The sequence below is a fragment of the Podarcis cretensis genome (assembly GCF_951804945.1).
Source record: "Podarcis cretensis genome assembly, chromosome: 8".
Taxonomy (NCBI): domain Eukaryota; kingdom Metazoa; phylum Chordata; class Lepidosauria; order Squamata; family Lacertidae; genus Podarcis; species Podarcis cretensis.
This window is the reverse complement of record NC_137177.1, coordinates 1,235,082-1,292,736: the sequence shown is the minus strand read 5'-3', so window position 1 is coordinate 1,292,736 and position 57,655 is coordinate 1,235,082. Positions and strand designations below refer to the sequence as shown.

Here is a 57,655-nt window from a genome sequence, read left to right as displayed (position 1 = left end):
TCACTTATTTATACCATATTTTCCTTCCAATTATATCTTTCACTTAATTAATTTCTGATTTATTGCTTCTTAATCTGTACATTTGTTTTCATAATTGTGTTTCCTCAAATCCTGCTAATGAGTCCATTTCTTTACAGTGTTTCTGTAACTACAGCAGGAACAGTTCCCGGTCTTTTTTAGAGTCTCTATTGTCCTTGTCTCTGAGTCTTCCTGTGAGTTTTGCCATTTCTGCGCATTCCATAAGTTTAACTTGCCATTCTTATTTTGTTGGCATCTTGTCATCTTTCCATTTTGGGGCTAGTAATATCCTAGCTGCATGAATAACTTCTTCCGCTCTTTTGGCAATTCCTGCCCTATAAAGGTACTTTAAACTCAGCAGTGGCCAGAAGATTGGAGAAGATCAGTCTACATCCCAATCCCAAAGAAGGGCAGTGCCAAAGAATGCTCCAACTATCGCACAATTGCACTAATTTCTCACGCTAGCAAGGTTATGCTTAAAATTCTACAAGGAAGGCTCAAGCAGTATGTGGACCGAGAACTCCCAGAAGTGCAAGCTGGATTTAGAAGAGGCAGAGGAACCAGAGACCAAATTGCAAACATGCGCTGGATTATGGAGAAAGCTAGAGAGTTCCAGAAAAACATTTACTTCTGCTTCATTGACTATGCAAAAGCCTTTGACTGTGTCGACCACAGCAAACTATGGCAAGTTCTCAAAGAAATGGGAGTGCTTGATCACCTCATCTGTCTCCTGAGAAATCTCTATGTGGGACAAGAAGCTACAGTTAGAACTGGATATGGAACAACTGACTGGTTCAAAATTGGGAAAGGAGTACGACAAGGCTGCATTTTGTCTCCCTGCTTATTTAACTTATATGCAGAATTCATCATGCGAAAGGCTGGGCTGGATGAATCCCTAGCCGGAATTAAGATTGCCGGAAGAAATATCAACAACCTCAGATATGCAGATGACACAACCTTGATGGCAGAAAGTGAGGAGGAATTAAAGAACCTTTTATTGAGGGTGAAAGAGGAGAGCGCAAAATATGGTCTGAAGCTCAACATCAAAAAAACGAAGATCCTGGCCACTGGTCCCATCACCTCCTGGCAAATAGAAGGGGAAGAAATGGAGGCAGTGAGAGATTTTACTTTCTTGGGCTCCATGATCACTGCAGATGGTGACAGCAGCCACGAAATTAAGAGACGCCTGCTTCTTGGGAGAAAAGCAATGACAAACCTAGACAGCATCTTGAGAAGTAGAGACATCACCTTGCCAACAAAGGTCCGTATAGTTAAAGCTATGGTTTTCCCAGTAGTGATGTATGGAAGTGAGAGCTGGACCATAAAGAAAGCTGATCACCGAAGAATGGATGCTTTTGAATTCTGGTGCTGGAGGAGACTCTTGAGAGTCCCATGGACTGCAAGAAGATCAAACCTCTCCATTCTGAAGGAAATCAGCCCTGAGTGCTCACTGGAAGGACAGATTGTGAAGCTGAGGCTCCAGTACTTTGGCCACCTCATGAGAAGAGAAGACTCCCTGGAAAAGACCCTGATGTTGGGAAAGATGGAATGCACAAGGAGAAGGGGGCGACAGAGGACGAGATGGTTGGATAGTGTTTTCGAGGTTACCAGCATGAGTCTGACCAAGCTGCGGGGGGCAGTGGAGGACAGGAGTGCCTGGCGTTCTCTGGTCCATGGGGTCACGAAGAGTCGGACACGACTAAACGACTAAACAACAACAACATAATGGTTATTAGATCTTTTCCAGAAAGTGCTGTTCTGTGGACTGGCACGGCGTGACCCCTGGGCAGTGGCGTAGCGTGGGGGGTGCAGGGGGGCCGGCCGCACCGGGCGCAACATCTGGGGGTTAGGGTTAGGGGGCGCAAATCCACGGGTTAGGGGGCGCAAATTACTTGCCTTGCCCCGGGTGCTGACAACCCACGCTACACCACTGTGTTTTATTATGTTTTTCTATATGTTTAAAGCACTGCACTACCACTTTAAAGAGTCATGGCGCCCCCCCCATCCCTCTTCACAGTGTCACAAGAATTCTAAGGCATCACAAATAAAAACGAAGGCTCATAAATGCACAAGATAAACACACGTACATAAGTACCCAAACCACGTGTCTGAAATAGTGCAGGGGAGGAATCCTGAAGCCGCCTTGGCTCTTAATGACCGCAAATATTTCCTCTGCAGGAGGAAATACCTTGGGGAAACCTCTCCCGACAGTTAATTTCACTTAACGAATCCTTCGGAGCCACTCAAAAGAGCACAATTTGTGCATGAAGAGGCGATAGGGGAGGTCTGTGACCAGGGTTTCTGAAACCAGGGTATGTACCATTTCCAAAGATGAGTGGCTAGGATAATGCAACCAGCAAGTATTATCAAGTGTCAGAAGAAAAGATAAGTATCAAAACATAAGACATGGTGTACGAGGAAGACTCTGAGAAGGAGGCGTCTGGGTAAAATCAAGGCAGCAACTGATCTACTTGAGAACATTCAAGTTGTCTGTTCATCAATGTTCTTCCCATGAAGAAGGGAGAAGAAACTGAGATTTTATCTGGACATCTCATTGCCTCCTCATAAAAAGTACAAAGAGTTCTTTCTTTATTAACTTCTGTTTAGAGTACAGAACGCCGATCAGATGTTTGAGCAGCTTCTTGAAGAAAGTGTGGCCAAGTTTCCTTGCATATTCAGTGGGATAAGTGGATTGTAGAGGGTTCTTAATTCTAGAGACCCTTAGATATAATGTCCAGGTTCTTGCATTTAGTCAGAAAGATGTCAGTCTGTACCTGAGCAAGTTTCTTGGTGAGGTTGATGGACTTCCATTTCTTTTCTTTTCTTTTTTTATAATTTTTTATTGTTAAAATAATTCAACATTAATACACATACAAACATACATTTCATACAACATACCTACATACCTACAACATACCTACAACATACCTACACTCAATCCCACAGATAATTCCCATCACCATCCACCACCCCTCACCCTTTGTGTTAGACTTCCAATCTACTCAATTGCAATTTCTTTCCACTTCTATTACTTTCTTTCACACACCTTTAACCTAATTTCATGCTTCTTTTTCTATTACACATTGTTATCCATCTTATTTAGTATTCCAATATTTGAAACGAAACTTGTTTATTCTAATAGGAGTTCTGATTTTTCGATATAGTTTTGCAAGTATCTTTTAAACACCTTCCAGTCCCTGTCTGCCTTCTCTTTTGAGATCCTTCCAATTTCTCCCATTGTTTTGGATATATTGTAGTACTCCAATAATTTGGCAAGCCACTCTATCTTTGTTGGTACAGTACCACCTTTCCAATTTTTCGCAATCAATAGCCTTGCGGCTACTGTTGCGTATAAATATAAGGTCTTGCCTTCTTCCTTTAGGCTTCCTGGTACTATTCCCAATAAAAAACCTTCTGGTGTTTTCCTAAATGAATATCTGAACATTTTTTTCATTTCATTATATACTGTTTCCCAAAATTGTTTGATGTTTAAACAATTCCACCATATATGTATCATAGTACCTTTTCCAGTGTTGCATCGCCAGCAGACATCGCTACAATTTTTATTCATTTTTGCTATTCTTTCAGGTGTTAAATACCATCTGTTGCATTTTGAGCTAATTTTCTTTCAATATATAACACTTAGTGAATTTCATATCTTCCTTCCACAATTTTTCCCATTGTTCAAACATAATATTTTTCCCAATATCTTGCACCCATTTGATCATTGATGCTTTAACCAATTCATCCTTTGTTTCCCACTCTAAGATCAAATTATACAATTTAGATATATTTTTTATTTTTCTTGTATTAAGTATTTATCGAATTTTGATATTTCTTTTTCAAATCCTAACTTTTTGTCTTTCACTAATCTGTACTTAATTTGAATATATTGAAACCAATCACTAATATGAGCTTTAATTTCTGTATAATCCTTTAATTCCAATTCTCCGTTTTCTTCCTTTAATACCATTTTATAGGTAGCCCAGTTTTCTTTCATATTTAATTTTTTCACTGCGACAATTTCTGCTGGCGATGCCCACCAAGGAGTTTTCGGTTCTAGGATCCTTTTATATTTCTCCCATATTTTATATAGAGACTTTCTAACTATATGCCCTAGGAAGCCTTTATGCACTTTGACTTTTTCATCTATTAGATAGGCATGCCATCCAAATCTCGTCTCTACTCCCTCTAAATCCAATACATCCGAGTCATCTAATTTGTTTTTTTTTATAAGATATTTATTGAAGTTTTCAAAAATAATACATTGTAAAACAAAAAGAAAAAAAAATCAAAAATACAAAAATACAAAAACAAATAAAAGAAAAACACATAAAGTTTCCATTACTTATTTTCTCTTAACTTATTTTCCAGACCTCCTCATACCTCCCTTTCTTGTATTCCATTTCAAATTGTTAATTCCACAAATTCTCCCCATTAGTTTTTACTTATTTCTAATCCTTATTTTTCATATCTCTTAAGCATTAGAGCTGGAAACCACTTAATTTCTGTCCAACATCATTCTAACATTCATTAATTTTGCAATATTTCTGTAAATAGTCTTTAAATTTCTTCCAATCTTCTTCCGCCGACTCTTTTCCCTGGTCTCGGATTCTGCCGGTCATTTCTGCCAGTCCCATATAGTCCATCATCTTCATCTGCCATTCTTCCAGAGTGGGTAGATCTTGTGTCTTCCAATATTTTGCGATAAGTATTCTTGCTGCTGTTGTCGCGTACATAAAAAAAGTTCTGTCCTTCTTTGGCACCAATTGGCCAACCATGCCCAGGAGAAAGGCCTCTGGTTTCTTCAGGAAGGTATATTTAAATACCTTTTTCATTTCATTATAGATCATTTCCCAGAAAGCCTTAATCCTTGGGCACGTCCACCAAAGGTGAAAGAATGTACCTTCAGTCTCTTTACATTTCCAACATTTGTTATCGGGCAAGTGATACATTTTTGCAAGCTTGACTGGGGTCATGTACCACCTATATATCATTTTCATTAAGTTTTCTCTTAAGGCATTACATGCCGTAAATTTCATACCGGTGGTCCATAACTGTTCCCAGTCAGCAAACATAATATTATGTCCAACATCCTGTGCCCATTTAATCATAGCAGACTTCACCGTTTCATCCTGGGTGTTCCATTTCAGCAGCAAGTTATACATCTTTGACAAAATCTTAGTTTTGGGTTCTAACAATTCTGTTTCTAATTTCGATTTTTCCACCTGGAATCCAATTTTCTTATCCAATTTATAAGCCTCCATTATCTGATAATAATGAAGCCAGTCTCACACTTTGTTTTTTAGTTTCTCAAAACTCTGCAATTTCAATTTGTCTCCCTCTTGCTCCAAAATTTCCCAATATTTTGGCCATTTGGACTCCATATTGAGTCTTTTAAAAGCTTTTGCTTCCATTGGTGACAACCACCTTGGGGTTTTATTTCCCAATAAGTCTTTGTATCTTATTCAGACATTAAACAATGCTTTCCTGACAATATGGTTTTTAAATGCTTTATGTACTTTAACCTTGTCGTACCACAAATATGCATGCCACCCAAAAGCATTATTAAATCCTTCTAAGTCCAAAATGTCTGTGTTCTCAAGAAGCAGCCAGTCTTTCAACCAGCAGAATGCTGCTGATTCATAATAGAGTTTGAGGTCTGACAGGGCAAATCCACCCCTTTCCTTTACATCAGTTAATGTCTTAAATTTTATTCTAGGCTTCTTGCCCTGCCAGACAAATTTAGAGATATCTTTCTGCCACTTCTTGAAACAGTCCATCTTGTCCACAATTTGCAATGTTTGAAACAAAAACAACATTCTAGGCAGTACATTCATCTTTATAACTGCAATTCGACCCAACAAGGAAAGCTTCAAATTTGACCATATTTCTAGATCTTTTTTCACTTCCGTCCAACATTTTTCATAGTTATCTTTAAATAGGTTCACATTTTTTGCTGTCATGTTAACCCCCAAATATTTCACTTTCTTAACCACTGTCAAACCTGTCTCATTCTGAAACCTATCTCTTTCAAAACAAAATAAAAAAATTCCTTCCAGTAGCACCTTAAAGACCAACTAAGTTAGTTCTTGGTATGAACTTGGTATGAGCTTTCGTGTGCATGCACACTTCTTCTTGGTATCTGAAGAAGTGTGCATGCACACGAAAGCTCATACCAAGAACTAACTTAGTTGGTCTCTAAGGTGCTACTGGAAGGAATTTTTTTATTTTGTTTTGACTATGGCAGACCAACACGGCTACCTATCTGTAACTATCTCTTTCAGTTGGTGTTAAATTTTTTCCTAAAACCTTGGTTTTTGATTTGTTCAATTTAAATCCTGCCACTTGACCAAATTCTTGAATTAAGTCTAAAACCCTTTTAGTACTAGATTCTGGCTCCTGTAACGTCAGAACTAGGTCATCTGCAAATGCTCTCAATTTGTACTGTTTCACTCCGACCTGTATACCCGTAACCAACCGGTCCCTTCTAATCATATTCAGCAGGACCTCCAGGACCAATATAAAAAGCAGTGGAGAAATTGGGCACCCCTGTCGTGTCCCTTTTTCTATCTTAAATTCTTCTGTAACCACATTATTTACAATTAATTTAGCTTTCTGTTCAGAATATATTGCACCTATACCATTTTCAAAACCTTGTCCAACCCCCATCCCCTGAAGATTCTTTTTCATAAAACTCCAAGAAATGTTGTCAAAAGCTTTCTCCGCATCCACAAATATCAAAACTGCTTTAGTATTTATATTCACTTCTAATTTTTCCAAAATATCAATTATATTCCTCAGATTGTCAGACAAATGTCTTCCCGGGAGAAAACCCACTTGATCTTTATGAATCTCTTCCATCAATACTTTTTTCAATCTTTTAGCCAAAATATCAGCAAAAATTTTGTAATCCACATTTAATAATGATATGAGGCGGTAGTTCTTGAGTTGGGTCTTTTCAGTCTCTGTTTTCGGTATAAGTGTGATATATGCCTCTTTCCACGACTCTGGCGCCTTTTTCCCTTCCAAAATTTCATTGCAGACTTCCTTTAAAGGCTGTAGTAAGCACTCCTTCAGTGATTTGTAGTACCTGGAAGTCAGCCCATCCGGTCCTGGCGAGTCATCTAATTTGATCCATTCTTTTAGCCAGGTCAGACCCACTGCATCATGATATAACTCCATGTCAGAGAGGCCAAATCCTCCTCTCTCCTTCTTATCTATCATTATTTTGTGTTTTATTCTTGGGTTTTTCCCTGACCGCACGAATTTAGCCAAATCTCTTTTCCACTTATTAAAACATTTATCTCCTAGAATTGGGATACTTTGAAATAAAAACATCATCCTTGGTAATATGTTCATCTTTATTACCGATATTTTCCCTAGTAAGGAAAGATTTCATTTCCCCCATATTTGCAAATCATTTTTTATTTCATTCCATGTTTTCCCATAATTCTCTTTACTTAAATCTATAGTGTTTGATGTTAAATTTATTCCAAGATACCTTATTCTCTTTTTAATTTCCAATCCTGTAATTTCTTGTAATTTCACTTTATCCTTTTCTTCCATTTTTTTTTTTAAATAATTTTTATTAACTGGCCAATCATATCAAATTAAATCACATCATATAAATTCCGAATTACAAAGCCAAATTTTTAAATTTTGTTGGGGGAACCCATACTTCAAGATCCAAAGGGGAATTCAGATCATCTTCTTATTACTGCGTTAATGTCCAAATCAGTCCCAATCAGTCCAAACAAAGTTCATAATTCTATCCAGTCTTATCTTGGTGTTGCCACATCATATCTTGTTCATATAATTTCTCTTTTTCCTTTACGATCTCTTCTGTTAGTCTCCTTAAGCCGATAGCAAGTGTAATAATCCTGTGTGGATTTCCCGTTCCTTCACTAAGTCCAGATGGTTTCCATATATCTCCTTCGTAGATAACATCACTTTATCCATCGTAAATTTTGGCATTTGTCGCTCTTAAGTCCCACCGAGGAGTTGATTCACGATATGTAAACAACTCTATTTCTCTCTTTCTCCTCCCAGACCCAAGAGCTCCCACAATGCCTCACAAAATGGCGAACAGCATTTTTTCCTGACTGCGTCACTCCAAAACTCTTAGCTTTCCAGCTTCATCTTGAAACATTGCTTTGGATCGAAAGTTTATCTCCACACAGCCTTAAATCCACAGCTTAAGTCCTTAATTTCTGACTCATTAGGGGAGGGGGATTCTTGTTAAATCACATAAAAAGGTAGAGGCAGGTTTTTTCCCCCCTCCCCCCTCAGTCATTACCGTATCTTGACGTTCTTCTCGTATTTTATTGTTGTCTTGTTATCAGAGATCTCTTCTGTCAGCAGTATTTACTCCCCTTTTTCCTTGATGCATGTGCAATTAATCATGTCCAAATTATTTCTTTTAAAGATCATTGCAACCAGCGGCGCGAATTGGGGATGGCGTTGAGGAGTGCCGAAAATCCCACAGGAGGGCTATGTGCCTAGTGCCCCCACCCCCACAAATTTGGGGGTGGTATAGGGCACAGCAGGCAAGGGCCGTCCCCCCCATAATCCTGGGGGGGTTAAGGAGGCTAATTACCCCCATCATAGCCTCCAAATTACCTCGTGTGGGTCGGAGAGATGTTATTGTCAGCCATCTTCCGATGCGCCACCTAGTGGCCCCCCTTTTCTTCCATATTTTTCACTAGTATTTTGGTTTTCCCATAGTTTAATTTGAATCCTGCTAATCTGCCATATTCATTTATACATTCCAATATTCTAGGTGTGCATTGTAGGGGATTTTCTGTTGTGATCATAACGTCATCTGCAAAGGCTCTTAACTTGTATCTTTTTTCACCAACTACTATTCCTCTTATGTGGCTGTCCTGCCTTATTTTCTTTAATAGAACCTCTAATACTATTATAAATAACATTGGGGATAGGGGGCATCCTTGTCTTGTACCTTTAAAGATATTGATTTCTTCTCCAAATTCTCCATTAATAATAATTTTTGCTTTCTGTTGGTTATATATTGCATTTATACCTTTTTGGAATTTTTCACCTAGACACAATTCTTTTAATAGTTTTTTCATAAATTCCCATGAGACTTTATCGAAAGCCTTCTCCGCATCGATTGAAATCAGGGCTGCTTGTTTATCTCTTCTTACTTGTAGATATTCCATTATGTCTATTATATTTCTAATATTATCCTTTATTTGTCTTCCTTCCACAAATCCAGCCTGATTTTTATGCACTATTTTTTCTATAATTTTTTTCAACCTGTTAGCCAATAATCCTGCATAAATTTTATAATCTGAATTCAACAACGAAATGGGTCTATAATTTGAGACAGATTCCAAGTCCGTGCCTTGTTTTGGCAGGAGCGTTATATGCGCTTGAGTCCAAGAGTCTGGAATATTCTCCTTCTCTACCGCTTCCTCTATTACTACTTTTAGTGGGTCAATTAATTCATTTAACATTTCTTTATAGTATTCTGCTGGTATGCCATCTGGACCTGAGGATTTCCCTATTTTTAATTTTTGAATTGATTCCTTAATTTCTTCGGTTGATATTGGTTCATTTAAGAATTTATGGTCTTCTTCTGCTATCTATTAATTTATTTTCCTTTATATATTCCTCTATTCCTTCTGTTGGCACTTCTTCTTTTTGATATAATTTTTTATAATATTTTTTGAATTCTTTTTTAATTTCTGTCATATCCCTTATTGTCCTCTCTTCTACTTTTATCTTATTTATTAATTTTTCATTTCTTTGTTTCTTTAATTGCCAGGCAAGGATATTGCCTGGTGTACAGCGCGCCTTTCGGAAAGTCCCTGTATCAGGGCAACCGCTGAGCTCCTTTGTTAATATTAAGCAACAGCATTCGGAGCCCTACCATCAATTTATAGATTGAAAGAATCAGTCACTAGGCAAGTTGATAACATTACAGCCCAGAATGAATTGATGAAAAAATTAGCTTTTGAAAATGCAAACACCGATTGTAAGAAGGCTTTGCAGTCAATCATAAACCGCCTTAAATACGACCTGGCCGATATGATTCAAACCTGTGCTGAAATGGGAAGCCAGAGCCATGCGATGTCCTTGTTTGCTGGTGCCATTCAGGCAGGCAATAAGCCAACTGGTAATTGCTTCAACTGCAAGCGCCCAGGTCATTTTGCAAAAGAATGCAGAGTCCCTGGCGGGGGAGCAAACAGGAATGGTGATGCCAATAAGGCTAAGCCTTCCAAAAAATGCCTAAAGTGTGGGAAAGGCTATCATTGGGCAAATCAGTGCAGGAGTTCGGGAAACTCCGTGAAGGCCCAGCTCTCGGGCCAGGAAAAATAGAGAGCCCTTCGCTGCCATTTTCCACCATTGCTAATTCTTCAAAAGATACACCCTCTGATTTCACCATTGATTTAATCAATCAGGAAACCAAAGACGCTGTTTTACCTGGTGAAATCGTGCTCATGCCCACCCAATTGGCGGGCCCCTTACCACCTAAGGTAGCAGGTTTAATTTTACCCAAATTTTCTGCGGCCAAAGAAGGAATCCTGGTTATTCTGGGAGTCCTGGATCCTGACTATGTAGGTACAATCATGGTTCAATTTTGGAGCCATTTGCCCATGCAGCTAAAAAAGGGTGAGTCTTGGGCGCATTTGCTAGTGCTCCCTTCTCATCCTACTGCTTCTATTATGGATAGTAATTTGCACCAGCTTTCTCAATTCTCTCCACAGCTATTAGCCGTAATCCAGAGGATCGGTGAACAGAAACTTCTTCGTAAGTATAAAATCAATGGGAAAGTTTTGGAAGGCTTGATTGACACGGGCACAGATGTTTCTGTAATATCCAGTAATTGCTGGGACCCCACGTGGCCCCTGAGTCTGCCTCTGCAGTTTGGGGTGTAGGTGGATCTCAAACCTCTTCCAAAAGCGTACAGTGGCTGCCTGTTTCCTTGCCTGATAGCTCTGAAACCATTGCATACATCCAGCCCTGTGTGCTGAAAATCCACCTTAATCTGTGGGGCAGAGACCTATTGCAACAATTACAAGCTACCATTCAATTTAATGAGTAAGCTTGCACTCCCCCTTACCTGGAAATCTGCTACCCCTGTATGGGTAGAACAATGGCCCATAACGGGGGAGAAGCTGCTTGCTTTAAAACAACTCGTTAATGAACAATTATTGGCAGATCATATCGAGCCGTCTGTCAGCCCCTATAATACTCCCATCTTTGTTATAAAAAAGAAAAGTGGAAAATAGAGACTTCTCCAGGATTTAAGGAAAATTAATGAAATCCTTGAACCCATGGGGCCCTTGCAGCGTGGTCTGCCTAATCAAAATGTGAACCCTTATTCTTATCAATTGGCAATTATATATTTGCAAGATTGCTTTTTCTCCATTCCTTTACAGGAGAAAGATCGTAAATATTTTGCTTTCACTGTTCCTGTGTTAAATAACAGCCAGTCCATGGAATCAATCAATGGAAAGTCTTACCGCAAGGAATGTTAAATTCCCCTACCATGTGTCAATATTATGTGAATCAAGCCCTCCAGCCTTTCCGTCTTCAGTATCCCCACCTTCTGATTTACATGGATGACGTCTTATTGGCGGGGGTCACCTCCTCCCTCAATGGAAACAGGATATAGTAGCCTGTCTGTCAGCTTATGGTTTGCAAATTGCTCCCGAAAAGGTGCAGGAATCCTCTCCTTTTCATTATCTGGGTCACAAAATGATCGCTAGTTACTCCATTCCTATAATCCCTGAGCTTCACGCTCCAAAAACAATGAAATATGTCAAGCTACAACAATTGCTGGGCTATATTAATTGGATAAGACCATATTTTAAAATCCCTCTTGAAGTCTTACGGCCGCTTTTTTCAGCCTTAAAAGGCCATCAATATCCTGGTGAGCTAATTACTTTGACCTCTTTTCAACAGAAAACTGTTGTCCAGTTAAAAGAAATTATGTGTCACCACTGGGTTGACAGAGCAATTCTTAATGTTTTGCCAGATGTACCATATTTTTCGCTCTATAACACGCACCTGACCATAACACGCACATCGTTTTTAGAGGAGGAAAACAAGGGAAAAAACATTCTGAATGAAACAGTGGATGTATCATTTTTGTGCTTCATGCTGTGGCCATGGACATGTGATCTGATGGTGAATTTGGGGTGACCCAATGCAAAAATCCTGAGAATCCCTGTGGATCCATGCTTTGTAACCACGTTTTTGCACAATGGCAGCCCAAGGCAACAGTGGGTGCGTGATTTTTTGGGGGCAGGCTGTAGCCATGGACATGCTATGTGCTCTGATGGTGAATTTGGGCTGACCCAATGCAAAGATCCTGAGGATCCATGTGGATCCATGTTTTTAACCACGTTTTTGCACCATTGCAGCCCCAGGCAACAGTGGGTGCGTGATTTTTGGGGGGCAGGCTGTAGCCATGGACATGCTATGTGATCTGATGGTGAATTTGGGCTGACCCAATGCAAAGATCCTGAGGATCCATGTGGATCCATGTTTTTAACCACGTTTTTGCACCATTGCAGCCCCAGGCAACAGTGGGTGCGTGATTTTTGGGGGGCAGGCTGCAGCCATGGACATGCTATGTGATCTTATGGTGAATTTGGGCTGACCCAATGCAAAGATCCTGAGGATCCATGTGGATCCATGTTTTTAACCACGTTTTTGCACCATTGCAGCCCCAGGCAACAGTGGGTGCGTGATTTTTGGGGGGCAGGCTGTAGCCATGGACATGCTATGTGATCTGATGGTGAATTTGGGGTGACTGAATGCAAAGATCCTGAGGATCCATGTAGATCCATGCTTTGTAACCACGTTTTTGCACCATTGCAGCCCCAGGCAACAGTGGGTGTGTGGTTTTTGGGGGGCAGGCTGTAGCCATGGACATGTTATGTGATCTGATGGTGAATTTGGACTGACCCAATGCAAAGATCCTTAGGATCCATGTGGATCCATGCTTTTTAACCACATTTTTGCACCATTGCAGCCCCAGGCAACAGTGGGTGCGTGATTTTTGGGGGGCAGGCTGCAGCCATGGACATGCTATGTGATCTTATGGTGAATTTGGGCTGACCCAATGCAAAGATCCTGAGGATCCATGTGGATCCATGCTTTTTAACCACATTTTAAGTGGGGAGGGAAGGAAAAACACAGAAGAGACAAGGAGCAGGAGAGGGGTGTGCAGAGAAGCAGCTGGCTAAGAATGCAGGAGAGGGGTATAATGGGAGGGAGGAAAGGAAGGCAAAAGTTTTCCCTCACCTACCCACCCAAGCCAGCCAGCTCGAGCGCGCTCTCTCTCTCCCTCCTGCATGTTTTCAGCTTTCCCCTCTGCTTGCCTGGAGGGGAGGGGCTTTCCCTGCTCTTTGTTCCGTTTGAGCAAACACAGCAAGGAAACAGAGGTGGGTGGGCAGTAAGACCCTGAGGCAGAATGCAGGAAAGCAGCCGCTTCCTCTTTTCAAGTTTCCCTTCTAGGAGACGCGCGGTTTGATTTTTGCCTGCTTTTTTTTGCCTCCCCTTGCACCAATTGGCTCCAGGGACCACACATTCGCTCAATAACACGCACAGACATTTCCCCTTCCTTTTTAGGAGAAAAAATCTGCGTGTTATAGAAGGAAAAATACGGTAGTCATAATGACAGATTCTTTCCAACCTTTTGCGGCCCTTATTCAGTTAGCCCATCTAAAGTTCACGTTATCGAATGGCTGTATTTACATCATACCCCGAAAAATACAGTGACTCCCTTAGTGGATCTCCTTGCTCAACTCATTAGCAAGGGTCGCCGCCGATGCAAGTCTTTTTGGCATTGATTGCCGCCAAATTGTTGTGCCCATGCCCTTAGAACAATGGGAAACTGTTTTTTCCACTAGCATGGATTTGCAGTGCGCTTTAGCCGATTTTGTTGGTTCGGTGGGCTGCCATGTCCCCCCCGACCCTCGCCTGCAAATGGGTAAATAATTTTCCCTATCCTTTTCTTCCATATTGTCCCCTGTCCCTTTGGATGCCCTTACTGTTTTTACTGACGGAGCCCCCTCCAGGGGGGTGATCGCATGGCAACAAAATGATAAATGGCACAGCCTTTACACTCTCCCACAAAAATCAGCTCAACGTTCTGAGTTAGCAGCTGCTGTTAAAGCTTTGCATCATTTTTCCACACAGCCAATTAATCTGGTAGTTACAGATAGGTAGCCATGTTGGTCTGCCATAGTCAAAACAAAATAAAAAAATTCCTTCCAGTAGCACCTTAAAGACCAACTAAGTTAGTTCTTGGTATGAGCTTTCGTGTGCATGCACACTTCTTCAGATACATTGAAACAGAAGTCACCAGACCCTTCTATATAGTGAGAGTAATACCCTTCTGAGTAATACCCTTCTGAGTAACACCCCTCCCCACCTTCTCACTATATAGAAGGGTCTGGTGACTTCTGTTTCAGTGTATCTGAAGAAGTGTGCATGCACACAAAAGCTCATACCAAGAACTAACTTAGTTGGTCTTTAAGGTGCTACTGGAAGGAATTTTTTTTCTTTTGTTTTAATCTGGTAGTGGACAGCCTTTATGTTGCAAATGTTATAACTCGTTTACAGGGCAGCTATGTAAGTTCCTTATTAGATGACAACCTATTGAGTCTTTTTCTGTCCTTACAATTGCTTCTCTCCAATCGCTCCCACCCACTATTTGTGGTGCACATTCGCTCTCACCAACCCTTCCCAGGTTTTCTCACTGATGGCAATGCAAAAGCAGACTCTCTGCTTAGAGCTTTGCCTGTCTCTCCCATTGAAAGTCATGCTTTCCATCATCAGAATGCGAAAGCTCTCAGCCGCCAATTCCAAATTCTGTTGGAAGCGGCTCGTGCAATTATTCAGCAATGTCCTCAATGCTCTAATCAGATTGGCCACCCCAGCCCCGGTGTAAATCCCCGTGGGCTGGAGGCCAACCAGTTGTGGCAAATGGATGTGACTCACTTTCCCCCTTTTTCACCCTGCAAGTTTATACATGTCTGCATTGATACGTTCTCTGGCTTTATTTGGGCCACCCCTCAAAGGGGAGAACAGGTTAAACATGTTTGCAATCATCTTGTTTGTGCCATGTCAGTCATGGGCAAGCCTCATTCCTTAAAAACTGACAATGAATGCCCCATCGTATTGTGCTAAAACCTTTGCTCGGTTTTGTGAAACTTGGAATATTCGCCATTTATTTGGCATCCCTTACAATTCTCAAGGCCAAGCTATTGTTGAACGTGCCAACCGCACTTTAAAAACTGCCTTAATTCGGCAGGAAAAAAAGGCCGGAGGCCCAGCCTCACTTTCAGAAAAGGAAGGCTGGTTGGCTAGTGTTCTCTTTACTCTCAATCTTTTGAATGTTTCCGTACAGGATCATCAATCTTATACTCGCCTCCAAAAGCACTTTCAGCAGAAAGAAATACTTCCAGCCCCGCTGGTCCGTTATAAAATATTACCCTCCAATGAATGGAGTGAACCAGTAAAACTGATTACCTGGGGAAAGGGTTATGCTGCAGTTTCTACTCCACAGGGTGCTCGCTGGGTTCCCGCACGCTGCATCCGCCTTTACCATGGCAACAGGCCTTGCAGGATCCGATACCACACTTCGACCGTCAACTCCAGATCATCCAGGATCCGACGCCCAGCCTCCCCCAGGACTTGCAAGCGAGGAAATCGTAATGGACCTGTGACGTGGGGCCAAATAAAATCACTCTCACTTCAAGCTGAACAGCTTAGACAGGAAAAGCAACTAGAAGCAACCCCTGGAAATTTGCTTCTGTGCCTCATTTCTTGCCTTAATATAAATTCCATTATAGTGCTCATTATCAGTGTTTTGTTTTTGCCCCTCTCTGCTTCCGCTCCTAATAGCGGTGGTTCCACACCAATAAATGTGTGGGAATCTTTTGCAAAAACCCTTAATGTTTCTTCTTTTTGCCTAACCCAGCAGGTATCAATAGGTGAAATTCTTGGCTCCTGCCTTATCCCTGTTTGTCATGACCCTCTTGACGTGCAAAATGATACCTGGTTTTATTCATCCCTACCCCAAAATGATTCTCTCCGCACCCTCGGTTATTCCGGTTACCATAACTGGGGTAACCAAGTGCGCCGACACCCATCTCTAGCCATCGATTTGTTGACCCCATACGTGGCTTCCTTTAATGTCACTTGTGCCCGCATGGTCAATTGTACAAAAACCAACTGTGTAGAGATGGGTAAGGATAATTTTAACTGCTCTAATTATGTAAATATTTCCTATGTATATAAATACACAGAGCTGCCTGAAGGCTGGTTTTGGTCGTGCCCAAGCTATACATTCAATTATATTCCAGCAAACATCAGCCATGGCACGCCCTGCTGCTTAAGCCGTTTGTCTATTATTTTACCCGAAAAGCATCATTTGTCCCATCCTAGATATCGCCGCTCTGTGGAATTAACTAATGATTGTGATGATTCTGTTTCTCTCCCTAGCAGATCTGAATATATCTCTCTACCTGTCTCTCTTTTAGGAGTCCCTGGATTGGCTGCACGGAATAGCAGGAATATTAACTCTTTAGCTTGCTCTGCAGCAAAAGCCTTGAATTCTACTTCACAAGCTCTTCACCTTTTGAATAAAGAACAGAATGAATTGCATCACGGACTCTTACAAAACCGTGCTGCAATTGATTATTTATTAATGCTTCATCATTATGGTTGTGAACAAGTAAATGCTATGTGTTGTTTCAATATTACTGATAATTCCAAAGCTATTCATACTGCAAATCTCTCATCTGCAAAATCTCACACACCATATTAAACAGGACGTTGGATTTTTTGGCCTCTGGGATTCGTTTACCCAGTGGCTCACTAGTTGGTTACCAAATTTGAACTGGCTTCGTAATCTTTTTCAATATGCTATTGTTGTAATATGTATATTAATTTTGCTATGTCGCTTCATCCAATGTATTCCTGGTCTCATACGCCTTTGGTCTCAGTGTTTCTCTTCCCCTTTGCCACCCAATAAAATTATTGCTGCCTATTTTGCCAAATGGCAGCACCAACAGTAAACAATAGGGGAAATGTGGACGGATTTATTTTGGGCATGCGTTGGCAAACCACGTGTCCCAAAATACTTTTGTTCCATTCACCTGAAGTCATATAGCAACATCACTGGGCGGATTTATTTCGGGCATGCGCTGGCAAACCACGCATCCTGAAGTATTTTTGTCCCACTCACCCTTATATAAAAGAAAAGGGGGAGATGTAGGAAAGTTTTGCTTCTGTAGGAAAGTTTTTGTTTCTGCACAAACCGTTCTAGGTTGAGACATTTTCTCATCACCCCAGAAGTGTGCATGCACACGAAAGCTCATACCAAGAACTAACTTAGTTGGTCTTTAAGGTGCTACTGGAAGGAATTTTTTTATTTTGTTTTGACTATGGCAGACCAACACAGCTACCTATCTGTAACTGATACTTAATTAGTTTGTTTTGTATTATGTGTTATTACGTAGGAATGTTGAAATGTGTCTGACAGTGTGTCATTTCCACAAATGGGGGGGGGGCTATTTTTGTGGCTATTTTTGTGTGTAATTGTTTTATGTCTAATGTCTTATTCCTTACACCCCAGTGGAGGATCCTCATACATTTTATGCCTTTTAACAGATCAGGCTATGTTTAGAATTAGATAAATTTATAACCACATTTCGTTGTTTCACCTGGCACTCTGCCAACTTCCCTACCCATTTTAAAATGTGCTAAAACTCACTTTACCAAGGAAGAGCTTCAGGAAGGTATATATGCTTTGGTTTAGCAGGAATAATCCCTTATAGAGTTAAATTGACTTATTTGGAGAAGTGCCCCTTAAGAATGGTTTTGCTTTAACAGATTGGTTTGAAAAGTTGAGAACCATGGGGCAAGATAAATTCAAATTGGACTCTGTGTGAATTGGGCAAGTGTATCCAAGCTGCAATTAGCTTTTTGGTCCTTTAAGTGCAAGTGAGCAACTTCCCATGAGTGCAAGACCAGAGCCTACAATAATAAAACCCCATAGAAAGGCCAAGGCAAAGACATCTCTCTCCTGATATGTCCAAACCTGTGCTGGCTATGGTGAGTGCCAGGCAACATGGTTAATATGAAAGCCCTGAGGGGATTCAACAGGATGTGTTGCTGTATCACTGTCGGTGTGAGACCACAGAAGAGCTACCTTGACACCTGAGAACACAAAAATGGCGGGGGGCAAAGCAAACTGCATTTTTTCCCCAGTCAGTAGTGGACCTTCCTGCTAAATGTAAAGCATAGACCACTATTGAACAAAATACAACAGGTGTTCTTTTATGTGATATCCTATATCCAGCTATCTGCATTACTATACTTGCAAATGGCCTTAAGAGGCATGGTTTGTAAGTCCCTTTCAGGTTTGCATAAACCCACACATCTGGTACGGTAGATACCAAGTTATTAGTTAGCGCATATCTATAACACGCACGTACATTGTATTGGTCTGTGTTGCTCCCTCCTTTGCTGCCCTGCTCAACCCACCTCCTTTTCCATTAGATCCTATTCCCATTCACAGGGCACCCATACCTTCACCGAGATTTAGGGTGCGGAGAAAAGATTTGCAAGTTCTTACAGAACTTTAATGCAAATCTATCTCCGAATGGGGGACTGTTACGGAAGGGGGGGCATGTCTTCTTCACCTTCTTCGCTACAATATATCCATTTATTCCCAATTGTCAATGTCAAAAGGGACAAAAATCTATAAAATCCATAGAAAATCAACGTGCCAATTTGCTCAATTTCTCTAGGACTCCCTCACACCTCCCCTGTCCTCCATAATCCCTCAAGCAAGGTGTCAAGACCCTAATCCTGTCAAATCACTCTGCCAAGCCTTTCCTCCAGGAAAGGCAAGTACATGGACCATTGTCTTCTCATCAGGATGTGCTTATCTGTGCATATCTCCAGCTCTGCATATTCCCCCTCCCTCCTCCATATGTTAATCCTGTATAACCCAACCTCTTCTTAATGTATTCATGATGTCATCTGTGTAACCCAACCTCTCTTTAATGTATTCATGATGTAACTGGGATGTATTTTGCACTGTATTCTGGGACATGGAGGGAGTTTCAAAAGTTCATGTCACCCCTTTCTCGCTGTTCAATCTCGTCTTGAACCTGTTGCGCAATAAACTTGGATCTTCTGTAGTTTGCTCCAGTGCCCGGCTGAGCTCATTTTCTTCCACAGGGACCCGCGGACACTTAGTCCGACGAGCTGGGTGGCAGAGTAGCCCCGCACCCAGATTTTAGCCGTAACAGGTACTTACGTACGTGTGTTTATCTTGTGCATTTATGAGCCTTCGTTTTTATTTGTGATACCTTAGAATTCTTGTGACACTGTGAAGAGGGATTGGGGGGGGGGAGCCATGTCTCTTTAAAGTGGCGCTGCAGTGCTTCAAACATATATAAAAACATAATAAAACATTGGACATTAAAAAGTATGCCCTTTTCTGATTGGAAGTCCTCAAGCTCCCCGATAATGGCCCTCGTTATGCTACATTGAGTAAGTTTGGGCGTCTTTTCTGCCAAGCATGTTTACGTGTAAGAGAAGCCCCCAGGGGTCCCGCCATGGCAGCCCACAGAACAGCACTTTCTGGAAAAGATCTAATAATCATTATACCTTATCATTATACTGTTCCTGCTGTAGTTACAGAAACACTGTAAAGAAATGGACTCATTAGCAGGATTTGAGTAAACACAATTATGAAAACAAATGTACAGATTAAGAAGCAATAAATCAGAAATTAATTAAGTGAAAGATATAATTGGAAGGAAAATATGGTATAAATAAGTGATAAGAATATAAGAGCATTTAATGAAAAGATTAAGAAAATAGGAGGAAATAAATTACGCAGAAGTAGCAAACATTTAATGAACCAGAAGGGGAAGTTGAGGGAAGTCACAGGGTGGGGGGGAATATATATGAATTCTACTACTACTTCTACTACTACTATTATTATTATTACATGATTGATTTGTGAAATATTAAACTGTAAAACCAATAAAAATATTTTTTTAGGGTACAACATGTTGTTACTGTTCAAAAACAGAAGAGAGAGAAAGATTTAAGTGAGTTTCTTGGAGAACAGGTGAGATTCAAATGTAAAACTAGAACTAGTTGGATGGACATCAAAGGAAGCTGAGCGGGGAGTGGGGGGCCAGCAGCTGAGAGCCGCCTTGCCCGGCCCTGGCACCCTCCAGATGTTGTGGCCAGCAACAGCTGTTCTGGCTTGAGCTGACAGGAGCTGGAGCCCAAAGCCCAGGGGCAGAGAGCAGCTGCTTTGCGGGGAGAAAGTCCCAGGTTCCGTTCTCTGCCTGAAATCCTGGAGACCACAGCTGCCAGTCCGTGTAGACAATATGGGGCTAGATGGACCCATAAGTCTCACTCAGCTTAGCGATTCCTGCGCCCAAGTCCCCCTTCAACATGGCAGGATAGCTTTTTCTGATGCTAAGAGCTGTTGCCTGTTGTCTTTGTCCATGGAGTTTTCTTGGCAGGGATACTGGAGTGGCTTGCCGGTTCCTGCTCCAGGTGGATCACGTTTGGCCAAAACTCTCCACTATGACCTGTCCATCTTGGGTGGCCCTGCACGGCATAGCTCATAGCTTCTCCGAGTTATTCAAGCCCCTTCGCCACGGCAAGGCAGTGATCCATGAAGGGATAGTTGGACAGTGTTCTCGAAGCTACAAACATGAGTCTGACCAAACTGCAGGAGGCAGTGGAAGACAGAAGTGCCTGGCGTGCTCTGGTCCAGGGGGTCATGAAGAGTCGGACACAACTAAACGACTAAACAACAACAAGAGCTGTTAGGCAGTGGAAAAGACTCCCTCAGAAAATGGAGAGCCAGTGTGGTGTAATAATAATAATAATAATAATAATAATAAAATTTTATTAATATCCCGCCCTCCCCAGCCAAAGCCAGGCTCAGAGCAGCTAACAACAGTAAAATAATACAGCATTCTAAAACCAATTCATTATAAAATCAGTAGTGGTTAAGAGTTCTCTTTCTCAAGCTCTGGGAAGAAGACCTTTCATTGCCTACAGACAGCCACCCAATCTTAAACAACTCCTCACCCACAATAATACAACAGGTACCAGAGACTGCAATAAACAAACCCAGATGCCAACTTTGCTGCCAACACCATTACTGGCCCCAACATCATCAAACTTACCATCTCATGCCTATTTAATTGCTCATCTTCTAACATTGTGTACTCTATCAAATGCCAACAGCTCTCTATATTGGGCAAACAGACCAAACCCTGCGCCAAAGGATAAATAGACATAAATCTGACATCAGGAATCACAAGACAGAGAAACTGGTAGGAGAACATTTCAGTCTCCCAGGACATTCTATACAAGATCTCAAAGTAGCTGTCTTATTGCAAAAGAATTTCAGAAAGAGACCGGAAAGAGAAGTTGCTGAATTACAACTTATCACTAAACTGAAAACTATGGAGAGACCTGGTCTTAATAGAGAGATTGGATTCCTGTCTCATTACATATGCTAATCATCTGCATACCATCCCTTTTTTCCCCCTGTAGGACTAATTGCAGTTGTTAACAGATTGACCATACCCACTGAGTCAATCACCCATCTCCCACTACCCTCCTGAGAAAAACCCCACCCCACCCTCCCACTATATATAAGGGTCTGGTGACTTCTGTTTCAGTGGATCTGAAGAAGTGTGCATGCACACGAAAGCTCATACCCAGAACAAACTTAGTTGGTCTCTAAGGTGCTACTGGAAGGATTTTTTAAATTTTGTTTTTCCAGTGAATTTATGGGGTAAGTTCTATCCAGCTAGCCTGGCTAAAGCTGTTTGACAGGTACGGTTGGTTCTTGCGACAGCTCAGGGAACAACGCTGAAACCATTGCAAATGCATCCATTGACGGAGACCTGATGCTCCTTGCCAACAGTGGATATCCAAACTGATAATTGTCCATGAGCTAGAAGGGCCTGGTTGTTACTGTCTGGAGTCATGTCCCCCCCCCCCCCCCATTTTGATAGCCTATGACCTTATGGTCGGCGGTTCGAATCCCTGCGACGGGGTGAGCTAGCATTGCTCGGTCCCTGCTCCTGCCCACCTAGCAGTTCAAAAGCACGTCAAAGTGCAAGTAGATAAATAGGTACCGCTCCGCCGGGAAGGTAAACGGTGTTTCTGTGCGCTGCTCTGGTTCGCCAGAAGCGGCTTAGTCATGCTGGCCACATGACCCAGAAGCTGTACGCCGGCTCCCTCAGCCAGTAAAGCGAGATGTGCACCGCAACCCCAGAGTCGGCCACGACTGGACCTAATAGTCAGGGGTCCCTTTACCTTTACCTTTATGACCTTATTAAAATGAGCAACCATGTTGGCTACTGGCAATACTGTAGATACGCTACACAGGAAAAAACCCACGTTAATTGTGTAAAACTTAAATACATAATACTCAGTTTGGGACTATAATTTTCACATCTTGTGTCCAATTAAGGCCCAAAAGGGTTCAAACTGACCTGACCTGAAATAATTTCTGAAAACAGCATGGAAAAATGCAGGCAACACAAAATCTGTAAATCATGCGAGGAACACACACAGGTTTCACTTATGGATGAGTTTCACTGAAGGCAGCACTGTTTAGGGAAGCTTTTAATATTTGATGAATTGTTGTATTTTAACATCAAAAAAATGAAGATCATGGCCACTGGTCCCATCAACTCCTGGCAAATAGAAGGGGAAGAAATGGAGGCAGCGAGAGATTTTACTTTCTTGGGCTCCATGATCACTGCAGATTGTGACAGCAGTCAAGAAATTAAAAGACGCCTGCTCCTTGGGAGAAAAGCAATGACAAACCTAGACAGCGTCTTAAAAAGCAGAGACATCACCTTGCCAAGAAAGGTCCGTATAGTTAAAGCTATGGTTTTCCCAGTAGTGATGTATGGAAGTGAGAGCTGGACCATAAAGAAGGCTGATTGCCGAAGAATGGATGCTTTTGAATTCTGGTGCTGGAGGAGACTCTTGAGAGTCTCATGGACTGCAAGAAGATCCAACCGCTCCATTCTGAAGGAAACCAGCCCTGAGTGCTCACTGGAAGGACAGATCCTGAAGCTGAGGCTCCAAGACTTGGACCACCTCAGGAGAAGAGAAGACTCCCTGGAAAAGACCCTGATGTTGGGAAAGATGGAGGGCCCAAGGAGAAGGGGACGACGGAGGACGAGATGGTGGGACAGTGTTCTCAAAGCTATGAAGATGAGTCTGACCAAACTGCGGGAGGCCTTAGAAGACAGGAGTGCCTGGCGTGCTCTGGTCCAGGGGGTCACGAAGTGTCGGACATGACTAAACGACTAAAAACAACAACATTTTGCTGGAAGCCGCCCAGAGTTTCTGGGGAAACCCAGCCAGATGGGCGGCGTATAAATAATATTTTTAAAAATTCATTCATTCATTCATTCATTCATTCATTCATTCATTCATTCATTCAGAGCATTTGTGCCCTGCTCTTCAGGGCATTCAGAGCATTTGTGCCCTCAGCCTTTCTAGAAAAAGACACAACATGCAAAGGGGGGGGGGGGAGGAAAACCAAAATCAAAACTCAGGCACTGATTACCAAACAGCTGTCCCTACAAAGATCATTTCAGGGGCAAGGAGACGCTTGATAGTGAGGTGGGAGAGCTGGGGGGGGGGGGAAGTCACATATGGCAACCATTGCGCCACTTTGGTTTCAGATAGTACATGGGTAAAGGGTAAATGTAAAGATACTGTTAGGTCCATTTGCAGATGACTCTGGGGTTGTGGCGTTCATCTCACTTTACTGGCTGAGGGAGCCGGCGTTTGTCCGCAGACAGTTTTTCTGGGTCATGTGGCCAGCAGGACTAAGCCGCTTCTGGCGAAACCAGAGCAGCACACGGAAACACCGTTTACCTTCCCACCGGAGCAGTACCTATTTATCTACTTGCACTTGACATGCTTTTGAACTGCTAGGTTGGCAGCAGCAGGGACCGAGCAACGGGAGCTCACCCCGTTGCGGGGATTCGAACCGTCGACCTTCTGATCGGCAAGTCCTGGGCTCTGTGGTTTAACCCACAGCGCCACCCAGATCCCTTAGTACATGGGTAAAAAGGTAAAGGTAAAGGTACCCCTGCCCGTACAGGCCAGTCTTGACAGACTCTGGGGTTGTGCGCCCATCTCACTTAAGAGGCCAGGGGCCAGCGCTGTCCGGAGACACTTCCGGGTCACGTGGCCAGCGTGACATCGCTGCTCTGGCGAGCCAGAGTCGCACACGGAAACGCCGTTTACCTTCCCGCTGGTAAGCGGTCCCTATTTATCTACTTGCACCCGGAGGTGCTTTCGAACTGCTAGGTTGGCAGGCGCTGGGACCGAGCAGCGGGAGCGCACCCCGCCACAGGGATTCGAACCGCCGACCTTTCGATCTGCAAGTCCTAGGCGCTGAGGCTTTTACCCACAGCGCCACCTGCGTCCCTAGTACATGGGTAGATGAGTCTAAAAAGCCCAGGACACAAATGTTCATGACTCTCTAGAAGCTATGATGGTTCCTTGACCCGAAGTACTGCATTTAGCATTTACTCAGGAAGTGTATACTCGATTCGGACCAAACTAAACCACCCAGAGCCAAATATACATCAGTTTGACACCCCCCCACACCCATATCATAGAACCATAAAACCATAGAATTGTAGAGTTGGAAATGACACCAATGTGCACCCCCTGAAAATATGACCATAAAACCTCCATCCCCCTCCTTATTCGATGTAATAGCCTCAAACAGGAAGAAACTGATCAGAGTTTCAGAAGGAGAAACACGCTTCCCACTGTATGCAGGTCTTGGTCACACTGTCGCTAAGGATCTGCACAACGGTAAAAAAAACCCACGCATCACCCAAAAGAGTAATTAGAAAAAACAGCTGCAGCAGTACACAGGTAGACACAAAGCACACCTTCCTAAACATGGCCCAGAACGCCGAAATCTTTCTTCACAGTGCAGAGTCGCTGCAGCCTCTTGATTTTATCAATTACCTTTGACTGACAGCTACAACGTCCCTGGCATGACAACATCTCCGTTTTCCAGATGATGCAAACCAGAACTGCACACCGTATTCCACACTTACGTTCCATTTGAAGATAGCGAATCATCACCTTCAGGGCAGAGGAGTTAGTTGCATGTGACAACGGCACACTTTCTAAAGTGCGAATCTATTCCGGCTCACCCCTTTGGCCATCGTTGCCCACGGAGGTAGTAATTCCTCAGGGGAGCAAACTGGTTGAGCAGGTGCCTTAGCCCAGCAGGTTGGACAGGATTTTGGTTCAACAAGGGTAGTCTCACCTCACTCTCAGAAGGCAGCTGTGGGGATCACACCTCAAGCGACTCTCCATAAAAGCTGGGAGAGTCTTGAGTCAGCCTCAGAGAGGTCCTCCCCATGGGCAACACCGGGAGCAGAGATGACTTTGAGTGGGTCTACACAGACCAGCCCCACACAAGCCGAAGGAAGGAGATCCTGGGTGAGGTTGCAGGTGGAGGACTCTGCCCAGGGCAGAGACTGGAGGGGTGGGTGAAGGGCGAAGTGGGTGAACTGGGACCGGACGGGTAGGGAACTGGACTGACATGGCTACCAGCACCAAGAAGGGCTGGATTTAGGTTGGATGAGGCCCTGAGCTCCTGAAGGTAATGGGGGCCTTGATATGTCCAGCTGTCCTTTGTCAACAACAAATAGTCGCTCTTTTTTCTGTTGAATATATGCTAGATGGTCATTAATGGACCTCATAGGTATCTCAAGCCATTTGCACATCCCAAATGTGTATTTTATCAAAGTAATCGTTGAACTGAAATACAATTAAGAAGAATTCTACTAATAGTGAAATTGAGAAGAAGTATATTAATAGTGAAATAATTATTAAGCTCTTAACTTAAAATGATTTTTTGATTCATAACAAACCAAATAATGCAAACCCATTGGCATTTGGTAATAACAGAAGTTCCTTTAGAAACACAATTTACAAGGACTCATAATCTAGTAGGCTCTGGAAACTTGCTATAACATGAAATAATAATAGGCGATATATGATGCAAACTACTAATAATTATAAATTAAGTTTTATAACCTGTACAATGCAATTGTAGTTAATAAAAGCAGACGGGGCCCATTACTTACATCATAGTAACTAACGCAACGCAAGGCAACACATTGTTGCTGTATTTAGTTTTTATTTTATTTGTTTTTTATCTTTTAATTTAGAAATGCACACCCAGTTGTTTTTTTACTTTAATTATTTGGGGGCCCCCAAGAGACTGGGGCCCTAGGCTAGAGCTTGTTTATACGTAAATCCAGCACTGGCCCCAAGAACCATGTTGGACCTCTGCTGTTTCAAGGTGCGCGTGTGAATCGTCATGCATGTCCGGCGCTGATGTGTATTTCTGCACAAACTACTAAGGAGACGTAAGACAGTCTACTAGAGTTACCATTTCTGTGTGCTAGGATTATTTGGTTAGGACCTTTTGCAAGACTTTGAGATCCGTCTGCAGACCCTCCAAATGACTCTATTTTCTAGAGATATTCCTGGATTTACAGAAGCCGTCCCGGTTTCTGATTTGTTCCTTGAATATCCTGCTTTTCCTTAGGACGTCCCTATTTTCATCAGAGAAATGTTGGAGGGTCTGGAGCTATCTGACCTCCATGGCATCTGAAGGCAGCTCTGTATAGGGAAGTTTTTTAATGTTTGCTGTTTTATTATGTTTGTATGTATGTTGGAAGCCACCCAGAGTGGCTGGGGCAACCCAATAAGATGGGCAGGTATAAATAGTAAAGTTACTATCGTTGTTGTTGTTGTTGTTGAATAAGACAGCCCTATTTTCATCTGAGAAATGTTGGAGGGTGTGTGTTTGTTAGAAATATGTGTTTATGCTTGTTTATGCTTAACCTTATGTCACAAGAAGTTCAGAAGGAATAAAGAAAGTTTGGCTTATTATTACATGAAATTCAAGGCGCAGAGCATAGGGATGGATGCTGCTTCAGATATCAAAATTACAGATTGAGTAAGCAGCGACTCATAAAGGTCCAGGGTGGGATCTGAGCACTGAAGGCCACCCGAAAGGAAAGGTGGGTTGACTTTGAAATGAATGAAGCTTAAGCTCCAGGGCCCCCGATCTGAGAGGGGCCCCAGAAGAGACTTGCGTCTACCTTGCTTAAAAGTTTGGGTCTAGCAAACCCAACTGGAGTCGCAATGGAATCAAGCCAAATTGATTTTTGTTGCTGCTGCTGTATGTTTCCACCATCCCAGTAAGTAGCCCAGGTGTGGTAATGGTGTGGTGATTTGTTGTGGAACAACCCTATGGACGAGGACGTGGGTGGTATTGTGCGTTAAACCACAGAGCCTAGGACTTGCCGATCAGAAGGTCGGTGGTTCCAATTCCCACGATGGGGTGAGCTCCCATTGCTCGGTCCCTGCTCCTGCCAACCTAGCAGTTCGAAAGCACATCAAAGTGCAAGTAGATAAATAGGTACCACTCCAGCGGGAAAGTAAACGGCGTTTCCATGTGCTGCTCTGGTTCGCCAGAAGCGGCTTAGTCCTGCTGGCCACATGACCCAGAAGCTGTACACCGGCTCCCTCGGCCAGTAAAGCAAGATGAGCGCCGCAACCCCAGAGTCGGCCACGACTGGACCTAATGGTCAGGGGTCCCTTTACCTTTAACCCTATGGAAGAAGATAACAGTGAAAGGGGTCCCATGACAGTTCAGGCTTCAGAGCCCCCAGAATGCCACTACCCTAAAGCCATGTGGACTGTGGGGTGAGGCCCCCTGCCCTGCCGCTGCCCCAAGGAGCCTTTGCCATATTGAATGCAGGAGATCCCGGGGGAATTGAGGAAAAGGGTGGGAGAACAAGCCCCCCTATCTCTGTCCTCTTAACGCTTCTCTCATGGGGTTGTGGAAAGGCTGAAAATAGGTTGTGCGTATTCTGACATGCTTTAATTTAATCAATCAATCAATCAATCAATCCATATATAAATTAAATGAAACATAAATCTGCAGGCACACCCTTCTTGAGAACGTTCGTATCTGATGTCATGGGTACATATTGGGACATGAAAGATTGGAGGAGAGATGCAGGGATTATTTACGCTTACCTTTTGCTCCATGCTTTTAAGCTTCAGGTTCAAGTGGTTTCCCCCTCCACCCTGGAGCTTTGCCTGCAAAAACCCGCTCTTTAATTCAGAAGAGTCCACCCCCACCGTATGCTTGAAGCACTGTATGAACCGTTGCAGTTCCCCTCCAGCCGATAATCCTGGGAGTTGTGTGTTACTTTCCATTTCAGAAAGAATTCTGTAGATTTTGGCCGTCTTCATAGGTGCTTGAGTTGAGATTCCCACATTGCAGGCACGTGCAAACTCTACAGTTCTAGGATTCTATGACTAAGGCAGCAACATGTTTCCACTTGGAAGCGAAAGATGAGTTCCACGAACATTCCTGAGAAATCCAGCACCATTCAGAACCATACTTTCTAATTATCTCAGCTCCGGTGAGGTGGAATGGCCCAGTGCCAGTGCTATGTGACACACTAGGAGATGTTGCATCTTACGTGGGCGTTATTTTTCCGAGAAAACCTCTGTTGCCGAGAAGTGCAATGACTCCACAGCCAAAGATTTAGACACAGGTTGTTTTGTTCTCTCTTCCCTTTCCCCTTTTAGTGCTTAAGGAACATGACAGCCCTTTAGCTGCACCAGGCCCAAGTGCCAAGTTATTCTAGTCCAGCATCCTAAAGTTAACCCTTTAGTCCAGGAAATGGCATGCAACTCAACAACTCTTCCCAACACCTCTTGCCAGGAATGAGGGTCCTTGTCTTGCACCCCTCCTAAGGCAACTCCACTCCCGTATGTTTCCCAAGCAGTCTCAAACTGCATCTGCACACATCTGGCCTTCGCTCCGCTCTCCTCATTATCCTGCGCATTCTTGGAGACCAGTGGGGAGGGGAGCTTGTCGCAGCCAGTGTGAGTTGTTCCCAAAACAAAGGAAGGATTGAACTCTGATTAATAAGAATACACACAGAGGCTTGAACCAGCAAGTCCCTGGGAAGGGTGCGTATAATAATCTGTCTCTCCACCCTCCGGAACAGGTCATTTTATTCACAAAAGAACTTTTACAGAGTGTTCGTAAGAACCAATCAGATTTCTTCCGAGCATTTCAACAAACCCCACGTGGGGACAAAGTTAAACTACCGAAACTAATTAAGCACGCATACTTTTGGGGTAAACAAAACCGAACTACAAAGGAGTGCATTTGGCAACCCTGGGAGTTGATAAACAAGCAATATATATGGTAAGAAGGATTGCCAGGAAGCCAGCGATCATTATCCCCTTCAGGTGAGATCTGTTTCCTGGCCCTAAGATTAACACCCTAAGATTAAAAGGTAAAGGTAAAGGTAAAGGTACCCCTGTCCGTACGGGCCAGTCTTGACAGACTCTGGGGTTGTGCGCCCATCTCACTTAAGAGGCCAGGGGCCAGCGCTGTCCGGAGACACTTCCGGGTCACGTGGCCAGCGTGACATCGCTGCTCTGGCGAGCCAGAGCCGCACACGGAAACGCCGTTTACCTTCCCGCTGGTAAGCGGTCCCTATTTATCTACTTGCACCCTGTTACGGCTAAAATCTGGGTGCGAGGCTGCTCTGCCACCCAGCTCATCGGACTAAGTCCGTGGGTCCCTGCGGAGGAAAATGAGCTCAGCCGGAGACAGGAGCAAACAGCAGAAGATCCAAGTTTATTGCGCAACAGGTTCAAGGCAAGATTGAACAGTGAGAAAGGGGTGACATGAGTTTTTGAAACTCCCTCCATGTCCCAGAATACAGTGCAAAACACGTCATGAATACATTAAAGAGAGGTTTGGTTACACAGATTACATCATGAATATATTAAAGGGAGGTTGGGTTACACAGATTAACATCATGAATATATTAAAGGGAGGTTGGGTTACACAGATTAACATATGGAGGAGGGAGGGGGGAATATGCAGAGCTGGAGATATGCGCAGATAAACACTTCCTGGGGATGAGAAAACAATGGTCCCAAATATGCATAGTCTGCTACCTGACATTGCCTGGAGGAAAGGCTGATCAGAGCGATTTGACAGGATTAGGGTCTTAACACCTTGCTTGAGGGATTATGCTGGACAGGGGGTGTGATGGAGTCCTAGAGAAATTGAGCAAACTGGCACATTGATTTTCTATGAATTTTATAGATTTTAGTCCCTTTTGACATTGACAATTGGAAATAAATTGATATATTGTAGCGAAGAAGAAGGTGAAGAAGACATGCCCCCCCCCTTCCGTATCAACCCGGAGGTGCTTTCGAACTGCTAGGTTGGCAGGCGCTGGGACCGAGCAGCGGGAGCGCACCCCGCCGCAGGGATTCGAACTGCCGACCTTTCGATCGGCAAGTCCTAGGCGCTGAGGCTTTAATCCACAGCGCCACCTGCGTCCCACCCTAAGATTAACATATCAGAAAAGCTACATCAAGGAAATTGCCCACTGTCTTTGATGACGCAGGATGCCTGCCTGGCGAAGCAACTGGGCTGTGTACGTGACTTGTGAAGAGAGAGAAATGGAACAGGGATGCAGAGGTGTGGATTCATCAAGAATCATATCAAAATAGTTTAAACCCAGTCAGCGCAACGCTTTCATTGCTGACACAGATGGATTACTCTATATTTGTTATAATTCCTCATAGCAATACCACCTGATCACTACACCGGAGAGGGGGACTCCTGGGGTGCTTCAACGGCCTCTAGACTCCTCTCCTCTGCTTCATCATCAGAGTCTGAACTGTTCTCAATCACAGGCTCCTCCTGCTCACTAAAGCCCGTTGTCCCTTCCGTATTCAGCATCTCTTCCCAAGTTTCCTCCTCTGAGCTCTCCTCAGTGTCCCACCACCAATCCCCGGGCTCCAAGCCTTCCTCTTCTGGGATCTTCCTTGGGGGTTCCCCAGCTGGCCCCTCCCACTGCTTCTCTGCATCCAACCAGTCCCTGACAACCAGATCCCCCAATGGGAAGCCCACAAGCATATATATACGCAGTGGTACCTCCGTTTAGGGATGTGGGTGGCACTGTGGGTTAAACCACAGAGCCTAGGGCTTGCCGATAAGAAAGTCGGTGGTTCGAATCCCCGTGACGGGGTGAGCTCCTGTTGCTCAGTCCCTGCTCCTGCCAACCTAGCAGTTCGAAAGCACGTCAAAGTGCAAGTAGATAAATAGGTACCGCTCCGGCGGGAAGGTAAACGGCATTTCCGTGCGCTGTTCTGGTTCGCCAGAAGCGGCTTAGTCCTGCTGGCCACATGACCCGGAAGCTGTACGCCGGCTCCCTCGGCCAGTAAAGCGAGATGAGCGCCACAACCCCAGAGTCGGCCATGACTGGACCTAATGGTCAGGACCTAATGCTCGTGCCAAGTGTGGCAACGCAGCCTTTGGCCAGAACAACTCTGCACCCATGTATTATGCAGGTAGGTAGCCGTGTTGGTCTGCCGAAGTCGAAACAAAATAAAAAAATTCCTTCCAGTAGCACCTTAGAGACCAACTAAGTTTGCTATTGGCATGAGCTTTTGCGTCCATGCACACTTCTTCAGATACATGTATTATGCAGTCACTAAAAGCTCCCTGCTGGCTGCCAGGAAATCTCCCAGCTTTGTTCAAGGTATTGATGCTGATGTATGAAACCCTCGACAGCTTAATAGGAACCAGGTAACCTCAAGGATTGGTGGGGTATGAGTAATAAATTATTATTATTAATATTATTATTATTACCGTCATACCTCGGGCTGAAGTAGCTTCGGGATGAATATTTTCGGGTTGTGCTCGCGCACAGACGCTCAAAATGACGTCACGCGCATGCGCGGAAGCAGCGATACGCAACCCGCGCATGCGCAGACGCGCAGTCCCGTTCAAATCCAGAGGTACCACTGTATTATTATTATTATTATTATTATTATTATTACCCTCTCTCTGCCTGCGATTCACTGCCACACCAACTAATGCTATTGCTTCCCCCTCTCACCCTTCTTTTCCTCCACAACAGCGAAGTACCCAGACATCAAGAAGCTGATGGGGCCCGATCCCAACATGAAGTGGGTGGTGACCCTCATGGTCCTGACTCAGCTTCTCGCCTGCTACCTGGTGAAGGGCTTGCCTTGGAAGTGGGTCTTCTTCTGGGCCTACGCCTTCGGGGGCTGCGTCAACCACTCGCTGGCGCTGGCCATCCACGACATCTCCCACAACGTGCCTTTCGGCAACAACAAGGTCAAGTCGAACCGCTTCTTCGGCATGTTCGCCAACCTGCCCATCGGCGTCCCCTACGCCACCTCCTTCAAGAAGTACCACGTCGACCACCACCGCTTCCTGGCCGTGGAAGGGTTGGATGTCGACGTCCCCAGCGAGTTGGAGGGATACTTCTTCAACACCCCGCTGAGGAAGTTCCTCTGGGTCTTACTACAACCTCTCCTCTACGTCCTGCGGCCGCTCTTCATCAACCCCAAACCCATCTCCAAGATGGAGGTCATTAACGTGGCTGTCCAAATGGGCTATGACCTCCTCATCTACAGCTTATGGGGCTTCAAGCCTGTGGTCTACATGGTCGCTGGAACCCTCTTGGCCATGGGCCTCCACCCCTTCTCTGGGCACTTCATCGCTGAGCACTACATGTATGCCAAGGGTTACGACACCGTCTCCTACTACGGGCCTCTGAACTGGTTCACCTTCAACGTGGGCTACCACATGGAGCACCACGACTTCCCCAGCATCCCAGGAAGCAGATTGCCACTGGTAAGGCCAACAGATTCTCTTGGGTTTCCGTCGCTTAGAGCCTTCCAGGCTCGGTGTAGCAGAGGGGGGGTCCGCCAAGGGCGAGTGGGGTCTCACCAACTGCAGTCTTGTCTCAGCCCTTGCCAAGGCTGGAGTCAGATGCAGCTCGAAACAAAGAGGCAGAGTCAGTTGTGGGCAATGTTGTTGTTTAGTGGTGTCCACCTCTTTGTGACCCCCTGGACCAGAGCACACCAGGCACTCCTGTCTTCCACTGCCTCCCGCAGTTTGGTCAAACTCATGCTGGTAGCTTCTATGACACTGTCCCACCATCTCGTCCTCTGTCGTCCCCTTCTCCTTGCGCCCTCCATCTTTCCCAACATCAGGGTCTTTTCCAGGGAGTCTTCTCTTCTCAGGAGGTGGCCAAAGCCTTGGAGCCTCAGCTTCAGGATCTGTCCTTCCAGTGAGCACTCAGGGCTGATTTCCTTAAGAATGGATCGGTTTGTTCTTCTTGCAGTCCATGGGACTCTCAAGAGTCTCCTCCAGCACCAGAATTCAAAAGCATCCATTCTTCAGCGATCAGCCTTCTTTATGGTCCAGCTCTCACTTCCATACATCACTACTGGGAAAACCATAGCTTGAACTATACGGACCTTTGTTGGCAAGGTGATGTCTCTACTTTTAAAGATGCTGTCTAGGTTTGTCATTGCTTTTCTCCCAAGAAGCAGGCGTCTTTTAATTTCATGCCTACTGTCACCATCTGCAGTGATCATGGAGCCCAAGAAAGTAAAATCTCTCATGCCTCCATTTCTTCCCCTTCTATTTGCCAGGAGGTGATGGGCCCAGTGACCATGATCTTAGTTCTTTTGATTTCATATGCCTGCTGTTTTTTTGTTTGTTTTATATGCCTGTTGTTGAGAGGAGATAGCCACCTTCAAATATTCTGTATTCTGCTCTGGTCAGACCTCACCTGGAGTACTGTGTCCAGTTCTGGGCACCACAGTTCAAGAAGGACACTGACAAACTGGAACGTGTCCAGAGGAGGGCAACCAAAATGGTCAAAGGCCTGGAAACGATGCCTTATGAGGAACGGCTAAGGGAGCTGGGCAGGTTTTGTTGGCTATTTGGCAGTATGGTAGCGCTGCAGAGAGCTTGCTGGGGAGACCATGCATTAAAAAGAAAGGGACTCAAAAATAACTTAAGCAAGGTTTTAATTACAAAAAACAAGAACTCCTTATACACTAAATACATTAACAACAAACCAGACCCAACCACCAACCCAACCCCCAGGGTAATGGGAGAGCTAGGTGCTGCTCCTTATATACTACATGCAAATGCTGACACACCTTAATCAATGCAACTCGGCAGCACCTGCTATGTTTCACAGCTGTAAAGCTGGGTCTCGTTATCTTGCTCTGGCCCTTGCTCTGGCCCCTTAAAGACATACACATTAGGTGGAACAATGATGAACCTTTACATTTAAAGTAACCATTCAACATTTCCCCTGCGGTTCATCATTGTGGAACAAAAACATAAAGCATACTTTGTACATGTCTTTCATGTGTAACCTTTGGAAGTGCTTTTGTAAAAATGTCCGCAATTTGATTGTCACCTGGAACATATTCAAATACAATAATTTCATCAGCAATTAGTTTCTTTACAAACTGCAAACGTAATCTTAAGACTCTGGTGCGCTGCGTATTGGTTTCTGAACATAGGATAGCGAGTCCACTCTGGGAATCAAGGTAAACTTTTACTGGTAGTGTTACTTGCATCTGTAGGTCTGCAAATACTTGCAGATACCATTCTACATCACGAGTGGCCTGAACGCATGCACATAATTCACTCTCGGTTGTGGAGAGACAAATAATGGTTTGTGTCTGGGACTTCCATTCAAATGGACAACCGTTATAACAAAACACCATACCAGACACACCCCTGCAATTATTTTGTTCCACTGCATGAGATGCATCGCAGAAAATTTCAAAACCTTTGTCAATACTTGACGTAAACTGCAACCTATAATGTTTGGTATGTTTAAGGTACATTACCACTCTCTTAAGAGCAGAGAAACATTGTGTAGTGGGCTTTTCCACAAATTTTGCCAGAAAGTGAAAAGCATAAGTTATATCTGGTCTTGAGATTTTTTGAATGAAATTTAGCTTGCCTATAGCAGAACGATACAAAGTTTTGTTAGGGAATGGCTTATCTTCACCTGTAAAGGTGAAACCACACACCATAGGCGTTTCCTTCCCATTTGCATTTTCTAAACGTAGCATTTCAACAAGGTCATCAATTTTTGCAGTTTGATGAACCAGAAAAGATCCATTTTTGCCTTTCTCAATTTGCATGGATAAGTAATTTTTAGCTATGCCTAATTCCACCACATCAAATTTCTTCTGTAACTGTGATACTACCTCTTCATATTCCTGTTTAGTTTTTGTAGAAATTAACACATCATCTACATACACACATATCTTTGTTACAGAGTTTGCCCTTTCCTTTATAAACACACAATTGTCTGCCTTTCCTTGTGAAAAACCAATATCCAGCAATTCTTTTGCTAAAGTTTGGTGCCAATTCCTTCCACTTTGGTGCAGACCATAAAGGGATTTATTTAATTTGCATACCAAACCTTCAGCGGCGTCTATGCCTTCAGGAACACGCATAAAAATTTGTTCTTTTAAATCTGCAAACAAATATGCAGTTTTTATATCTAGGTGATAAACAGAATGTCCACGTTGTGATGCATCTTTTAACAAGAGCTTAACTGTTTCATATTTTACACTTGGTGAATAACACAAATCATAATCTTCACCTGGAATTTGTTGAAAACCCCTAGCAACTAATCTTGCCTTGTACCTTACAACTTCATTTTTGTCATTCATTTTAATTCTATAAACCCATTTTGAATCAATAACTCTCATATCTGGGGTTTGTGGTACAAGAGACCAAGTGTTATGCTCTTTTAAAGAAGCTATCTCAGAGTTCATAGCTTTATACCAATTTGCAGCTTGGTGCTTAGGTAAATTCTGAACATCATTGTAGCTTTTTGGCTCAAAAACCGCCTTATTGGCATACACAGTATTAAAATGTTCATCTGCAAATCGTTGTGGCTTCTGCCTCTTTCTATCTGAACGTCTCAGTCCGGAAGGAGACTCAGACTCCTCAGACTTAATAGGACTAAGGGAACCACTAGTTTCAGGTTGTAAATCATCATTGTCAGACTGAAGAGGTGCCTGTAGGCTAAGCTCACGGTCAGAAAAATCAAGAGAATCTAACCTCCCCTCGGGTGCCTGTGACTTTAAATCATCAAACAAATTATCAGATTCAACAGGCTTTTTGTCTTTTTCCATTAATTCAGAATCACCATTTCCTGCTGCTGCTGCTTCTTCCTCTTCTTCCTCAGTATTATCTATACCATCAGTATCTTGGAAAACAGCAACTCCATTCCAATTTACAGTTTGTATCATGCTTCTGGTAATATGAAATTTGCCAGTTGCTGGAATGTAAATTCTGTACGCCCCCTGCTGGTAGCCCATTAATTTTCCCTGAACACTACGCTCACCCAGTTTCTGCTTAGCGGGGTAATGCATAATTACATCTGAACCCCAAATGCGTAGGTATTTCAGATTAGGGCGTTTTTTAAACAGCTTCTCATAGGGGGTGACATCTAAACCAGAATGACAACTGCGATTTCTAACATAACAAAAAGCATTAAGCGCTTCAGCCCAAAAGTCTTTGGGCAGATTAGCATAATGCAGATACGTTTTAACCCCTGCCTGTAAGTCACGCTGCACAACTTCAACAAGCCCATTTTGCCAGGGACTTCGGGGGCAAGATAACTCATGAGTAGTCCCCTGCGCTTCCAGGAATTTCTCAAAATCCTCAGAAACAAATTCTCCGCCCCGGTCAGAAAACAGGTTCTTAATAGGTTTGTTAAAGTGTGTTTTTACCCAGTTGCAAAAAACTTTATATTTCTCAAATGCTTGGGACTTCTCAGCTATTGCGTAAGTCCAACAATATCTACTATACTGGTCTATGAGAGTGAGCCAGTACTTAGAACCTCCTAATGATGGCGGGAGTGGCCCAACTAAGTCACAATGTACACGCTCAAATGGCTCAGTTACTTTCCTATCTGAGCATCTACCCTTGCGTGCAACCTTAATCTTATTCTTGCAACAGGATAAACATTGCATAAAGAATTTACATGGTTTTAAGTTGAGGCCATTAACAATATTCTTCGTCCTAATTACATCAGCAAAATTCAAGTGTCCCAGAATTCTGTGCGCCTCGTGGACACACCCGGAATGAGGCCTTACATTCCTCAACCCCTGGCTTGACTGTGCTGCTCTGCAGTTTATAGGCGATTGGGAGTAGGTGCGAAAATACAGTCTATATAAACCATCAGAGTTCCGGGCATACAATAGACGTTTGTTCCCCTCAAAAAACTCACACATTGAATTTAAGAAACGCACACTTATGCCTTGACGAGCAAAACACCTTACTGATAATAAATTGTCCACTGATGGGCAGTAAATGCAGTTCGCTATTGTAATATTTAAAGAGTCAAGTTTAACAGTACCTCTGCCAAGTGACTGCAAGACTTGTGAATTGGCTAAATGTACATTACCAATTTCCTCTTCGAAAGAAATAAACAAGCTTCGATTGTTGCAAACGTGGTGAGAAGCTCCTGAGTCCACAATAAAAGAATTCCACTTGGCACCTTTAATTCTTTTATGATCTGCAGTCCGAGCATGAAAAGCTCGCGGCTCATTTCTGTCTTTACGGTGCGATGTTGGCTGCTGAGATGACAACCGTGACTGACGAGCAGAAACAGGCTTAGGAGTACTTTGCTTTCTTTTGGATCTGCAGTCCTTTGCAAAATGTCCTTGCTTATTGCAGAACCAACAACGCTTTGCAGCTTTAAATGCAGTCGCATCACCAAAAGGTTGCATATGGTGTTCCTCATTACTTCTGGAAATAGGAGTGCTTATGGCACAAGCCTCCCTTCTATCCAACTCGCCCATTAATCTTGCCGTCACCCCTTCCACAGTTAACTGTGCTGGTGGGACGGCAGATATCTGGCTAGCTATACCATCAAAGTCCTCATTAAGGGAACAAAGAATGATAAAAACATACTGAATATCAGGTATGTCCATGTCCCTTCGAATTAATTCGCCGCGTATTGCCTCCAGACGTCTCAAGTGTGCTGCCAAATCACCACCAGGCTGCAACTTCGTCTGGTACAGCTGCTTGAAAAACGTCAATGCAGACGCTGACTCCTTTCTAACATGCACTGCTGCAAGACTGTCCCACATTTCTTTGGCAGTTTTCTTATTCCTTATATAGACTACTTGCTGGTCGCTGACTGCCAAATTAATTATCGCCCTGGCTTTTGCATCTCCTTTCGACCAAGCATTTGTTACAGGGTCAGGAGGGTCATCAGTTACATAGGTCCATACTTCTCTAGAGGTCAAAAGCGCCTCCACCCGAAAAGACCATAAACTATAGTTCTCATCTGTTAGCTGTGGGAAGACCAGAGCCTTCTCAGCTTCAGGAACCCGGTCAACCATTCTGGAAATCTTCCAGACCCACAAAAACTAAACTAACAGGAGAAGGAGTTTTCAAACGTTTCTCAGAGTCCAAAAACATGCAGTCATCCACTCAGCAGCTGGGCCCATAACCAAAGATGTTGGCTATTTGGCAGTATGGTAGCGCTGCAGAGAGCTTGCTGGGGAGACCATGCATTAAAAAGAAAGGGACTCAAAAATAACTTAAGCAAGGTTTTAATTACAAAAAACAAAAACTCCTTATACACTGAATACATTAACAACAAACCAGACCCAACCACCAACCCAACCCCCAGGGTAATGGGAGAGCTAGGTGCTGCTCCTTATATACTACATGCAAATGCTGACACACCTTAATCAATGCAACTCAGCAGCACCTGCTGTGTTTCACAGCTGTAAAGCTGGGTCTCGTTATCTTGCTCTGGCCCTTGCTCTGGCCCCTTAAAGACATACACATTAGGTGGAACAATGATGAACCTTTACATTTAAAGTAACCATTCAACAGGTTTAGCCTGGAGAAGAGGAGGTTAAGGTTAAGATGTCCCATAGAGGAGGGAGAAAGGTTGTTTTCTGCTGCTCCAGAGAAGCAGACACGGAGCAATGGCTCCAAACTACAAGAAAGAAGATTCCACCTAAACATTAGGAAGAACTTCCTGGCAGTAAGAGCTGTTCGACAGTGGAATTTGCTGCCAAGGAGTGTGGTGGAGTCTCCTTCTTTGGAGGTCTTTAAGCAGAGGCTTGACAACCATATGTCATGAGTGCTCTGATGGTGTTTCCTGCTTGGCAGGGGGTTGGACTCGATGGCCCTTGTGGTCTCTTCCAACTCTATGAGTCTATGATTCTATGATTCTATTTCAAAGGCTGCCATGGGGAGGATGGAGCAAGTTTGTTTTCTCCTGTTCTGGAGGGTAGGACTCAGACCCACGGTTTTAAGAGGCTCACCCACACTTCAACTTCTCCTGCGTCTAGAAAGGAGGGGTCCAGGAAGTTCCCCTCCCCCACCCCGGTCCTATTCTGGGGGAAACCCATTCTTTAGTGCTAAATCGGAGCAAATGTCAACCCGGAGAAAACCTGAATTTCCAGTTTGCTCTAACTGAGCGATAAAGAGCAGGGGGCAAGAGGAAATGTGTCTGAGCTCTCTGACTAAATATTTTCTGAGAAGTTATATTTTCTGAGAATCCTCTGGAAAAACAATCTCTCAAAGGACCTGTACTGTGGATAGTGTATTAACTTATGGTCTGTCTGTGTGGTTTGGGAGCTGCACAGTCAGGGAAAAAACAATGCTGTCCAGGGTTGTAAAGTCTGCGGAGAGAATAATTGGGTGCACTCTTCCCACCTTGGATCAAATCTATGCTTCCAGGTGCCATAAGAAACCTGCAGAGATAGCGCAGGATAGTGCGCACCCCAGAAATGATCTCTTTCAGCTTCTGCCTTCTGAAGAAGGTCCAGGGTTATAAAGACTAGGACTAGCCGCCTGAGAAACAGTTTCTACCCAAATGCGATTTTGATTTTAAACGCAGTGTAAGGAGTCTCTATGGGAGTATATTGTATTTTAAAAATGGGGTATCAGAGTTTTTAGGGGGCTAACCAGGCTGGGATAGCAGGCTTGTTGGTTTTTGAATGTCTGATGTAGATTCCACCCCCCCCCCAAAAAAATAATTTGTTGTTCTGTATGGGACAATGACAATAAAGATTATCGTATTGTATCGTAAGAGTTGTTCAGCAGTGGAACAGATCACCTAAGGTGGTAGACTCTCCTTTGTTGCAGATTTTCCAACCAACGGGTGGCCATCTGTCAGGAATTCTTTAGCTGGGGTCCCTTCTTTGCAGGGGCTTCGACGAGATGACTCCCAGGGCCCCATTCAACTGCACATTTCTACGAATCTATGAAACAGCGAATGAAAAAAATAATAGTAATTCAATGAAGCAAATCACATCCCTTTTCCATGTGCGTACAAAAGAGTCTTGAATCATTTGAATATTTTTTTCTTTTGAAAGATAATAAGTAGAATCACAGAACTGTGGGGACCTTCAAAGGTCATCTAGTCCAACCCCCTCTTACAATGCAGGCATCTCAGCTCAAGCATCCATCCAACCTCTGCTTCAAAACCTCCAAGGATGGAGAGTTCACAATCTCCCAAGGGAAACCGTTCCACTGTGGAACATGTGCTCATTAATGTATGTGCACATTATGAAAGTGAATTCAGTTGTGATTTCAGCGTATCTCAGTTCCAGCCCAGAACACATCGGTTAATAATAATAAATTTTATTTATACCCCGCCCTCCCCAGCCCAGACCGGGCTCAGGGCAGCTAACACCAGGTATAAAACAATTGATTAAAATACAACTTAAAAACAAAATTAAAATACAACGTTAAAATGCAACCTCATTTCAGTAGAAACTCAAATCAAAAACTTTTTGGGGATGAAAATCTTCAGCAAGGCCAACTATCCAGACTGGTCCTACGTGGGCCAGAAAAAAGCCAGGGAAGTCCCCAAACAGGAGTTCCATCACAGAAGGAGAAAGGGAAAAGAAAAGAGGGGGAGGGGATCAAGTTGATTCCAAGCCAAAGGCCAGGCGGTTAGGGTGGTTCCACCTCCCCAGAACCTGACTTGAATTCAGATCCCATAATCAGTGGCATCAGAGGAGTCTTTAGCATATGCGCCGTCGGGGTGGCAAAGATCCAGCCAGCGCCCCCGTTTGACAAGCACCGCCGTTGTGATCTTTGGTAAATGAGTGAACAAAGTCCTTTGGTGAAACAGTAGATATACATTTCGGCAATACCTAGGTATAAATGTATTTTGTTTTCCCAGCTCGATCAAAATTATTTATTATTTTATAACAGACGGGTAGTTAAGGGCTTTGGTGGCTTCAGCGGTGGGTGCCCCCCAGAATTTGGTGCCTGGGTGCCCTGCACCCCTTGCACCCCCAGGTAAAGGTGGCCCTGAGTGGCATTTTGTTGTTGTTTAGTCGTTTAGTCGTGTCTGCCTCTTCGTGACCCCCTGGACCAGAGCACGCCAGGCACTCCTGTCTTCCACTGCCTCCCTCAGTTTGGTCAAACTCATGCTGGTAGCTTTGAGAACACTGTCCCACCATCTCGTCCTCTGTCGTCCCCTTCTCCTTGTGCCCTCCATCTTTCCCAACATCAGGGTCTTTTCCAGGGAGTCTTCTCTTCTCATGAGGTGGCCAAAGGCTTGGAGCCTCAGCTTCAGGATCTGTCCTTCCAGTGAGCACTCAGGGCTGATTTCCTTCAGAATGGAGAGGTTGGATCTTCTTGCAGTCCATGGGACTCTCAAGAGTCTCCTCCAGCACCAGAATTCAAAAGCATCCATTCTTTGGCGATCAGCCTTCTTGATGGTCCAGCTCTCACTTCCATACATCACTACTGGGAAAACCAGAGCTTGAACTACACGGACCCTTGCTGGCAAGGTGATGTCTCTGCTTTTTAAGATGCTGTCTAGGTTTGTCATCGCTTTTCTCCCAAGAAGCAGGCATCTTTTAATTTCATGACTGCTGTCACCATCTGCACTGATCATGGAGCCCAAGAAAGTAAAATCTCTCACTGCCTCCATTTCTTCCCCTTCTATTTGCCAGGAGGTGATGGGACAAGTGGCCACGATCTTCGTTTTTTTGATGTTGAGCTTCAGACCATATTTTGCACTCTCCTCTTTCACCCTCAATAAAAGGTTCTTTAATTCCTCCTCACTTTCTGCCATCAAGGTTGTGTCATCTGCATATCTGAGGTTGTTGATATTTCTTCCGGCTATCTTAATTCCGGCTTGGTATTCATCCACCCCAGCCTTTTGCATGATGAATTCTGCATATAAGTTAAATAAGCAGGGAGACAAAATACAGCCTTGCCGCACTCCTTTCCCAATTTTGAACCAATCAGTTGTTCCATATCCAGTTCTAACTGTAGCTTCTTGTCCCACATAGAGATTTCTCAGGAGACAGATGAGGTGATCAGGCACTCCCATTTCTTTGAGAACTTGCCATAGTTTACACCCCTCGTTCTTCTGTTTCTGTCCGATTTTCAGTGTTTCGATGTTTTTCCTTCCAGGTGAGGAAAATCGCCCCGGAGTATTACGACCACCTACCCTCCCACAACTCCTGGATCCTTGTGCTTTGGGATTTTGTTTTCAAAAGGCATCTGGGGCCCTTTTCCCGCGTGAAGCGGACCCACAAGGGGGACAAGAACTTATGAAGCTGGAGGGAACAACTGGTGCTGTGCCTCCTGCCCTCCCACCCCACCCCACCCTGACTTCCAACACCTCCAGTTCTCCCCCCACCTCCCCCATGAAGGGGGACGGGGGGGGGTGATGAGTAGAGTCGCTGAAGGCTGTTCTCAAAAGCAAACCTAAACACATTTTTACAAAGAACATCAAGAGTGTCAGCAGCAAGAATATTATTGGCACAGAAGTGGAAGCAAGAAGAATTACCGACGAAAGAATGGAGGATGAAATTGTTGGACTATGCAGAATTAGATAAATTAACAGGAAGGATTCGAAACCTGTGGGACCAGAGGTTCTTAGAAGACTGGAGTAAATATACAAACTATCTGAAAAGTAATTGTGGATGAACATATTACGCTAGTAGGATGGCAAGAAGTTTTGTAAGGTGGACTATTTGAAATAGAGTGGTATCTCAGGTTACATAGGCTTCAGGTTACAAACTCTGCTAACCCAGAAATAGTGCTTTAGGTTAAGAACTTTGCTTCAGGATGAGAACAGAAATTGTGCTCCGGTGGTGCGGCAGCAGTGGGAGGCCCCATTAGCTAAAGTGGTGCTTCAGGTTAAGAACAGTTTCAGGTTAAGAACGGACCTCCGGAACAAATTAAGTACTTAACCCGAGGTGCCACTGTATTGCAAGGAAGACTATGAGAAGAACTATTAGTTAATGATAATTAAGAGTAATAGAGAAATTAAGAGATGCAGAATAAGTGATAAAGAACAAAAAATCATCAGAGGTGTTGACGGAAGTCTAAAATATTGTATAAAATGAAAGTTATGTTGTATGACTGTTGGAACTGATATATTTTAAAAATAATAAAAATGTGTGTGTGTGTATATGTGTGTGTGTGTGTATACACACACACACACACACACACACACACACACATACACACACACACATTTTTATTATGGAATAGATGAACCACTGGCCTGATCCAGTGGTTCATCTATTCCATTATTCCACTGTCCTGTTCTCACAGTTACCTGTTCTGCCCCATAATTCCTGCAGTTTCCAACAACTGGTGTACAGAAACATTTCTGCCTCCGATTGTGCAGGCAGAGCATTGCGGCCCTCTCCTCCTCCTCCTCCTCCTCCTCCATGAATTTGTCTAATCCTCTTTTAAAGCCACCCAAGATGGTCGTTGCTGCTGCCTACTGTGGCAGGGAGTTCCACAGTTTAACTCTGCACTGCGTGAAGTGCTGCTTCCTTTCCTGTGTTCTGAACCTTGCAACTGAAGCTTCGTTGGCTGTTGGGAGGAGTCGGAGAGATTCCTAGACACAATAAATTGATCTGAAACGTATTTTCTGTTTCTCTTGGACGCTCCTAACGGGGATGGAGTCGTGTGCCTCTTCCCTCCAGGGCCCATCAACATGGCAGCGTCGTGGGGCTAGGAATCAAAATGGCGGTATCGTTGGCCTACGGATTTCTCATAATAGTAATAATTTATTACTTGTAACACTCCCATCAGACTTGGGTTGTCCCAGCCACTCTCCAACATATATAAAAACATAATAAAAAAGTAAACATTGAACAGCTTCCGTATACAGGACTATCATCATCAACTGTTGTTAAATTCTACGATGGGAAGAGGCTCAGTTACGCTTAATCTCTAGGGTGGGGTGGGGTGGGCTGTGAATTAAGGGGTTCTGTGTGCAAATCATGCCAGATTCCCCAGACCAGCAGGAAGACCCAACCCTTTGCCAGATGCCAGAACCAGCCTCATCCCCTCACCTCTTCCCAGCGGGGTTTGGTGGGGGTCAGAGTGGGGTAAGAGAACACGGATGAATATGAAAGGGGGCAAGACATCCTGCCCACACACTGCCCCACTCAGTTCTTACCCCCATCAAAAGATGGAGGGCAGGTGACTGAAACTCCAGATATTTTAGACTACACCACCAGCTGTCACCCGATTAAAGAAATTATAGTTGCTAAATCGGATAGAGCTCAGTTAGTTAACTTATTAATTGAATCTGCAAAAGTTTGCCCATGACAGGGGGAAAACACCTCACTTCTGGAACAGAATTAAGCAGCCTAATTCATTTATGATCAGCTGATGTGCAAAGGTCCTTCCGTAAACACAGAAGGCCTTTCCTAAGATGTCAAGCGGATTTTTGAAAAGATAAAATACTTGTCTTAAAATGGGGTCCAGACGGTTCATCACGCTGGGATATGGGCCTCATGAAGGTCAGGACTAAATTGGATTGACTTCAACAGATGACCAAGCTCAACATCTGAAGAAGGGACAAGGGTAGGAATCGCTGAATGGATCAAAATACTTTGATGATGCTCAGAACCATCCCATGAGCTTATTGAGCATCATGTACCACAGGGAATAAAACGGGAATTTCTTGCATTATGGTGCCCTCTATGGCTTCCCGAGGGGGGCTCGATATTGCAAATAAGCAACAACAACAGGGGTGTTTTTCAATTAAAAAAAATGCATTGGGTTTTTTTTCCCCCTTGGGAAGCATCGATCTGGGTTAAATGTGATGGGTGGAATGCAGTCTGGTGGGACGTGGGTAGCACTGTGGGTTAAACCACAAAGCTTAGAAGGTCGGCGGTTTGAATCCCCGTGACGGGGTGAGCTCCTGTTGCTCAGTCCCTGCTCCTGCCCACCTAGCAGTTCGAAACACGTCAAAGTGCAAGTAGATGAATAGGTACCACTCAGGCGGGAAGGTAAACGGCGTTTCCGTGCGCTGCTCTGGTTCACCAGAAGCGGCTTAGTCATGCTGGCCACATAACCCGGAAGCTGCCTGTGGACAAACGCCGGCTCCCTCAGCCAATAAAGCGAGATGAGCGCCATTGGCCCAGGGTCTGCCACGACTGGACCTAACGGTCAGGGGTCCCTTTACCTTTACCTTACGACTTCCCGATGGGGGCTCAATATTGCAAATAAGCAATGACAACAACAGGGGTTTTTTTTCCAATTAAAAAATGCATTGGGGTTTTTCTTCCCCCTGGGAAGCATCGATCTGGGTTAAATCATAGAATCATAGAATTGTAGAGTTGGAAGAGACCCTGAGGATCATTTAGAATATGCAGATGGGTGTAATGCAGTCTGGGGCTCTGGGGCCAACCATGTCGTTGTGGATGGCGCGAGAAAATCGCAGCCACCAGGAGCGGCGGTTCCCACAATGGACGTTCGCCTGGAAGCCCCACGCACCCACCCACCCACCTCCCGTGACTCTGGCTGTCAGGCATGTGGCTCCCCGCAAGGAATCGTAGAATCTGAGAGAGGAGGAAGGGACCCAAGGGGTCATCTAGTCCAACCCACTGCAACAGTTCCTGGGAACCATAGTTTGCAAAGGGTCCTGGGAACTGTAGCTCCCTAAAGGCGAGAGCAAAAAAATATATTAAAAAAGCTTCACCTTTGGGCATATTTGGGCGGAGCCCACCTTATTCCATTTCAACAGGCTATGTTTTGGAGCCTGAGCCAAACTGGGATGTGCAATGACGAGTAGGAATATTAGTACTATTAGTATTCTTACTACAAGTACTACTAGTACTACTAGTCTGGCAAACCTCCCCCTCTCGGCCTCCGCTCCCCATCGGCGAATGCCTGCCTGCCTGCCATCCCGGTTAGTACTCTCAGTATTATTACTACGAGTACTACTAGTACTACATACCTTCCCCCCGCCCCTCCCTCCGCTGCGTCCATCCTCCGCCAGGAGCCTTGCCCTCCCTTCCCGCCGGCTTCAGCCCCCACCTTCGCTCCCGCACCCTTCCTCGCCATTGGCCACTCTAGAAACATCCCGGCTTCCTATTGGTGGATTCCCCGCTGGGGCTTCACGGAGGAGAGAGCCGCGGCGAGGGAAACGGGAGCCTGAGCTCCGTTTTTCTTGGTGCGTGGTGGCGAGCCTCGGACGCTGATTGGCGTAGGAGCGTCACGAGGGCGGGCCGGGCGCGGGGCGATTGGCTGGCGGAGGGAGCGGCCGGCGCCTGATTGGCCGGGCGGCGGGAGCGGCCCGTGAGGGGATTCTGAGGCGGCGGTTTCTCGGCTCCGGGCTTCGGGCGGGCGGCCGGGTCGGGATGAGCGTCGTGACGGGGACGCCCGCGGTGGTGTCCGTCTCCATCAGCAGCAGCCTCAACTCCTTCCGGGCCCTCAAGAGATACGCCCGGGGGCTCACCCTCGCCGAGTTCAAGGTGAGAGGGACGTCGGGACGCGCCGACACGTGTCGAGGAAGAACGCGTGTTCTTCAGCCGAAGGGGGAGGAGACCCCCCTGGCCTCCCCCCTTATAAAGAGGGCGATAAGGAGCTCCCCCTGCCAAAGAAACTGCCAGTATTATTATTATTATTATTATTATTATTATTATTATTAATGGGGGCTGCTCAAAACCTGCGAGAAACGATCCAGCTTTAGCAGGATGAAAACATCCTATACCCTTTTCAAAAACGCTGGCTCTTTGGGGTTTTTTTTTATTGGGTTTATATTGTTTTTATGTATTTGATATTTTATGTGATCCGCCCTGAGACCTTGGGGTCTAGGGCGGGATGGAAATGAAATTAATTAATTAAACAAACAAACGAACAACAGCAATAATAAATCAGTAGGCAGAGGGTTCTCCTCTGCGCCATCCTGCACCTAAAAGATGCAACTGGAAACAGGCAGGCCTATGATTGCAGCAAAAAAACCAGCACATCCAGTGCCAGATTTATGTATAAGCTAAACAAGCTATAGCTTAGGGCCCCAAAATTTTTTAAGGGGAAAAAAAAGCCGGATGTACATTTCCAAAATATCAGATAAAAAACAAATGACATAAAAACTGCATAGAGCAACAGTGTTTTGTGTTGTGTCGGCTCCTATTTTGTGATGTGCAAATGGCTCTGGATACCTCTGAGGTCCATCAATGACCATCTAGCATCTATTCAACACACAAAAAACAGCGACAATTTGTTGTTGAGAAAGGACAGCTGGACATATAAAAGGCCCCGTTACCTTCAGGAGGTGAGGGCCGCATCAAACCTCAATCCGGCCCTGACAGCAACTCACCAGCCCTTTCCTGAAAAGCAGACATGGATGGGATCCCTCATCTCCCCTGCCCACCCCCCCAAATAATCATAATTATGGCCCTCCCCTCGCAGAAAGGGAGCCGAATTATGACCTTTTGGGAAATTGCCTGGGGGGGGGATGGATCTATACTGGAAAATGGGCCACCGTTTTGTTTTGTTTTGGAAGCAAGCTGTTCACCGCAAACAGCATTCCCAGGGGAGCCTCTTTTCCACTAAAAAGTGGGGTGGGGGTATCAAAGGAGGGGCCTTCCTCCTCCCACCAGACACCCCCCCCCAGCGCACAGTTCAGAGGGGTGCGTCCCTCTCTCAGAAATGGACTTAGAGTAAATCTGAATTCCTCCCATCCCACCAGAGACTGAATTTGGACTCTTCTCCCCTTTCCTCCAGTAGCATTACATCTCCCCCCCCCCAAAAAAAAAAAAGTTCTGGCCTTTACACCAAAAGTGGGGATTCTTAAAACAGTTGAGTTTGGCACAGACTCCTCCATTCTGCCCTCTTGTAATTCCAAACAAAGGTGCATTTCCGGAAGGAATTAGTGCCGAGGGCATTGAAAATATCGAGGGCCCCTGAAGTCCCACTGATTTGGGGGTGGGGGGGTGCTGAGATCACTTTAATGCGTCTGTCCCTGTTGTCTTTGTCCCACTTGGCGTGGCTCAGGGCTCCCCTTGCCGCCGCCAGGAGCATCATCCGAATTGCTTGCTGCTGTTGCTCTGGCCTGCCGCCTGGCCTGTTTGCACAGCAGCACCTGCGGGCTCCCCAGAGAGGTGCCCTGTCCTGGGGTAAGCGACTCCTGCGCTGCTGGCCCCAGCGTGGCCTGTTTGCTTCCACGCCGAATGGGTTTGCGGTGGCAGCAGGGTTGCTGCAGGCGCGTGTGATGGGGTACCAAAGGAATGCAGAGCTGCCCATCCAGCGCCAAACAAAAGGATTTTTCCTTGTGGGAGAATTGGCTCCCTCTGCTTTGACACATTGCAGGGGGAATGTGGGTTTAGGCTTTGCAGCTAGATTTTGAGCTGCATGGCATGCCCTTTACACCCATTGCATGCGGGTGCAGATGGTCGTTGGACTTGCCTCCTGCTCTTGCTTGAAAAGCTGATGCTTTCTTCCACCCATCTGCCCCCCCTCCAATCCCAGGGGGGGGGGACCCTTATATTTGCTTGCTTCAGGTTCCAAACTTGCTCCTCTTTGCTTCTGCCTTTTTTTTGGGGGGGGGGTGTCCTTAGCAGAACAGCATTCGCCCCCATTTGGAGCTCTGGTCCCCAGCAAACAGGCCTGTGTCAACAATAACAAAAATCCTTTTGTGCCACACATCCAAACTGGGATTAACGGCAGCTTGGCAACTGGCGCCCCGTGCCCAGCTGAGTGAGCCGGCCAACCAGCTCTCTTTTTCTCTCCCCCCCCCCCCCATGGCTGCAGCATATGGCCTTGTGCCAAATTCTGCCTTTTGTTTCCCACCAGCATCTCTTTTTCTGCCCTGGCAGTGAGAAACAACCGCAACAATTTAAGGATGGAGCTTGTCCAGCTTTCCCCTCCCTCCACTCAGATGCTGTTTTGCAGCCCCCACCTATGTCAGGAATGTCCCTATCCCCCACTTAGCACCCTGAGCTGGGAGCTGTGCAGGCTGCATCACAGAGGGGAGACCTGTTTCTTGCTCAGAGGTGTAGAGCCTTGGTCCGCAACGAGTTTCTCTGCAGAGCCATTTTGTGAAGTAATTGAGGGGTTGGGTGGGCAACCCCGCCCCCTAAAGTGCCTGGCCTGCACACTCTGTTGCCACCGGCTTCAGATTGACAACTGGCAGGCCAAAAAGCATCTTTCGTACAGCAAACTTGTTGCTGACCTTAGCTTCGCAGTCCCCACTAAGATGCCTTGATGTATCCCCATCACGAGAGGTCACAATCACCCCTGGTCCCATTAGTGTTACGTTACTGTTGTGGTTACAGAGCGAGGGGGGCGGTATTTCACATCATCTGTTGCCTGTGATAAATACTCTTCTTCCCCTTCTGCCTGGTGCTTCTGTCTGAACAGTGTAAGCTGGAACTGGTTGTGGGAAGTCCGGCATCATGCATGGACCTCGAGCTCTATACTCCGGACGACAAGTTTGTGATGAAACTCGACAGCGACGAGGCCTTGCTGGGGTCTTACCCCATCGACGACGGGTGCAGGATTCATGTGAGTGTTGGGCTGGTTCTTCCCTGGATCAAAAGGCTCTCATAATACTTTTGCTATTGCAAGAAATTGGGGGAAGCTGCCTTGGGGCCGGGATTGCATGAGGGCCTCTTACGCTTCTGATAAGAAGCCACCTTCTGATTTCTGTTGCTGTCCCTCTGTTTCCCCCTAGTATTTATCTAGAAGCATCAATGTGCTGTCAGACATGTGCCGTCAAGGGCCTACTCTCCCCTTATCGTACTGTTCCCCAAAGCTGGGGATGGCAGAGGCCCTGATGAGACTCCACTGCCAAGTAAAAGCATTTCAGCAATTGAAAGACCACTGCTGTAGGTCTTCTGTGCTGCTGTGTACACTAACCTGTTTTTGGAAATGATAGGTTTATTCAATGTGTTTTTAGGTGCTTGTTGTATGTTTTAATATGTTGACAACCCCCCTGTGATCAGAATGATGTGATGAAGGGCAGTCTACTGGTGTTGCTAGTAAATGTCAATAAACAAAATTTAAAAAATACAATTCTCTGTGAAGAATGAGAGGACAGGTCCCTGCTGCATGGAGGGGGGGGGGAGAATAAGCATTTATTTCAGTTGCATGCGCTTGGTCCTATTTGCAGTAAGTTATGGAGATTACTGGGTTCTGCCAAAGGATTTGTGAGTGCGTGACGAAAGTGAGGTTCCCTTGCTACTGAAATGTAGTTTGCACATTTCATGGGAATGGGGACCCTGCTTTCTTCCATTGCTTAATGTTGCTCTGAACAGCATTATGCACATTGGTGCCACACGGCAAATAACTAAATTATGTGACCTATTGATGTTTGGAGTATTTTCCATAGTGGGGTCTATTCCTAGTAGTAACTGTGTCACTGTGTTCTATATATAAATTTAATCCTTATTAAAAAAAAGATGGAATGAAACATGCGGCACATGGCCATCTGTGAACTAGAACTTAGAGCCCCTTTGCAACTGGTGGCAACAAATGCCTTAAAAAAAAAAAGCTTAGAAATTGCTCTTTTGCTTCTGCCTTTAAAAAATAAATGAAATGACTATGTTTTTGGGGTCTGTAGGTTATTGACAGGAGCGGTGCAACCATCGGGGAATACGAAAATGTGTCAAATGTAGAGAAGTTCGAGATAACTGATGCTGAATATGACAAGCGAACAGGTGAGAGCTGATGGCAGTGTCCCAAATGAATCTATGTTTGAAAGAAAAGAGTCTGTCTAATCCCATCAGTTGTTTCTTAGGTTTTTGAAACTGGCTCCTCATTTGTGTGTTGGGTTCCAGCTGCTCACATTCTTGGATGGCTTCGAAAGAGGTTGAGACAAACCGCTTCTGGTGCAACGGGACACTGTCACAAGTGCCAGAGCCATGGAAACACTTTTTAACTTCCCGCTGCAGTGGTACCTATTAATTTACTTGCACTGGTATACTTTCAAACTGCTGGGTTCGCAGAAGCTAGGACAGAGCAACGGGAGCTCACCGTATCACAGGGATTTGAACTGACGACCGATTGGAAGGTTGGCAGTTCAAATCTGTGCGACGGAGTGAGCTCCTGTTCCTCTATCCCAGCTTTGGCCAACCTAGCAGTTCGAAAGCATGACAACGTGATTAGATAAATAGATGTGTGGCAGGAAGGTAAATGGCATTTCCGTGTGCTCTGGCACTTGTCACGGTCCTCCATGTGCCAGTAGCGGTTTAGTCATGCTGGCCACATGACCCAGAAAGCTGTCTGTGGTCAAACATCGGCTCCCTCAGCCTGAAGAGTGATGAGCATTGCACCCCATAGTCGCCTTTGACGGGGCTTAACAGTCCAGGGTTACCTTCACCTTGCCTGGGTAAGAGAAGACTGATAGTATAGCCATTTCCAAATATCTAAAGGGTTGTCACTTGGAAGAGGGAAGAAGCTTGTTTTCTGCTAGTACAGAGGGCAGGACTCGAACCAGTAGATTCAAGCTACAAGAAAGGTGATTCCAACTAAGCATCAGGAAGAACTTTCTGACAGTAAGAGTCGTTTGACAGTGGAACGGACTCCCTCGGGAGCTGGTGGATTCTGCTTCGTTGGAGGCTTTTAAGCAGAGGTTGGGTGGCCATCTGTTCTGGATGCTTGAGCTGAGATTCCTGCATTGCAGGGGTTGGGCTAGATGACCCTCAAGGTCCCTTCCAACTGTACAGAAGAAGAGTGCCGTTGTGCTCAGGCCCTGCTTGTGAACTTCCCGTTCAGGTTGGCCACCCTGAGAACAGGCTGCTGGGCCAGATAGACCTTGGTTCCCTTGCTTGAGTGAACTAATTCATAGAGGGCTCAGCGGTACCGTTGTAGATGGCCTTGCTTCAGTCGGAGTGTTTCTTGAAGGAACCCAGCTTCCTCTTTGCGGCTTGAAGGGAAGCAAGTTTACTCCTTTGGAACGATTCCCGCCATTCTCTGTGTCCTGCAGATACAGCACGCTCCTTCATGAAAACAAGTAAGCTGGGGCAGTACAATGCGGAAGAAATGGTGAAGAGGGAAGCCGAGAGGGAGCAGAAGCTGCTGGAGGAGAAGGCCCTGGCGGAAGCCATTTCCGTGGGGTCGAGGTGTGAGGTGCGGGCAGCGGGGCAGCCCAACAAGCGGGGGACAGTGATGTACGTTGGTGAGTACCTGGGCGCGTGTCCCTACTTCCTGCCCTGTAGAAGAGAATCACTTTGTAGGGAGTGGATAGGGGGGCATTTAAAATATGGTGCAGAAACCAGTGTGAGAAGCAGTTTGAAGTCTTATTTGGTTTTGCTTTATAAACCAGGTGAAGAATTCTGTAACGCATTTGGCACCACTGGGGAGATGAGTTGGTTAGCACAGCCTTGCTGAGAACGCCAAGGTTGCAGGTTCCATCCCCATATGGGACAGCTGCATATTCCTGCCTTGCAGGGGCTGGACTAGATTGGCTGGATCGATCCATCAACTTCTCTTGGATGATTTAGAAGGATTCCGTCTGGCATCACTTTTGCTGTGCGTGTACGTCACTATCCACACTCAGCAGAGTTACATCTCAACGCAGCTCCATCCTTGGAATCGTCTTCAGGGTTCAATGTTCACACATTAGGCAATAAACATTCATGGCCGCCATAAAGATTCGGTCAAGTGTAGAAGTTTGCTTGTCAGGCTAGCAAATATATACAGACATTCGCCACTGCCAGGGTCTAGGCATGCTTAGAGTCCCACAAGAGTCCAATACACTCTCTCTCTGCTTCTTTTATTTATGCAATAATTTTTATTAGTTTTCAATTACAACAATCCAATCATTATAACAATGCCAGATTATAATACAATTAATAATACCAATCATTGAGATGCCAAATTACACAATTTAGGTGGCCTCCCGCATGCTAGAATTCATGGTTTGATGGTTTCCTTTATTTCTGTGTTCCAAAGACTTATAAATTTCAATTACGCTCCAGTCCAGATACCAGCTCCTTATATCACAGCTGCAATTTTAATGACTTCCATTCGTATTGACACATTGAATAATTTCTGCACCTGCAGATGAAGCATTCAAACTCTCTCCTTCCTGTGCGTCCGTAATATTTCTTCCTTGTAATATATCATGTCTATCTTTTGTCAGTTGCTGTTGTTCTCCAGCATGCCTTGGGCGGTGCTCGTGTCCCATTGTTGTTTCAGAAGATCTCCATTGTTTTACAACTACAAAAGTCACACTGTCCCAATAAGTTTCCAGTTTTCTCCATCTTTTTCTCAGCCTGGGAGGGAGAGCAAGCTGTCAAGGGTTGCCATATTTGAAACAGTGAAAATCTGGACAGAAAAGTTGTTGAAGTTGTGTTTTCTTCACAAAAATAACAAATTGCCATTTTCTAGCTATTTTTCTGGGAAACCGGCAAAAACGGCACTGCTGACATGGGCTGGATTCTCCCAGACACCTCACCAATTTCCACCTGGAGGCTGCTAGAGACAACGGTATTCCGGATATGTCTGGTCAATTCCAGACCTGTGGTAACCCTATGTAGAGTTGGAAGGGGTCACCTAGTCCCGTCACATCCAGTGCTCTCTCTGCTTCTCATAACTGCAAGAGACAAGTTACAAGTTACACAGAACCATTGTTAACAGTACTTCCTGTCACGCTGCGCATGTCCAAAGAACAGTTACCACAGAAAGTGTCCTTGCATACACAAAAAAACTCCAGCCTTCTGCTTCTTCTTGAAGCTTATTCTCTGTTCTTTGTTTCTGGAACAAATGATTCTCTCTCACACACAGAGAGAGAATATCCAACATAGATGACCGCCAGGGTCCCTCCCAACTCTAAGATTTTATGAAATTTGATGGTGCTTTTCAGCTTGAGCAAGGATTATGAGTGTCCCTCCCTCCTTGCAAAAACAGATAAGCTGCTTCAAGTTCCAGTAAGACTTATAGTCCAAAGCACACTTCCATAATAATAATAATAATAATAATAATAATAATAATAATAAAAAAAAAATACCCCACCCATCTGGCTGGGTTTCCCCAGCCACTGTGGGCAGCTTCCAACAGAATATCAAAATACAATACAGTGGTACCTCTGGTTGCGAACGGGATCCGTTCCGGAGGCCCGTTTGCAACATGAAAAGAACGCAACCTGCAGTGGCGTGTCTGCGCACACGTGGGTTGTGACTCACTGCTTCTGCGCATGCATGTGACATCATTTTGCACATCTGCGCGAGTGGCGAAACCCAGAAGGAACCCTTTCCGGTACTTCCAGGTTGCCGCGAGACGTAACCTGAAAGAATGTAACATGAAGCGGACGTAACATGAGGTATGACTGTAGTCTATTAAACATTAAAAGCTTCCCTAAACAGGGCTGCCTTCAGATGTCTTCTAAAAGTCTGGTAGTTGTGCATTGTAAGTTAGGATTGTAAGCTTTCCCCCTTTCCTTTCTTCTCCATAGGCTTAACGGAGTTCAAGCCTGGTTACTGGGTTGGCATCAAGTATGATGAGCCTGTGGGGAAGCACGACGGAAGGTAAAGCCCTCTCTCCACCTGACGTCTCTTGCAGGGCAGTCCTGCCTGGCCTGGGCCCCCGAAGTGGGTCGTAATGGGGTCTGGGTGACTCTGGCAGCTTCATAGCTTCACGTTGAAGCATCAGCGTGTTCCCACCTTAACTTCTGGCACATTGTCGGCACGTGTTTTAGGTCTACGTCTAAAGGCAGTCCACAGAGTGTTGCAGGGGCACTAAACTTAACATTCAGCGTGTGTGTTGGTTTTTTTTAGTCTTTGTCAATTCATTTTGGGCTGCCTTAGAAAGATAAAAACAAGTCCGAGTTTGCTTCAAGTCTTCCTCTGTAGTGTTGCTGGCAGCTATTCAATAAATATATGGCTTCTCCGTTGAGAAGGACAAGAGTGCAGAATGTTGTATTGGGTACAGAATTCTGCCAGAGGGGTGACTGAATAACATTTCCAGCGGTTGGAGGCAGAATGTCAGAGCCCCACATGGTTATTATTAATGATTTTATTATTATATGCCGGTCATCTGACTAGGTTTCCCCTGCCACTCTGGGCGGCTCACAACAAAATATCAAAAACACAGTAAAACCTCAGCCTTCCCTGAGCAGGGCTGCCTTCAGGTGTCTTCTAAAAGTCAAATACAGTGGTACCTTGGTTTACGAACTTAATCCGTTCCGGAAGTCCCTTCTTAAACCAAAGCGTTCTTAAACCAAGGTGTGCTTTCCTATATCAGCGGGGGGACTCAATTTACAAATGGAACACACTCAACAGGACGTGCAGCCTGTTCTGCTTCCAAGGCAAAGTTCACAAACCAAAACACCTACTTTCAGGTTTGCAGTGTTCTTAATCCAAGTTGTTCATAAACCAAGCTGTTCTTAAACCACAGCACCACTGTAGTTGTTTTAAAGATTTTTAAAATGGCAGGAGCAGGATAAATAATGCGGAGCAAGAAACTGTGCAAAACAGGCAACTCCTGTAATTGTTACAGGGCACAGAATGTGGATTGCAGAAGTGTTCCTTTTTTAAAAGTCAGCGGCATGTGCTGAGGATCGGGGCTTAGGCCGCCCTTTGAGCTGCTGGGCTTCTCCTCAGACTGCTATCCCTGGAAACCCCCCATCCTGAGTGTGATTCTCTCTCTTCTGCTCTTCCTCTCCTTGGCAGCGTCAACGGAAAGCAGTACTTTGAGTGCCAGCTCAAGTATGGGGCCTTTGTGAAGCCTCGCTTCGTCACCGTGGGGGATTTCCCAGAAGAGGTGGACTACGGCCTGGACGATGAAATGTGACGGGGAGACGAAGAGGTGCAGGGGTGGCTGAAGGAAGCAGAGCGGGTCGCCATGCGGCCTCTGTTAATGGCTGGCTGTTGCGCTCTGATCCCATGCGCAAGGTCACTTGAGCAAGCCAAAGGGAGAAGGCGCGAAAAGCCGCTGTGTGTTCTTCGACTTGTGTTGGTGGTTCCCCCCCCCCCCCCGCTTCCCTTTCCCTTGGTTGTCTCTTGTCTGTTCTGTGAAGATGCTATATCCCCTTGGTTTTTCTCATGTTTACACCCTTCTGTGCCAGCTCAGTTAGCCCAGAGAAAACTGGAGTCTCCTTGCCTTGTTGCAGCAATCCTTGAAAGGGTGAGGCCTGGGGGTGGCAGCAAAGTCGCTCCTGATTCCCCCATCCCAGTAGTAAGGCCTGCTGGTTGCAGAAGCAGTTAGTTGAGCAGGTTGAAAAGAGTTGAACCTCTGAGCAGATTTGTACAAGACCTTTCCTGCTTTTTTTAAAAAAAGTAAACGCAGACATTTCTATGACCATGTATTCCCCCCCCCCCCATTTGTTTTGTTTTTTTGTGCTACTGGCCGATGCTATGTGAATATGATAAATTAAAAAAAGTTGGTGGGAAAATACATTCCAGACACGAGTGCTGCTTCTGTGTGAGCTTCTTCCATCTTGCGCACCGAGTTCCTGGGGGTCCTGGCCGGGTGGAGGTATAGGAGGTCGTCTTGCAGCAGCCCTTCAGATCCTTGGATCTCTTTGCCTTGCTTTCCAGATCACTTCAGCTGGAGATTCCACGGAAGGAACCTGGAGCCTTTTGCAAGGGAAAGTGTGTGCAGCACGGCCACTGGGCTCTTCTCCCCCGGCCTCTGAAGATTACAAATACTGGTGGGGTGGGGGTGACCCATTAGTACCAATGATGAGGAACCCACATCAGCCCCACCCAGCATGGCCAGTGGTGGAGGGTGATGAGAGTTTTAGTCCAGCATTCATTAGGAGGGCCACAGATTCCCCATCCTTCCTCTAGTGTGATCTCCAGGCTGCCTTGACTGCAAGGACTGCTTTGTTTCTGCTCTTCTAGGGAAGCACCTGCTAAATTCATATTCTCTCTCTCCTTATTAACACTGATTTTCTCTGCACCTGCTTCAAGCTGCTAGTTGTCATCTGCCCCTTGCGCTGCTTTCACTCTGTTCATTCTGCCTAAGTGGAATTCCGCTTTTTCCCTCCTTTCTCGTTTTTGCACCCACGGTATTCCTCAGTCTTGCTCAGCTGGTCCCGTTTCCCTTCAAAATCCTTCATCGCCCAGGCCTCAACTCGTTTGCTCGTCATCCGACTTATCTTTCTCCCGCCTCCTTTGTTCACCCTGGTTTCTCTCCCAGCCCTTCCCGAATCTTAAGCTCTGTGGTCAAGGGCCACGTCATTTAGGAGGGTGCTGTTGCATCTCGCTCACAGCTGGGCTGGATAAATGCAGTAGTAATTGGGGAGCTTTTCATGTAGTTGAGCAAAAAGGAATGTGAGTGAAAACTTAAGCCTCCCCTGAAATGTGACCATTGTGGTCTTGTGGCTGCAGCATTCTGCAAGCTTGCCAAATATATATATATATTTGCGTCCCTTGCCTGGGAAGGTTAGGTAGTGGGCTCAAA

At 45.0% G+C, this 57,655-nt stretch overlaps 2 protein-coding genes across 2 annotated transcripts; both read left to right on the top strand.

The window, feature by feature from the left end:
- Window positions 1–25,373: 25,373 nt before the first annotated feature.
- LOC307221275 (sphingolipid delta(4)-desaturase/C4-monooxygenase DES2-like) lies at window positions 25,374–44,079 on the top strand. Its single transcript, XM_079985701.1, has 3 exons — window positions 25,374–25,560; window positions 32,112–32,854; window positions 42,464–44,079. Exons 1-3 carry the CDS (start codon window positions 25,479–25,481, stop codon window positions 42,605–42,607), a joined length of 969 nt encoding a protein of 322 aa, XP_079841827.1. The 5' UTR covers window positions 25,374–25,478; the 3' UTR covers window positions 42,608–44,079.
- Window positions 44,080–46,598: 2,519 nt separating this feature from the next.
- On the top strand, window positions 46,599–56,658 carry TBCB (tubulin folding cofactor B). The gene is made up of 6 exons (XM_079985751.1): window positions 46,599–46,779; window positions 49,670–49,813; window positions 50,871–50,967; window positions 52,236–52,427; window positions 54,705–54,777; window positions 55,921–56,658. The coding sequence occupies exons 1-6, from the start codon at window positions 46,666–46,668 to the stop codon at window positions 56,039–56,041; spliced, it is 741 nt and encodes a 246-aa protein (XP_079841877.1). The 5' UTR covers window positions 46,599–46,665; the 3' UTR covers window positions 56,042–56,658.
- The last annotated feature ends 997 nt before the right edge of the window (window positions 56,659–57,655 follow it).

Coding starts and splice junctions, on each gene's coding strand:
- LOC307221275 (XM_079985701.1), top strand. CDS start 25,479: ATGGGCAACACCGGGAGCAGAGATGACTTTGAGTGGGTCTACACAGAC. Junction 25,561..32,111: donor CCGAAGGAAGGAGATCCTGG/GTGAGGTTGCAG, acceptor CCTCCACAACAG/CGAAGTACCCAGACATCAAG. Junction 32,855..42,463: donor CAGGAAGCAGATTGCCACTG/GTAAGGCCAACA, acceptor TTTTCCTTCCAG/GTGAGGAAAATCGCCCCGGA.
- TBCB (XM_079985751.1), top strand. CDS start 46,666: ATGAGCGTCGTGACGGGGACGCCCGCGGTGGTGTCCGTCTCCATCAGC. Junction 46,780..49,669: donor TCACCCTCGCCGAGTTCAAG/GTGAGAGGGACG, acceptor CTGTCTGAACAG/TGTAAGCTGGAACTGGTTGT. Junction 52,428..54,704: donor GGGGACAGTGATGTACGTTG/GTGAGTACCTGG, acceptor TCTTCTCCATAG/GCTTAACGGAGTTCAAGCCT.